Source organism: Engraulis encrasicolus, chromosome 19 (assembly GCF_034702125.1).
Source record: "Engraulis encrasicolus isolate BLACKSEA-1 chromosome 19, IST_EnEncr_1.0, whole genome shotgun sequence".
Lineage (NCBI taxonomy): Eukaryota > Metazoa > Chordata > Actinopteri > Clupeiformes > Engraulidae > Engraulis > Engraulis encrasicolus.
The window spans coordinates 48512717-48584534 of record NC_085875.1 but is presented as its reverse complement, the minus strand read 5'-3'; the positions used below and the strand labels follow the sequence as shown (position 1 = coordinate 48584534).

The window sequence follows — 71818 nt, the reverse complement described above, 5'->3', positions numbered from 1 at the left end:
GTTGAGGGTAAGCTAGTTGGAGATGCTCCAAGGCGTAGTTAAGCAATGTTGTTGAAAGTCTCATTAGGCCTATGTGTTGTTGCCACACAGAGCACACATTTTATGCACTTATTTATTTATTTACTTATTTTTTTAGCATTTATTTTTGGGCATTGTAGTAGGCCTATATTGAGACAAGACAGTTGAAGAGGGAGACAGGAAATGAGTGAGGGAGAAAGTTGCCAGGGAAAAGTTACAGATGACACGACAATGATGTTCAAATCAGCTGTTCATGTTCTGATATTATGCACATTTGGAATAGGTGTTCTTTACTTTACAGTCAGGGCCCTGAATTAACTTTTTTCATTACCGGCCAAAATGGCTAATAGATGTTCATCTCACTAGCCAAACATACACTAACCAATGGGTCAAATTGCCTAGTAAGTTGGTGTTTTCTACCAGCCTAACTGAAATTTCACCAGCATTTGGCCCGTTGGCTGGTGTTAATTTAGAGCCCTGCTTACAGTTATTCGTCACCCAGGGGGAAAAAAATAATGAAAAACGGATTCAGACATTACAGTAAAAAACACAGGTTTGAATAAGGTGTCGTGAGGCTGGATTATCTTCCTGTTATAACAATACCATTCTCCCATTACAGTATACGTATATTAGCACCCACCATTAGCAGCTATGCTGTCAGTTTATCTGAGATGCTATGAAGGCTACATTTCCCCTTGGCTTTGCCATGCAGTACGCAAGTTAGAGAAGCAAGTGAGGGGTGGTGCCATGCTGTGTCAGGGTCACACAGGGCATGGGGGAGATCGGAGGAGATTGGGGGGGGGGGGGGGGCTGGATTGTTGACACTGTTGAGGGAATTACATAAGGCGTGTAGTCATACCTCTGATGCCAAGGAGTTGGAGTTTGGAGGGTGAGTGGGAGGCATAGCCACGGGTAATAACAACATGAATTACAAAAACATGATGTTCTCCATTCTTGGAACTGGGCAGAGATACATCGCAGACTATGTCCAAGGCTGTAGAATTACATCTGACAAACAAGGATAAGGAATTTGGATGCACCCTCAGTTTGGGATAGTTTTTTACCTGGTACGAAAACACAAAAACACATAGTAATACTTGTGGAAACCCACTGGTGCAAAAGCTGACAAATGAGTAACAAGTTTGCCTTCAGTTTGCCTGCCTTGCTTTCGTAGACTTACTGTTTTTGTCAGCTCTGAATACAAACCTCTGACACATTTGTCAGCTTTGATTATTATAAAGTCCTTACATAGTTGTTAGCCTTGAATAAAAACTTGTCTTGAAGGCATCCACTTATGGCTATCCCTCTGTTTTTACATAACAGGAACCAAAACTGACTTGGCCTTAAAATGGTGGTGCTTTGTAGGGTCCATTATTTCGGGCACTGCCTATGGCCCTGCTTCTTATTCTGATGCACTGACACTTACTGTATAACGTTGATGTGTTGTGGTGGAAAGCAAGCAGCAGCGTGAGGCCTCTGGGGATGTTGACCAAACATACTACTGGGCCACAGCATGTGTGTGTGTGTAGTGGTGGTGGTGGTGGTGGTGGTGGTAGGGGGGGGGGGTGTTGGACGGGACAGTGATGCCTCTGGTCACAACTACATGAACTGTGCCTGATGGCTGTGTGGTTGTAGCCAGGCCGTGCCCTCCTAGTGACGCAACACCTTCGGCGTTGCAACTAGTCAGGTCAAGAGCAATGCAAGTACTTTCTGAGTTCCCGAAAATATGGGAACTCCTTTCACTTGCTTGTCGGGAAGCAAACAACCATAAGCAAACCAAGGGAGGCAGGTCAACCATGCTATTTGAGAAATGTTTATTGTTATGCTCTTGGTCAGAAAAAGTGTCGAAGAGATTTGAACGTCGATGACAATCAGGCTAGAGTGGTTGTATCTTCAGAAGAACCTGTACAAATCCTGCACACTGACCATTTCATTTTAAGTCAAGTTAAGACTGAGACGTCATGAATAAATTAAATGAAGCGAAATGGTAAGTGTGTGGGAATTTTAGACTTTTTTCTGATTCGCGACCAATGGGTCATCTCACGTACCTGCCAGCTAAGGTGTGTGAAAAATCACAAATTATTCGTACCGCACCAGTAGAACTGATAGTCATATCAGATGTTCCTCCTCCCACATTTCAGGCTAATTAACTTGCTACTGCATAATGAAGTTGATACTGCATAAAACCATGCTAGGCTGATTAGGTTTCATTGTTTTCCTTCATCTTCACACATAAGTGTGTGTGTGTGTGCGTGTGCGTGCGTGCATGCGTGCGTGCGTGCGTGCGTGTCTGTGTGTGTGTGTGTGTGTGAGTGTGTGTGTCAAAATGTGTGTCTATAAAGAAAACAAAAGGAGTGTGTGTGTGTGAGAGAGAGAGAGAGAGAGAGAGAGAGAGAGAGAGAGAGAGAGAGAGAGAGAGAGAGAGAGAGAGAGAGAGAGAGAGAGAGAGAGAGAGAGAGAGAGAGAGAGAGAGAGAGAGAGCAGTTCTTCAGAGGGGGATGAATGGCAGGGCCACTGTGATCCTGGGACATTTCCGGCTATTGAAATTGGGTCCCCACCTTTTTAAACAAACACAGGATGCGCAGCCTGATTTATCTACACTTCGCAGGCTCTTTGGCGCCACTGCAGATGGCAGCCTACATGGGCCAATTTCTTTCAGGGGACGAATAAAAGGTGGTGGAGAGATAGTGATTAAGATATAGTAATTTCCAGAATTGTTGATTTGTGTTTTAAGGAAATTGTTTCTTGATCTTTTTCTTTTGTGTCTTAAACATATGAAAGAAATGTGACTGTATGAGACGCTACAGTCATGGCTTCAAAAGACAGTGAGCATTTTAATGAATTGTATATCTGATGAAGGCCTGAAATGTCAATTAAAAAATGTGTGCCATGGTATTGTGAATTTTAATTCTTGCTTTATTTGAGTTAGTTTATGCCCATTCTGGGCCCCCCTATGCCTGGGCCCGGGAAATGTGACCTCTTTGTCCCCCCTTTTTGACACCCCGTTGCATGAGGGTGAATTGGAAATCATAACCATGCATCCAGGATTTGTAAGCAGACTGTGTAGCCCTACAGATATTGGCCTAGAGATCTTTTTTTTACTTTCTAAAGGTGGAACTGACACCTCTGAGGAAATGGCATGTGTTGCATGCAAGGTTACGGTGGACGTGGACTAGACCACCACCCATCCGTTATTAATTTCCTCCCTTGACTGAGGTCGATGGTCAAGGCTGACTTAGCTACCTGTATTTCCTGTCTTTGAAGATGTCTGTTATCTTAGGGAATAACGCCCATTTTCTCTGGATTTTATGAGAGAAACGCTTTACCTCACCTTTCCCCCACAAATGACAATTTTGGCTTACAGTAGGCTACTGAACATGGTATTATTGAACAAATGTATTAATTAATAGTCAGCACTACGGCTTATTTCCATTGTGGCCCCTATAGATAGTAGGGGCATAGCAGGGGCATATCAGGGCAGCATTCTTACATACCACATACATACATACAGCACATACATATTCATACCAACTTTCATTCAAGGTATGGGTTTATGTTATAGTTAACATGGTGTCTTTCCCTTTGCTGTTAGGGATTAATTTATGCTAGGTGAAAATATCTCACCCATGGGATATTTAGAGGTGAAAGAGACAAATGCTGAAAAAACTTCATCTGAAGGACTAGTGCAATAAAATGAAAATTGTTAAAATAATCACCACACATGTAACTAGATTTTGCTCATGTTGAACATACATCTTGCTCCATAGTGGCTAGTTTCAGAATAGTGTGCTGTCAGCTACACACATCTGGGAAAGACCTCAGAAGGACTAGCCAGCCTTATTGTTTCAAAGAGGAACTCGCGCTGAGGAGACAATAGAAACCTGCTGCTAGATATTATTTCCGTTTTAGGTAATCCACCAAACAGGATGTTGCCCTTAGAATAAACGATTCATTCACTGGGTCTTAGGATGTGTAAACTCCGTGCTCCCAGCAGTGGACTATAATGCGCCACAAAAATAACTCCATTTCAGCCTACATGAATATCAAGCTGCCAATTTAGACGGAGTAAAATGTTCTCCTTGTTTTTACTCTGCTATGCGTTTCTTGCGGGTGAAGTAGCCTCTTCGCAATCAGCAACGCTGTGTCTCCCGAAAGCTTGCTTCACTTTGTATCGTGAAGCGCTGCCGTTTCAGGAGGCCGCGAAGAAGTGCGAGGATCACGGGGGTCATGTAATGACGACTCGGGATAAAACTGAATCGGACTACATGGAATATGTGCTTTCACAGTTCGGTGAAAGTACCAGCCAGCTTTGGATCGGACTCATGCTACCAAAGGGCCACTGCACGTCACCTAATTTAAACTTAAAAGGTTTTAAATGGATTCATGGGGAGGAGGACACCCAGTATTCGAACTGGAGAAAAGAACCAGAGACTACTTGTACAGAAGAGCGTTGCGTGGTGGCTCAGGCATCGTCTAGCGTTGGACTTAAATGGATGGACATATCTTGCAAAGGACAACACATTTACCTGTGTCGTAATCACTTCAAGGGAATGTGCCCGAGCCTGCCGGTGCTGGGCTCCTGGCATGTCGAGTATAATGTCCCAATGTCAGATTCCCCTTTTAATCACAACGCGTTCTCTGTTTGGCCACATGGGACTTTTGCTACAATTGTGTGTGGCTCTACTTTTCTTTACACACTGTGTAATGACATAAACGGTGTGTATACATGGTCAAACCCAGGCCCGTTTTGCAATGAGCAGAAACCAAGATGCGACCATTTGAATGGAGGGTGCACTCAGCTGTGCGTCGCGGATGAATCTGGAGCTCGTTGCGCGTGCCGAGAAGGGTATCAACTCGGTGACGACGGAATCTCGTGTGTCCTTAAAAATAACTGTGACAATGCACCTTGCGCCTACAAGTGCCTGTCCAAAACCTCTGGATTCTTATGTACGTGCCCAGATGGATTCCAATTGGCAGCGGACCAGATAAACTGCGAGGATCTTGATGAATGTTCCTTGACTCATTCATGCGGTGACGACGTGTGCATCAACACCAATGGTAGTTACACCTGTCAGTGTAAAGAGGGGTTCAGCTTATTGGACGGAAAGTGTCATGATATTGACGAATGCGTTCAGTCTAGATGCCCACAGGGCTGCCTTAACTCGTTAGGGTCTTTCTCGTGTTACTGCTATAAAGGGTACAGGTCCTCGGATAGAGGCTTGTCATGTGTTGACATTGACGAGTGCCTCACTAACCGCTGTGAGGACGAGTGTACCAACACATTAGGAAGTTTTGTGTGCTCTTGTAGACCAAATATGAAACTAGCAAGCAATGGGATATCTTGCTTACCGGACAAATCTGAGGGCTCGCATTCATCTCACGGCATTGACGTAACCCTGATTCCATCTCAAATTCCACAGCGTTCCACTAGTCCTGTGGTGAATCACTCGCCTACCTCGTCTTTGGATAGCGCACTTATCCATCCGATTACGCACGCACCGTTTGGCGGCACCGGGGAGCCTGTGTCTGACGCACAGCTTGGCAATTCCTTTGTGCTTTACTGTATTTTAGCATCTGTGATACCGCTTATCATTTTGATTTTCCTAACTGCTGCTATTGTCATTTACCGCTGCAACCGGTCAAGGAGCCACAAGAAGAAGCAAAGTCCAACCGCTGACAGTTACTGCTGGGTTTCATCCGAGCCGTGTCAGATAAAATACTTTAGTACTTTAAACGATTAAACTAAGCCTTAGAAGTAGGCTACAGACCATCTTATATTCTGTGACAGTGGTGCACATAGGATTTGTCTGTGTGTGTGCGCGAGTGTGTGTGTGTGTGTGTGTGTGTGTGTGTGTGTGTGTGTGTGTGTGTGTGTGTGTGCGCGCGAGTGTGTGTGTGTGTGTGTGTGTGTGTGTGTGTGTGTGTGTATGTGTGTGTGTGTGTGTGTGTGTGTGTGTGTGTGTGTGTGTGTGTGTGTGTGTTTCTCTTTAGTTTTGGCTGTAAAAGCGATGCCCCTGTGTGTCCACTAGAAACAAAATTATGGTGTTTTTTAGTTTGTTTGTTGTGTGTGCTGTTGTTTTATCCTTGATTTTTTTGTTAGTGTTGTTTTTCACACCAGTGTAAATACATTAAAGTATTTTTCATATTTTGCAAAAAAAAAAGCACTGACTGAAGTTTTTCTTCTATGTTTACACATTTCGAAACGTCTGCAATATCTACATTTCTGACTGTCTATAACTTGGGCCACAGTGGGCCTTGGAATTTTCGATAAATCTAAAAAAAATATATATATATGTATGTTGCTGTTGACTGGGTTTGTTGTTGTTGTTTTGACTGTATAATACTATGTATTTATTGTTTCTTGGGTCAGAGGTGGACCGCAAACATCTGTGAGAATTTCAAGTGGGCCCCAAGTTGGAAACGGTTGGGAGCAGCTGCTATAGGTGATTGGTGATTAGGGCACTGTTTTTTGGTAGGGAAGTATAGCAAAACAAAATGAATAATTTAACAAATGTATAACTGAGGTAAACCTAAATAAACCAAACATACGCTAAATAGCTGTGGGCCACACACACTACTGTAGGCCTATGGGAGCTCTGGTATGTCCATGTGCTGCTGTTTGCACATGATATGGAAAGGGTATACTAATGGAGAATATGACTACGACTTCTTTAAAATGTTTTGTGTTTTCTGTAGTAGGCTACTTGAATCGGTTTGGGAATGCACCAACTCCATCCAGTTTTGAAAGTGTATGTAGCCAGGCTACAGAAAAATATCGTGGCACGGCCCATGTCAGAGGGGCCTTGACTGGAATCTACCACTATATTTGCCTTGTCATGGTAAAGTTTGGAAACCTGAATCAGTGAACCTTTAGGTTCCTAAAAAAACCCTGAAGAAATACTAAAAGTAAATTGGGAAACTGACAATAATTTTCCCTAGGGAACTGGTTCCAGTGACAACTTGGGTTCTTAGGAATCTTAAATCTTTGAAGACGTGTTTTTCTCCTCACCTCCCCCAATGATAGGCTACTGTAGCATACTGTGTTTACTTTCTAGATGCGCCGCCCTGAGCGGCAGCATACCATAATTTCCCTTTTGGGATTAATAAAGTTACTCTACTCCACTTTTCTGTTTATAGGCCTAAAATAGATTTATAACACGGATAGCCGGACACTCTGAACATAATTACACTGAATTATACCCTGAACAGTTGTGATCAAGACATTTTTTCCAAGGGTTAATCTACACATTCTCCGGCTCAGTTCTGACGTCTGCCTATTTCCTTCCTCAGAGAGGCTTGGGATATGCCAGCGGAGAAGTCAAACAGGCACATCACTTGAGTTCAGACTGTGAGGCAGATTAGTAGGCTAAAACAAAATGCTCTGATAACTTAATCCAGCGTGTTTGCGAGGTGAAGAGTGCATTCTTATCAACTATGGCATTCACTCTGTCTCTGTCTGCCAGAGTGAGTATTTTTCTGGCTTTGTTTTCTTGCGGAAATACCGTTACGCGTAACTGCGTATGCAAAAACGACGTCTGCAAAGCAGCTTTTACGCTTTCTTCTAATTTCCACACTGCCAAAGAACTTTGCGAAGACATGGGGGGTCAACTAATGGCAGTTCCATCGCAACTCACCAATGACGAGCTAAAAGACTTACTTAGCAAAACCAACGGGGAGTTTTGGATTGGTCTGCGTCTACCCCATGGCCAGTGTACAGATGTGACGTTGCCATTGAAAGGTTACAGGTGGACATCTGATCCCTCAGTTACACAGTACGCAAAGTGGAGAGGCCATGAGAAAGTTTGCTCATCGCACTGTGTATCGGTGTCTGTCGACCTGAAATGGACTGAGCAACTATGTAAACTCAAACGCGCCGGATTTTTGTGTGAAAAGATTCGAATAGATGTATGCTCCAGCTTCGTATTAGAAAAGAAGGAAAGCATCGTCTTCAACGACCTCCATCCACGGTATTCAACAGCCCCGTGCGCAGCTGGCATGTGTGAGCATCGTTGCCAAGCGAAAGGTGCTGGTTCGTATACCTGTTCTTGTTATGATGGCTTCGCTGTAAGTAAGAAAGAGCAACACCACTGCGTCCCCAACAACTGTTTAGACGATCGCTGCGAACCCTCTTGTGTGGGCGACGCCGAGTCCTCCAGCTGCACGTGCCAGGGTGGCTATTTACTTCATGAGGAACATGCCGCCAAGATTTGTGAGGATATTAACGAATGTGAACAGAACAGCTGTGACGATTTTTGTTACAACTCACTGGGAAGTTATGAGTGCTCGTGCCAAAACGGTTATAGACTTGAGGCCAATGGTAAATGTGTGAAGATGAAAATTGAAAGTAATGAAATCGATGGTATTGGCTGGGCAACTCGCAGGCCTGACCTCCAATTAACACCTTCCTTGAATTACACACGCCATGCATCTGTTGGCAGCCCTGGCAAGTCCATTGGTATAATAGTGGTGGTCGCCGTTGGAATTATTGGAGTTATATTTTTTGTACGTTACTGGAAACAAAAAATCGACGAACCTAGCACCAGTTTAACATCTAATGCAGATGATGTGCAAGTTCATGTGTAAAAATATGGGTCCATTGTATCCAATTCAGTGGATATCTGACTAGTAAACCTATTTACATTAGTCTGTCTCTCTTTCATTTTTTAAAGGTGTGTCTGCAAAGGAGGAGTGCTTTCACCAAAAACAGGGAAAATGTCAGTGTCATTGACTGTCACTGTCAATAGCTTATTGATTGCATGGACCATGGAATGTTTCATTTAAATGGGGGAAAATGACTTGTTCTTAGTTGTTCCCTCTGCGTTATGCTTGGGCAAAACCTCAAATCGCCACTGTAATATCCTCACCAATATATTGCTGTCAAAAGAGTTGATCTGGGCTTCTCTTTGAAAAATGACACACACACACACACACACACACACACACACACACACACACACACACACACACACACACACACACACACACACACACACACACACACACACACACACACACACACACACACACACAGTTTAACTAGTCATTTAGGTGTGCCCCTCTGAGTACGTTATGAGTGGGAGATTTGGTGGGGTGGCTACTGTGCAAATTGTGATTAATCAGAGACGATGATTGATATCCAGAGGCGTAATAACAGTTTAGCCAAATATGTGTTCCAGCCCATTTATGCCTATCTTAACATCGCTTTGGATGATAGTGTCAACTAGGTGTAACATAATGTCAGTTAATCCTGATGGGGTAGTGTCAGTGAAATGGGCTGTATTGACAGAAAACAGACATTTTTCAAAGTATAATTTTAATTATGCACTACAAAACAAAACTGCACTAAAAATACCCTTGCTGGTTCAGTTCAGCTAAGTTTTATTTCTTTGTCATAATGTGGGAAATTTGATTGCAGACAGGGTCACACATGCTGTATATCACTCAACACTAGCAATAGATCAGTATAAATATTCATTAAGTGAGGTAAATATAAACGTATACCGGTGGTGGAAAAGCTGAAGGCTTACTGGGCAATGACTCTCTTTTCCTGGACACCACAAACATATCGCAGCTCCAGTTACGCATGGGAGGTACAGTAAAGGTCTGGGCTGATAGCTCAGCTGTACCACATCTGTGTTAGGCTTCAGGATTTTTACTAACTTTCTACCACCAATCTCTACTAGTTGGCATCTGTTACAACCAGGGGTACGCTTAAGGGGTACCTTTGTACACTTCAGGGGTACCTTTGTACACTTCAGGGGTTATGTGGAAAAATGTACAAATGTATGATGCCGTCCCATGGGGACAGACAAAGAGATGTAGGGTGTGAATCAGGAGGTACTCATGGAAAATGTTGGGAAACACTGCATTAACCAGAGATTCTTTAAGTATAGAGACATAATAGGTTGCTATGGGCACCTAACATGACCAGGTTCCGGTCTGCCTAAAGGGGTGTGTCATAATGCTCCTAGCATTGAATAGAACAGTCCTTAGGTCTGCCTAGGTCTGCCTAAAGGGGGATCCCCCCCAGGGATGGGCAGTATTGCTATTACATCTATTTGAAATACATTTTGAAATACAAAATACTATTTTGTATTTTTATTTAATATAAGTGAATTACATGTATTTGTATTTTGTATCAAAATACTTTCCTCCAGTATTTTGTGTATTTCACAAAACTACAAATACAAATACTTAGTTCTAAAGAATGTTATTACACAATATGAACACAAGATGGTGCTGTAGGTTAAAAAGTATATGAATGCCCCTAGCTGAATTGGAGGCACATGCTTGGATTTCTTAAGCCTTGACTGCACAGGAAGTTCAATTTGGTTCAAGGTGATTGGCTAATCATTTAATTCATTCCTCAATGAGGTGTTAATGTTTTCCTCATGTCATTCAAACTTGCTTTCAGTTTGCCATTGAGGGCCTTTTGTGTAGAATTGAGATATTACCCGTGCATACTGTTTTAAAGGGACACTGTGCAGGAAATGGTCAAAAAAGGTACTGCAACTATGCTGCTTATTGAAATTGGGCTGCCTATTGCCAAATTTGATCTTTACATGAAAGTTTACAGAGTATTAAACACATATTTTCTAGTATGGTCCAAGTACAGTCATTTTTGCAGCTAAAAATGGCTATTTTTGGAAATTCAAAATGGCGGACCATGGAGAAGATCCCCCTTTTCATGTATGAAAAGTGCAATTTTTCCAGTCGTAATGAGTTCTTAGAATTTGATGCTGGTGGTAAGTATTCATGAAAAAGGTAACATTAGTGAATGGGCAGCATGAATTCTGGAAATAAACAACTAAAAATCTCACACAGTGTCCCTTTAAATCTAGCTGTATAAAGTCCGTTCCAATATGCAACCTTGCTTCCTCCACTTCTGCTTGTGGCCTCGTACCAAGAAGTAATATGTCGGGATGACATCACTGACAACAGCATTACATTTAAATATCTCATAAAAGCTCAATTGTAAAGTCTTTGTCTCCTTTGCAATTGGGATGGTAAATGAAAAACAGTCCCCTAAAAGTTGTTGTGGCTAGGCTGACAGCTGGGAAACCTAATTGTTTTCTCCACGGAGGATGGGCCAGGAGGCGGGGCGAGGCCACAAGCACAAGTGGAGGAAGCAAGGTCGCATATTGGAATGCACCCATAGAGCCAACAGTTGCAATACCCACTCTGGCCACCATCCTATAGTGCACTTTTTTTTTTAAAAAGCACTTGTATCTCTACTTTGTCACAGAAATGATTGCTATTCTTATGGCACTGACATGTTAATTCAGACAAATTAAGTCAAGAGTGAAGGGTGAGCAGTTGAGAGATGTTCTCATTTGCAGGCCTCATAAACCGGCCTCATCGCCAACGTTGGAATGCGAAGCTGTTTGAAAAATTAGTTATGATGGCAGCCTACAGTATATCTCCCTTATATAGTATTATTCAACTTTTTGGTCTTGTGTTTTCCCCACTGGGATGATTAACGCCATGCATACTTACTTGGCCTACAGCAGGGCCTCTTTCTTTCTCGTTTGAGCTTTTGTTTGTTTTCTAATCATCATTTCATTTCTCAGAATTCAATTCAATTGATTTCATTATGTAAGTCAAATTGGTAGTTTTTGTACACAATGGTTTTTGTTGTATTTGTTGTGTATTTTGTGTTGTTGAAAATACAAATATTGTATTTCAATATTAGATACTGTTACAGTTATGTATTTTGTATCTTATTTGTAACATTTTTTGCTGAGTATTTTGTATTTGTATTGAAAATACATGTAACTGTATCTTTGCCCATCCCTGATCCCCCCACTCCCCCTTGCAATAACAGAACCCGGAAACAATGGGCCAATGGAACCTCTCTCTCTCTACTCTCTCTGATTATACTGTGCACAACAATAGCAATTAGTGATTATGGGAAGTAGGCTTGGGTGTGACCCATTTTTCACATCCTGTGTTTTCTTAGCAATACTCCATTTTGACAGTTTACCTGGTTCAAACGCAGGCCTTCTGCCTTCATTGATGTCAGTCCACTAGACAGGAGGCGGCCAAATTGAATTGACGGAAGTCAACACAAGTAGGATCTACTGTACATACTGTACTGTATTAAAGCTCTGAATGGTACTATTTTGGAATTGGTTTGTTTATGTTATTTGGGCTGCCCCCCACCCCCCCCTCCTGACACACACACACACACACACACACACACACACACACACACACACACACACACACACACACACACACACACACACACACACACACACCTTCCAAACACAGTCTTTTCAGAGCTGCGCTGTAGCGTCCTCTGTCACAATATTTATATTAAATGCAACAGGGTAACATTGTGAGCAAAATAAGTTGTTCCACCCCTTTCACAACAAGAACAATTGGGTAGAATTGGGTTGTCATTATATTGTACTGGGAGGGGCCTTTGGTCCGTGGCTCTGACTGTCACACCAATGTGCTTGGCACTTTGGTGTAGAGGTCCGAACACACGTTTGTCCTGGTTCGAAGCCAGGCAGGACCCCCATTTCTCCAAAGCGTCATTGCTAACCAGCTCACAACTTAGTAGACTACCTATGGGAAATTGCATTGCAACCAAGTAAGTTGCTAACTTTGCTGCAATTACGTATGCTGTTGAGAAACGCTTGGGTTGTTCTGTTTTCTGCAGCAGATCCAGACTGAAGGGTTAATTATATCACTCAATAACATTTTGATGATGCATAATAGAACATAAATAAAATAAAACATACTGTAGCTGTAATAATTGCATTTCGGTAATAATTTCACTTGTATTCATTTCATGACAAAAAAAAGAAGCAGTCTGAGAGACACTCCTTCACAGTAATACTGTACACGTAATATACTGCCTCCTGGTGTTGGAATGTCAATCTTGTATGGCTGTGTTTCACACTTTCTGCCAATCATGAGCAATGGGTACAAGGTGTGCTTGAATCAATCTTCAGTAGCCTTATGGTCACTTATCCTGGTTCTTAAATATGCCCCTCTCGTGTCTCAGGTTACAGAACAACAGACAAGGAGACACAAAAGGAGTGAGTGTAGCCTAGGCTCTGTGTCTTCACCACCCACCCACCTGCGAACAGAGAGGATGAGACACAAATGGTCTCTCTCTCTCTCTCTCTCTCTCTCTCTCTCTCTCTCTCTCTCTCTCTCTCTCTCTCTCTCTCTCTCTCTCTCTCTCTCTCTGTGTACACACGTACACACACACACACACACACACACACACACACACACACACACACACACACACCACTGCAGGAAAATTGCACACCTCTTACATTAGACTACATGCACATGCACATCTGGGAGAACAAAATAATGTACAAGGCTTTGTCAATGCTGTCTGATACAGTGAAACCCAGGAGTGAGGTTTTTTTTCCCCTTTAAACAAAATCACAAGTGTGTGTGTGTGTGTGGGTGGGGGGGGGGGGGGTAGTTGAACACGCACAGGACACCTTTTTCAGGCAGCATGTCATTTCAGCCGATTTTGACATTTGAAACAAAATTGTATAAATAATATAATGCTGGAAACCAACATTCAATATGAAATGTTCATGTAGATGCGTAAAATAGGAGACAATTACGGAGATGCCACATGAGATGCAATGCAAACCCCGGGTTTTTCAAGGGAAATGGTCTGGATCACAAACTGCTCGATAGCAGGTGGAAGAGGGTTGTAAGTGAGATGAAGTGGGTAGTTAGGTCCCGCTCGGTGTGCCTCATGGTCCTTTGTTTCGCGCTCATGATTGTACTGTAGCCTGTAGTCATGGGGCGCGCCTCTGTGCGTCTGCGCTCATCTGTGCTGTGCATGTGCGTGTCAAAGCAATGCAATGCAATATGCAATGGGTGAGGAGGACGCCTGTTAACCAACGGCTCCAGCCCAGTTAGAGCTGAGCAGCGGAGCTCGACAAAGATAGGCTACGCAAGGTGCGATGAGTACCCATCTGCAGCCAACCAGTCGTTCATTTCAATGTGTCGACCTTGCGTTGGTGAGGAGGGGTGGAGCACGGATGCAGTATTATGGAGATGACGCATTTTCCTTTGGACGATAGGGTATGAAATTATAGGCTATTGCTTCTCCCCGTATCGCGGTTCCAAAGGTCCTACAGATGTTTCCGCATTCGACCCTGATTTACCGTTAAAGCTCAACTGTAAATATGGTGAGGACCACTCCGTCGCTTTTATGGGAGCCGCAAGCTTACGGGATTCCGAGCTCCGCCGCCTCAAATCACCGCCTTAGTTATGTTTTGACTTGAATGTAAATACGATTTCTGCACATGGTGAGCCATGTACCATCATGACATCATGTTAAAAGAGCCATTTCTGCTTCGATGCAACCTCCTCCGAGTACAGTTCTGTTTTGCCGCCGCCGTTCTTCTGCAAGAAGTGTTGGCCGCTTCAGACGTTACCATAGGTAAGCCCCCCCGGTTGCAATATTGCCCAGAGTAGGCTACAGGCAGGGTAGAATACGCGGACCTGTCGACAAACGTATTCCTTCTCAGCTGTAGCCTACTGAAACATGCATGCTGCTATTGCATAAGCCAAGCCTGCACTCACTACGTTTGGTGAATGGGGTGCATGGCGTCTGGTAATGATTCGAATGGTCTTACTGAGGTTCTGTATTGTCCTGTAAGTCAGCAATCAAAACAGTGTTGCAAAGTGCCAGGTATGGCAGGCATGGCACTTTCAGTGTTATGAGAATAATAAGAGAGAGAACCAATATAGGGTGTTCATATCAAACAAGAAATACCTACATTCATGAAGATGTTGCAATAACCATTGTTTTAGTCAAGCAGGGAGATCATATTGTGTTTTTCTCTTACCTAGACATAAATAGGTCATCATAATGCAAGGTGGTGAAATCCTGAGACTGCCATTCAGTGACAACCCAGATAAAACAAAGAAAATAGCATAGAAATGAAAATTCAGATGAACAAAAAGAAAACCTATCCGATCTGAACTGCCTCTTGTACGTTGTGCCACTCAAACTATTAATTAACACTGATTGTTCATGTGAAGAATATATTATGATAGCTGTGTTAAACAGGTCTTTGTGTTTTGAAATCATGCCTCTTGTTATAAAGCCCTCCCTTAGGGCTATAAAGTAAGCAGTGGGAATATAAAACTGCAAATCATATGACAAGCATCCGACAGTGGTCTGTTAGTCTGACCTTTGGACTGTCTCTTGTTGTGGAACTCCTCCGGGAAAAGAGTGTCAGAAAATGAATGTTTTCATGACTCCAGGCAAATATAAAAGACAGTTTGTAACTGACACATTCTTTATTTCTTTATCATGGGGATAAAGAAGATTCAAAACAAGTATATAGAAAACACAATACACTAGCACACATTTGATGCAGCCAGTTCACTTAACCAACTCATCCTAATGTCTCATGTATACTTGAATCTCATGAAGTCCGTAGGTAAGGTAGGTGCCAAGCTATTTGAATTGCGAGGAACTGAATTGTATGCCATCTTGTTATAGTTTGTGTAAGTTGGGTGGAGAAACTATTGAATTGCTTAAGTGTCAACCCACCCCGGTTACCAAAAGTGACAAGCCTTGTATTGTGCACTTCATAACAAAGGTGAATACAACAATTTATTGATCTGCTTGACTGTCCATCAAATACAGCCAGCTGTGCAAGAGGGCTCTGAACATTTTTAGTTGATCCACCTACTGTGTGCCCATTGGGAATTTCTGTTGAAATGGGGGCCTTAAATATGTGGAAGGGATCACTATGGCATTTACTTCCTCAAGCAGGGTTTGACACGACACCTCTGCACACCCACCATGCACAGGCTAGATATGGCTGCAGCCTAGGGGCCCCCACCCCAATTATGACGCTGTCTACTGTATGTAACTGTTGCAAAATTCAACCTGTATCCATAGGGTCCCCAGCCCCTCTTAATCCGGTCCTGGTCACCAAATCCGTAAGATAACTGGCTTCAAAGAGTCAACATCCGTGGAGGTACCATATCTGAGCAACCCACCCATGGTCCCCACACACACACACCGCTCCCTGGGGCGTTCCTCCCTCCTGAACTGCCGCCTTGCTCATACATCTGAGGGCTTAAATGCACAGACTGAATTTCATTGTGTGAACTGTGAGCTGTGGTGTGATCGCAATGACAAATGGGAATCGCTTTTAAGAAGAGAGGTGGCACGAGCTGCTCACATCATGCTGCTGGGAAGGATAAAGAATACACCGTGAAAAACACAGTGTTAATTCAACACATAGATAGTACTCTGGGACCAAATACACTCTTGGAGATCCTAAATCAACTCTCCAGGTGTTGGATTTTAACACTGCATGGTTTTCACTGTGCACTGATACCCGTGCCTGCTGCCATAACACTGAGATTCAGACATCAGGGAATGAGGTGCCGCCACTACCCTGCCTCACCTGCTGGCTGGCTACACCGTACAGTGCCAGTGCCAGGAAAATAAAATATAATAAATTGTCCTCGTCCTCCTCTAAAGCCTCTATAAAAAATACAGGGACAAAAGGGCTGTCTGTGGTTTAGTGGCTGACGGTTGTCTGGCGGACTCATTCAGCTCAAGGTTAATATAAACAGACTCTCTTTCTTCTTCTGAAGGATTCAAAGCACACCTACCAGGTCTGTGTCTATTTCGAGTATATCCAGAGGTGTTTAAAGTGGAAGTAGAAGCACATGTTGTTACTGATGTAATTCCAACACTAGCAGATGATGAAGTACATGAAAGTCCTTGTGCCTTCAGTAACACAGGTGCAGGTGTGAGGCAGGGAAACTTGATCAATGCTGGAGGTGCAGAAAACATATTGCACTAAATTGCCAACTGTTCTTTTTTTCTCATTTTATTTCTTGGAGAAATAAGAATGGTGCCTTGTACATCCTCAGCTTCGCTCTTTTGCACCAGCACATGATCTCATTATATATATAGTTTATTGGTATTTCACTGTACCTACTGAAGTAGATACCCTGAGAGTACAGTGTGCCTTACACTGCTGAGAATATCCTAGGTTGATAAGTATGTAACCAAACGGTCACCAATTGAACTAATGGATTATAGATCTCCAGCTTACAGTAGTAATCATTGACAACACAGTTTTACACAAAGTGCTTTATGCTCTGTGTCTTTTTTCTGTTTTAGGTCAGCAGTTCTGCGTGGACCCTGGCTTCATCGAGCACGGGAGCCGGACCCCGAGCTCTGGCGTGTTCTTTGTCAATGCGGTGGCCCGGTTCCGCTGTATCCAGGGGTACCGGCTGAAGGGGCCGTCCAAGGTTGTCTGTACCCGCTTCCATAATGGCTCCGCTGGCTGGAGACCCAACCACAGACCGGTGTGCCTACTTGAAGGTCAGCAATATTTGATCTTCTTTTTCTCACTTCTCTCTCTCTCTCGCTCTCTCTCTCTCTCTCCCTCCCTCTCTCTCTCTCTCTCTCTCTCTCTCTCTCTCTCTCTCTCTCTCTCTCTCTCTCTCTCTCCTCCTTTGGCAATTTAAGAATTTGAAATTTAAAATATGCAGTCACATCATTCTGCATGAAGTGTGGAACAACTGCAACTGCAACGATTGTCAATTATTTACTAAGTCTTTATAATGCTTTTTATGCACCCATAAAATGCATTTTATCCACCCATAGCACAAGAGCAAAACAGACCAAGCTTTAAAAAAGAAAGGATAAATGCAGCACACGTTTTTTTCAATCATTTTTTTCTCCTATGGTTTTACACAGCACATTTTTAGAGTGCATGTCCTCAGGCTGTACAGAGATTTAGATAAAATTCAGCTCTTTTCCTGTCTTGGTTGGTTTCGTGATTGCAACAACAACATTTTTGCACCTATCTGTCTGTCTGTAGACTGTCTTCCTCCTTACATCGAAGATGCAGACGTGTCCAACCACACGTACAGACCAGGTGATTTCCTGAGTGTCAGCTGTCATGAGGGCTTCCAGATCCGCTACCCTGACATGGACAACATGGTGTCCGTTTGTCAAGACGACGGGGCCTGGGACAACCAACCCACCTGCCAAGGTAGAGTATGCTACGCTAGCTGTCTATCTCCTTTAGGAGTGTGCAAAGAAATTCATCATGACAGTGCATCGCCATACTTATTTTCCTGATATACTACATCAATTCATGACAATGTATCGGAATACTTATTTTTACAATATAGTCTAGTGCATCGATTCATGACACCAAATATTGATTATTTGAATAAATAATAATAAAAAATTAAAAAACGATCCACTTGCCAAGGTACAGTATGCAGAGCTGGATTAACCCATGGTGCATTGACCTATAGGCGCCTGGAGCGACATAAAAGCTGCATTTAGTTTTTTGAGATTTTAGCTTTTTATTACAAATGTGGGTAGGTTAGAGCTGAATGGACACATTCTATTTGACTGGCGGACAGAATGACTGTGCTGATAGTTGTATAGGTGTACTGGTACTGATGTAACTGAGGTGTTTCTAGCTAAATTGTGCCTAAGCCAAAACCATTCCTAAACCTAACCTCTCACAGAGCGTTGTGGAGCACGCCTTAACTTGCAAAGGCGTATTGGACACATGCAATAGTCAGTTTAAATCAGTGTGTCATCTACACGCAATGCATGATATTGTTGCTGTTACACTGGTGACTGGTGTACACTTGCATCACTGTGTAAAGAGAGACAGGTGTTGCGGTATTGGTCACTTGTTCATGAACTGAAGCCAAATAAAACTAGAAGCTGAAAAGGAAGCTCCTAACTGTGACTGTGTTCGTACACTTTTGAAGACATTTTATTGTATAAAGAGGCCTTAATAGTAGTCTTCTGGAAGCACTTTGAGTTTGATATTGTGTTGCATTAGAAGTACTGTGTTGCAAAGTTCTGTTGTGTAAGAAGATGTATTGGCGAGAACACTAATTTTGACATGCTTATTATTCACAATTTGCATTTATTGTGATAAATATGGTAGTTATGGAACACAAATTGTTGTGTAGCCTATTAATACGGGTGCAGAAAAGTCTTTCCCAGAAAATGCCCGGCTTAAATCCCCAACAGATGACATGTTAATATTTTTTATCCCCGTAGAGAGAGGAGCACAGCATATTTTTTATGGTTTCTCCCCATATTGATTTCCAACCAGAGCGTTGCGTAGTGGCCTGATCCATCTGTCTGACTTGCCCGTGCAGTCTCATACCCCTGGTGTGATTTTTCGACGCCATTTGACCAGGCAGCATCACAACACATGCCACATGTTGACGTGGTCGCGTAGACCTAGACCCAGACCCTTCCCTAAACCTGACCGTCAGTCAAGTGGTGTTGCTGCAAGGGTGTGGCTTTTAGTAGAGTGTTTTAGGCTCCAAATGCATAGTCAAATATTGTTGCTTGGTCAATGAGATGAAAACTGAGGTGTTGGAATGGTACTATGTTTGACTTGACTTGGCAGACTGCTTACAAGACCATTTATCAACTCCCATACCACTATGTTTGACTACTTGCGAGCTAAAACATTGTTTTCCCTCAGACAGTAGGCCTACTTCAGAGGGTCACATGGATGTTGATGCGTGACGTGGTTTCCGTAATATGACAATATCAGCTGATTTTACTGTAAAGCACATCACGCATCAACATCCAAGAGGCCCTCTTATGAAGACGGAAGCTAAGCTATACCATCGAAACATGTCAGGCAAAAGAGGAAACTTACATGTCTGAAGTATAAGAAACACCTTTCATTATTTTACTAAAGGTTTTACTATAACAGTTAGACACAGGGCTCTAATAAATTAACCTTTCTCATCACCAGCCAACATGGCTAATAGATGTGAATATTACTAGCCAAACAATCATTTGAATGGTTGGCTGGTGTTAATTTAGAGCCCTGGACATAATGAACGTCATACGTCTACTTGCAGGCTGCTTGCGACCACTGATCAACCCCCATAGCTACATGAACCTGTCAGAGACCCAGTTCTCGGTGCCGGTGGGGACGGTGGTCCAGTACCACTGCTTTCCCGGCTACAAGCTGGAAGGAGCGGAGACCATGGAGTGCATGTACAACCTCATCTGGTCCAGCATGCCACCCAGGTGCCTTGATGTGGAGGGTAAGTAAGTGGAAAGGTGTGTGTGTGTGTGTGTGTGTGTGTGTGTGTGTGTGTGTGTGTGTGTGTGTGTGTGTGTGTGTGTGTGTGTGTGTGTGTGTGTGTGTGTGTGTGTGTGTGTGTGTGAATGAAAAAGCAGGAATGGTGATGTCAGATGAAGACAGGGATCAGATTGATATCCATGTAATTGGATATGTCAAGAGTAGCCCACCTGTTATTATCAACCCCTTATTTAAAATGTAATTTGCCTCATTCTGACGAGATATGCTATCTGAAAAATGTCACAGAGATATCAAGTTATCTGGAACCATTAAGTATAGCTTATTACATGTCATATTACTGCTGATGTGTGGTCAAAATGTAAAAGGTCACATTAGACCAAAAAAAAAAACAATCTGTGAAGGATGAAAGAAACCACACACTCTGATGCCTGTTTTTTTTTTACCAACAATGTTTCAGCCTGTGCAGAATTTATCAAGTAATAACCCTGCCATCTGAAAAGAGTGTGCGGTTTCTTTCTTTCTTAAGAATCTGTCCTGTGACCTAAAAAGAAGCCATGGTGTCCGTTGCTTTTCATCTTTCAAAATAGACACACACAAAAAAAACTGTTGTCAGAAAATATGAACAGTTATTATGATATTTACCCCTTTGAATAGAACTTAAAAAAAAAAACGGTTTGGGGGCATTTTAAGCTTTATGTGGACAGGAAACTGGTGGGGGAGATATATGAGGCAGGGTTGGGACATGGCTCTAAATTAACACCAGCCAACCGGCCAAATGCTGGTGAAAATTCAATTTGGCTGTTAGAAAAGAACACTTGCCAGCCACTTTGACCCATTAGCAAGTGTGTGTTTGTCTGACTAAGATTATCATCTACTAGCCATTTTGGCTGGTGGTGAAAAAAGTGAATTTAGAGCCCGGAGTCAGGTCGGACTCGAACTTGGGTCCCCATGGAAATAAAAGCCCAATGTGTGGGGGGCTTAGCATGATGTGCCATACCCCCCCATGAATAAAACGTTGAATCCTTTTCTCAAGTCCAGTATGTCCCTTGTCCCCAATAGAGCATGGGGATTTAATGTGACATTACTGTTGATGTGCAGTCAGAATTTGGAAGGTTACATTGACAAAAAAAAGAACAGCTGACAGAAAACATGAATGGATATCAACAACAACAATTGACATAACCACTCCCATGTCGTGAATAAAAGTTTGACTATGTTGCGTCCTTTTTTCGTCTTGCAGTGTGTCCCTTGCCACCGATGTTGGAGCATGGCGATTACATGTGCCATCCCCAACCTTGCGACCGCTACATCCACGGGACGGTGGTGGAGTTTTACTGTGATCCCGGCTACTCTCTGGCTAACGATTACAAATACATCACCTGCCAGTACGGAGAGTGGTTCCCCCATCTGCAAATCTACTGTATTAAAACCGGTAGGCTACTATTGTACTGCACTTACTCTTGCCACTTATCCCCGTTTTACCTGATTGTCCCAGTTTTTAATGGTAAATATATATATTTGGGTAAAAATATATGTGTTTATAATGGGAAAATACTATATATATTTACCCTGGATAATGAATAGTGACATTGCTTAGAAGAAAAGGGGTTGATTGGGTGGCTCGAAATGTCCTGTTTTTTATAATTATTATTTTTTTTATGTCAGACTGAGGTGGCAACCCTAACTGCACACCAACCACATTTAATCGCTATAGATTTGCTGATAAGATTCTTTATTTCTTTATCATCATGTAATTTTGATCAAGAAAGCATTCACAAGGTGCTTAGTTTAAATGTGGTAACAGGAAAAAAAGTGCATCATCTTATTTATGGTAGTCAAATTGCGGTTACAAAGACTAATAGAAATATACTGTATTTGCACCCACTTTGTACGTGCCTAACACACACTCACATCTCAATTTAGCCACAGTAAACCACACATGTAAAAAATGTGAAAAAAAAAGAAAAAAAAACATTTTGCATGCACTTAGACTCTATGTAGCCTACATCCTGCTATTGCATGCAGGGATGATACATTAACCTAACACATAATGTAGTGCATGAGATGTGCATGAACCATTTTAACCTCCATCTCTAAACTCTCAAGCACTGTAAATGACATTCTGCTGCTCTGTCTGCATACACGTAGCTGTTCTTCAATTCTCTTTGGTGCTACTCTCATCTCAAATTATTCACTGTGAACCACACTTCATTACTATAACCCGGCTTTCACACCTTTTGCCACGGTGCAACGATCTAACAGTCTACTCTGGTGCAGAGATGGCACACTTGTGCAGCGCTAGTGTAACACATACACACATATATTAACATGTATTCACATCTCACTTTAACACAGTAAACAGTATCTGTCCATCACTACAACAGTTTTTCCACGAATGTCAAGGTACAGATTAAGATTTTACATTCTAATGCTCTTGTCTACTTTCTCCTCTTTCATTTTGTCTGGTACAGAATAGGCTAACGTTTACATTTACTCACATCTCAGTTTAGCCATCGTAAACCATAAACTCTTCATCTCCGCCACTGTATCATTGAGTTATTTTCCAACATTTTTGTGCAAGGTGCAGACAGAGATTTCACATTCTACAGCTGTTAACATAGCTGCTCCATCTCTTAACTCTCTATCACTGAAACAGGAATTCTACATTCTGCTGCTCTGCCTGCATAGGTGCTCTCTTCAATTCTCTTTGGTGCTACTCACATCTCAATTTAGTCACTGTGAACCACACTTCATCACTTTAACTCAGCTTTCTCACCTTTTGCCATGGTGCAAAGATCTTGTGTCTACCTTCTTCTCTTTAATTCTCCTCATATAATTACGTCTGGTTCAGAATAGGCTAACGTTTACATATTTGCTCAATATTTTTCCAACATTTTTGTGCTAGGTGCAGATAGAGATTTTACATTCTACAGCTGTTAAAATAGCTGCTTCATCTCATACTCTCAATTAACTGATATTCTACATTCTACTGCTCTGTCTGCATGGGTGCTCTCTTCAATTCTCTTTAGTGCTATTCACATCTCAATTTAGTCACTGTCATCCACACGTCATCACTCAGGTCATCTACCACACTTCACCTCATACCTCACTTTAGACACAGTAAACCATATTCTCTCCATCTCCATCACTGTATAACAGATTTGTTATCCATGGTTCGAGTGCTTGGTGCAGAGACAACATGGCCATTTACATAGCCTACTGTATTGCCTCACATGTCAGTTTAATCACAGTAAACTGAATACTCCATCTCTATCCCTATATTACTGAGGGTTTTTTTCCATGTTGTTGTGTGCTCGGTGAAGAGACAACTTACATTACATAGCCACAGTAAACCATAAGCTCCCCATCTCCATCACTGTAACAGATTTTCCCCATTGTTTTTGGGCATGGCGCAGGCAAAGATGTTACATAATGCACACCATTCCACTACTGGAACACTGTAATATTCACTGTAAAGTTAACTACCATAGGACTACATAACCTTTTGTAATGCACTACGACTGGGTCATTGACATTATGGTTACAGCAAATGTATAACACTGTTTCTTAACGAGTTACATAGCAGTTTCTTTTTCCACTCTTTTTGTGTGCGTGATTTTTTTCTCCCCCATGATTTTTATGCATGATGCAGACAAATATTTTACATCATACTGCTCTCAGTTTAGTCACAGTGAACCACACTTAATCACTATAGTCTGGGCAGCTGACAGCTTTGGCTGGGCCCAGGACAAAGTCATCCAAACCAAAAGGGCCCCCCAGCCCAATAGATACAATGCAATTTTGGGTCCCCTCATTCCCTGGTCCCGGGACAACTGTCCCCTTTGTCCCCCCTGTCAGCACCCCTGACTATTTACGTTTACGACTAGTTACGTTTCCAACAAGCAGTACAGTACGGTTTAGCATCTGACTTATAACTCTTATTTTCTCCACTTTCTGTGTGCGTGGTGTAGAGACAACGTGGCCGGGCTTCCAGGACACGCTGCTGACCAAATGGAGAGTGGGGGCGTTCACAGCCTCCGGCGTGCTGCTGGCACTGCTGCTGGTCATGATCCTCAAAGTGCTGCAGTTCCAGTGCAAGCCTCAGTGGACAATACGGTAAGACTTCGACTTCTTTATATTGTCCACTTAACTTAAATGAAATGGACATTTCTCTTTGGTACATGATTCACTTCCTGTATTTTTGGTTGCATGTAGTGCTTTAGTGATTAAGCCCTGGTCATGATAGGTGTCTGCAGTTCCAGTGCAAGTGTCTCAGTGGACAATATGGTAAGGCAGGCTCGGCACTGTTTTGTGTACATATCAAAGATAACACATTATCAACTTCCTGTACTCTCTCTGGTAAGTAGATTTTCCCTTCAGGGGGTAGTGCATGTAGGTGTTTAAGTGAGTAGGCCCTGCGGGCAGAGGTGTCTAAAAGTAAAAGTAAATCTGTGGTGAAAGTACTAACACATATCACATAGCTGTTACACCATTTACTCCATTGTACCTAATGAGGTGGATAGAATGTGTTGTTACTGAAAAACACTAAAGACCTACAGTAGCAAGATCCCACCACAACCTTGATCCAACCAGCACAGAGTCAGTGGATCAGATGCATCAGGAAGGCAAAAAAAATCTTGAATAATCCTAGTCATCTCAACCATGAACTGTTTGAGATATTAACATCTGGAAAACGGTATAGAAGCTTGAAAGCTCACACTACCCGACTCCGAAATAGTTTCTTTCACCAAGCAATTAGTTTGCTGAACTCATGCTGAAGACAACAAGGCACTTTCTTTTGCACTTTTTCCAAACTCCCCCCCTTTTTTTCTTGTTGAGGTGACAAAAACACAATCATTTTTACCCTTTTGTAGGCTTCAAAGCTATAATGAGATAATAAAACAAATCTTGAATCTTGAATCCTAAGACAAGTACACAGGTCTAATGGTTACTCAGATAAGTTACCTGTATTGGAAAAAACAGTATTTGTTTTTTTTTCCTTATTTGCTTGTGGGTCATGGTAGGTTCTGCAGTTCCAGATCAGTGCACACTACGGTAAGATTTAGGCTTAGACTACTCTACTGTCTATCAAACTCACATGAAATGGACATTTCTCTTTGGTAGTGGCACAAAGACACACAAAGACAAACACGCATCACATAAACATAATAATAAATCAATAAATATGGGCAAAAATCAGATTAAAACTATAGGATAAAATCACATTACTCTGTTCATTTCACTCAAAAATGGGATGCTTAGCATAGCACTACTATCCCTTTGTTGGTGCATCAGATAGTGGTGCACCTGTGTTGTGAGTAAGACTGCTGCGGGTCATAATACATAATACTCAAGGTGCTGCAGTTGCAGTTCAAGCCTCAGTGGACATACTATACGGTAAGAGACATTTGGCACTGCACTACTATACGTCCATTGGCACATCGGGGGAGAGTGTGTGTAGGCGTTTTAGTGACTAAGCTTTGCTCTGGGTCGACCTCAGTGGACAATACGTGCGGTAGGAGATATTTGGCATTGCCTTGGATACGTATGCAGATTGTCACTATAGGGGGGAGTGCGTGTAGGTGTTTTTAGTGAGTAAGCCCTGCTCCGGATCGTGATACCCAAGGTGTTGCGAATCCAATGCTACCCTACCAGGACCTTACCTTGTGTGTGTGTGTGTGTGTGTGTGTGTGTGTGTGTGTGTGTGTGTGGGTGTGGGTGTGTCTGTGTGTGTGTGTGTGTGTGTGTGTGTGTGTGTGTGTGTGTGTGTGTGTGTGTGTGTGTGTGTTAACTGATGTAAGGCTGATTGCTGTACTCAAGTGGGTGTTATATTACTGCAATGTGCAATAATGTGTATTAAGGCAGTGGTTCTTAACCTGGGGTGCGGGCACCCCCTGGGGGTGCGCCAGAGATTTCAGGGGGTGCGCGGAATTTTGTTTGTGTTGAGGCTGTGACCAAAATTCTGCAAGCGAACATTATAATTGGGCTAAATCAAAACCAAATTAAAACATGTTTTGGTCCCCATGTAAAGGCATAAGGGATTGATTAATGTCTCAAGCAAGAATCGCTGTAATTAATCACTAAAATATTTTTTTAGTGTGTATATACGTGTAGACGCTCGAGTTGGGGGTGCGCGACTTGTCTTGGGCACAGGTAAGGGGGTGCGTTAAGAAAAAAAGGTTAAGAACCACTGTATTAAGGGACTGTTCGTTATTTATTTTCGGGGTCACCGGAAGAAAATAGGGGAGGGTCACGGCATTTTTTTCATTGCTGAGGGGAGGGTCATCAATTTCTTTTAAGCTGGCTAGGGGAGGGTCATCCAAAAATGTTTGGCACATTTATTAGAAAAAAGCATTCCTACCTTGTTTGTATGCTTTGATGTAACATAGCCTCAGAAACGCTTCTCCATTTAGCTAAAATTGATCACAGATTCATACCCCGTTGTGTTCTGTTGTGTCGAAGAGCCATCATAAGTTATCAGAAGCTAAATCAAATTATAAATGTATGAAATGCCCCCGCGTTCGTGAAGTAGACTACTCAAGAGGGCGCCTACAATAACATCCAGTAAGCTAGCAGCAGCGTTGGTCAATCAACGTTTGTCAAAAAAATAAAAAATAAGGTAGAATAGGGCTATTTACTACTTCTCCATAGGGGAGGGTCATGCATTTTTTTGACGGCGTCGCGGGGAGGGTCATCAAAGTTTTGAAGCTCGTTAGGGGAGGGTCATGCAAAATTTGACGATCAAAGGTGGACATCTTCCGGCGACCCCAAAAATAAATAACGAACAGTCCCTAAGTCTTTGTGTATGTTTTGTATTTGTGTATTTATGTAAGCTGTGAGACACCCTAATATCCCTTGGGATTACAGGTAATAAAAGTACTCTACAGAGGACAATATAATAAGAGAGGGTTGGTATTGTAGTCTAAGGCCTATTGTGGTGTAGTAGTCTAGGGCAGTGATTCCCAAACTGGGGGTCAGGACCCCTAGGGGGTCACAGAGGTACTGAAGGGGTGTTTAGAAATACAAATTGAGTTATTTTTCAGGGGACCTAGTGAAGGTGGGGTCTGTTGTAAGGGTGGCCCCCTTCAATAACGGCCTCAAGTGCAGGGGGGAAATCCTGGTTTGTGTTCATAGTACGGTGCCTGGAGGACTTTATCAAATTTAAAGTGGCCCCTAGAATGAAAAAGGTTCCCCACCCCTGCCTTATAGCCTTCAGGGACACTGTAACAAGTAATGTAGTAGGTGTTTTGGAGTCTAGGTTTAGCCTCATACCCCTGTTGTGTTTTTCAATGCCATTTGACTAGGTGGCAATGTTGCACACCGACGGCATGCACATCATGTGTTGTGTTGACAATAGGCTCGTTTGTGACGACGCAGTAAGATTTTTGCTAGGCAGTGGGCATGCGCACTTTGCCAGTTTGATGCATTGTTCTAACCAGAATGCATCAAAGCGTGCATGCCCACTGCTTAGCAAAAATCTTACTGCGTCGTCACGAACAAGCCTATTGTCACCTAGCCCTAGACAAGTGTTTCTCAACGGGGGCGCTACAGCCCCCCAGGGGGGGCGTTGGGGAGCCACAGGGAGGCGTTGAGAAGGATACAGCTTAGTGGGGGCAGGGCTTAGGTGCCTATTGGGGACATTAGTCTATTTATTTTTCAATACTAAGGGGGGCATTGGCAGGCTTATGATGAGGCAAAGGTAGCCTGATAAACCAGACTAAATGTGGATGTCTAATTTAGTCTGGCCTTGATGCATAATACATCCGAAGATTGTTGATGAGAACAACCTTCCCTCAAAACCCTGCCCGCTTTGATTCAAAACACATATTTGCGTTGTAATTGGTTTGCCAGATTCATGGCATTCTGGCTTCATTGAATCATTATGCGAGGCCAGACCCACCCGTAGACAATTTTTTTTTGCCGTCCAGCGGGTGGCGCTGGTTCACCAGGCTAAGGCAAAGGGGGCTTTTGTTTAAAAAAAGGTTGAGAACCACTGCCCTAGACCCTCCTGCCCTAAACGTAACCGTCAGTGAAGACATGTTCTAACGAGCGTGTGGTTTTCAATGCAGGACGCTCTATGTGGCGTCCCCATTTCACGTACCTGATGTCTTACATGTAGAAATTAATTTTATTATACGTTATGGTCTATTCTGTTGGGCAAAATGAATTCATTCGTTTATAATCCAGTGCCACATATTCCAAATGACCTTGTTTTACCTGTCCAATTCAACCAGGTGATCATTCAACCAGCCAATCACCTGGCTGAATTGGACAGGTACAACAAAATCATTTGGAATATGTGGAACTAGATGGTAACTAATGAGTCTATGTTGTGTTGTGTGTGTGTGTGTGTGTGTGTGTGTGTGTGTGTGTGTGTGTGTGTGTGTGTGTGTGTGTGTGTGTGTGTGTGTGTGTGTGTTAACTGATGTAAGGCTGATTGCTGTACTCAAGTGGGTGTTATATTACTGCAATATGCAATAATGTGTATTAAGTCTTTGTGTATGTTTTGTATTGGTGTATTTATGTAAGCTGTCAGACACCCTAATATCCCTTGGGATTACAGGTAGTAAACGTACTCTACTCTACAGTGGACAATACAATAAGAGAGGGTTGGTATTGTAGTCTAAGGCCTTTTGTGGTGTAGTAGTCTAGGGCAGTGATTCCCAAACTGGGGGTCAGGACCCCTAGGGGGTCACAGAGGTACTGAAGGGGGGTTTAGAAATACAAATAAGTTATTTTTCAGGGGACCTAGTGAAGGTGGGGTCTGTTGTAAGGGTGGCCCCCTTCAATAACGGCCTCCCCTGGCTGAATTGGACAGGTACAACAAAATCATTTGGAGTATGTGGAACTAGATGGTAACTAATGAGTCCATTTCTCCCATCACTGTCTATTCTATTGTGTTGTCAGAGTCACCAAAGAGATCTGATTTTGTTTCAACAGGGATCCAGACGAGGACCTCCGAGACCAGAGTATCGTGGTGGTGGACGGCGTCCCTGTTCTACTCCCTACCTATGAGGAAGCGGTGAGCAGCGCAGCCTTCCCGCCTCCGAGAATAGTGCCCCCTGTCCGCCTGGGGGACATATTGCCGGCCGGGAGGGAAGAGGGCGATGATGAGGACGAGGAGGACGACGATGAAGAGACACAGCCCCCAGAGTATCCGGGACACAGCGAGGCCCCCAGCAGGGCTCCCATAGACACCAGCGAGTGCGAGACCTACGAGAGTATGTCTGACAACTCGGAGTGCGGAGTCCATAGCACCCGGGCCTCGTCGCCAAACACAGCGGCAGGCGGGGGAGGGGGAAATAATAACCCCTCAGAGACCGAGAGGACCAATGCCGTGTCTTCTATAGAGGGCACTGCCTCCACCAGCCCGAGCGTCGACATTGCTGATGGTAAGCGCACCGCCTTCCGTCTATCCCTCAGCATGTCCACAGGGTCACTGCCACTGCACATGTGCAGGTCATGCGTGGCGGAAGGTGTCAGTGAGGTTAAGACGTTGCCATGACTACTAACAGACTAATGCAGAGCAAAGAAATGCATTTCTGGGTGTTTTTTTGGAGGGGAGAGTTACGAGCGGAATGAGTGGGTTTTCAAATTTAGGAGTATTCTGGAGAGATAATGACTCTCTGGAATAAAAGTAGCTTATTTTTTCACTTTTTTTCATGAAATCTCACACTTGTAGTTTCTTTCAAATATGCCAAATTTATATACAATTCCATCCACTAAAGTAAAATGCCGATATAGGCCTACAGTATGTAATAATTTTTCTAAGCAATAATTTTTTTTTACAAGATTTACAGAATGACTACCCAGAATTTAGAGCAAATCTAAGCCGCTGTTTGCTCTTACCAGTTTTCCTTTTTCCAGAAATCCCACTGGTGGAAGACGAAACCGACGAAAGCTGATATTGCGATGACTCTTTACAGACTTTTCTGACACTTGCAATGCAGTAACTAATAAAAAAAAATCTCATGGCATATGTTTTGGTTGAACACCCCCACACACACACACACAAGACTGTTCCCCTCCCCCTTATCTTGCAATACGTTTTGTGGTCTATCACCATGGTGCACAATGGAGGAGAACGTAGAACGGTGTATATCAAAGACTAATTAGCAATAAAACCTCAACTTCAAACCCTGACTTGTGATCCATTTTGTGCGTTTTTCATTGTCCTCAACCCAGAGGGCATTAAGTTGTTAAGTTGCATGTAAATGATTAACTCTTCAATTTTCATTTTCAAGCACGAGTCACTGACACTGACACTGACTGCCTTTTTACATGAATATATAACTTTATTACGATTAGACTCAGCGTTGCAAACTACAGCCTGCTTCCAAATGGTCCTGGACTTAATCAGAAAACATAAATCAACAAATACAATATTCGTGACTTTCAGGAAAAGAAACTGAAAATGTGAGAGGATATAAGCCCAAAAAGGTGACAGGTAATTATAGTAGAGTAACATACAGTATAATGCCTTGGGAACATCAGAAATAAAAACCAGTTTGGAAGGAGTCGGAATAGACAATGGTATGAGTTCAAAGTTCTGCAAGATTTCTCTGTATTAAACAAGATGCCAGTTTGAATATTTCACTAGCTGTTTACCATGATAAGATACCAGACGAAGGTCTGCAAAGACGGTCAGAGGTAATGGGAGAATCTCAAAGGTTATTGAAAACAAAATAAAGTAATTGCATACACGCTTGTTTAAGTATATGCTAGTGGTCACATGGTCACCAAATGCAATTGGATGATTCTGATTCAATTGCTTGTAGATAGAGGGCTCGCAGGTACCCATTATGCGACCAGGGTTGTGTTTTTTGAAAGCGTAGTTGTTAGCCAGTTAAAAACTTGGGTTGTTGCAACCAACACAGTAGCAAATGTAGTTAGGAACTATAGTTTCAGGAGATTTTGTATTATACAACCATTGGCACAGATTTCCTACCAACTGGTCACTTGTCATGGACTTCAACTTCAAAGTTTGAGTCCACCTTGTTTCTTTCACCTTATTTCTCACACTTGCATTAACCCAGACTAAACAACCATTATTTGTTATCAAGGACAATTTACAGTGATTAGGTAATACTGTTAATTTGCAGCTAATATTATTCTACTGTTGACAAAGCGCCCAAATCTACTGCAGAGCGCACCTTCCAAGTTAAGGATAATCTGTGTATATTTTTTAAACCCATATTTCTCCAAATTACATTGTCCAAAATTCTACTAGTGTTTGATTGAAAAGACATGTGCTATAACCATTTCACAATGTTATTTGTAATATTAAAAGCATTTAAGACATACCCCTATTTACCCCATTTTCTAGCTAATTTCACCACACTGAATAATACAAGAATGCATATAAAAAGACAACAAAGCATAGTGGTGGACAGGCTCATCCACCATGGCACACACTGGTCAACTACACAGATACCCGCCCAAAAATGTCGGACAAACAGGCTTGCTAAACAGACTCAAACAGGGTTTAATTCATGTGGATTGGCAAGGAAAATAAGTTGCAGCAGTTTTTTTTTCTTTTCTTTTTTAAACCCTACTTAAACAGGTGTAAAAGGGGAAAATATAGCATGATTTGTGCACCATTTGAAAGATTAATATTATCCAGAGGGGAAAAAAATTCTTAATATCAGAAATAGTTTCAGATAGCAAATTGTAAATGCTGACAGAACTACTAGTGGGTACAGCGCCATTAAAAGGGGGGAAAATCTGTACAACCTCAGTACATAGGTTTGCGCTACAAAATAAAGGAAGGAAAACATGCTTTTTATCATATGGGTTTCAAACACAGTAACAGCTGGGAGTAACACTTTTTTATATAACATAAAGAAAGAAATATAATGGGTCACCACCAACTGAAGACGTAGACGCTAAGACTAGGGCACAGCATTTTCATGATGGGTGTGGGACGCTGCCATATCCTTTCCATTCTTTGAAATGTCCCAAGCATTTTCATTCACCATATATTGGAACAGATAGCCCAGCAGTCTTTTACAAGTATATTAAAAAAAGAAAGAAATAGAGAAAAGAAAAACCTTTTAAAACTTCTGATACAAAAGATACCGCTGGATTCTCTTGCTACTGGAACTCTGCTTCATAGAGAAGCTGGTGGAACTTCAATTTGACGGCGCATTTTTTCTCATAGGACAGCTTCTTCAGGTGAGGAAGAAGGCTCAGGAGAAACATCTCATCTTCGTTGCCTTCTCCGTTGAGTTCCCATCTCTTGTGGCCGGGCCAGACGGGGAAATGTGGGGGCGTTGCTCCATCGCGCATCTTGCGGCTCCCATGCCCGGAGTTGTTGTTCATCTCTTTGTCTGTATCGTCTTCGCCCTCCACGACGTAGTTACCCATGGACGTACGGCACTGTATGAATGGGGTGAGGAAAGCCATCTGCTCGGTGAACTTCCATTTTCGACCGTTGCCCATAGCAGTGCGTCTTTGCTCTTTAATAAACTGATCCCTGAGGCTTTTCCATTTCCTCCGGCAGTCTTCCTCTGTAATGCATAGGAACAGAGGGGGTGAGTTGAAGGGCTAATTACCAAGTGATCCAACAACGCTTTACCCATGTACTCTGGTGCATTAAATTAAATGACACACAATGGAGTTGACAAAACGAGAGAAAGTTGTTTTGATCGGAGATGCATTTATATAGCGGCTATCGCATTCCTCAGTCTACGACAAAAACAAGTAGGCTACGCTACACTGCACACGTAGGGGCCTAGCATTTAACACGACAACATCAGGGTTTCAAACAAAAGATATGGAGCAATAAAGTAAGCATTGGAAATGAATTGTGTTTTCCACTTTCTTAAGGCACCCAAGAAACGTAGTATATTTGTGGTGGAGCTTATGCAAAGATAAAACAATTATAAACGCTAATGTTGTCTTACCTGGAGCCTCCGATTGTAGACTTACAGACCTCCAAGCGTCAGCTTTCTTACTATAATCTTTGTAAGAACTTAGCGATGAATTGTACAGCTCTGGATACAGAGACACCGCGTAAATTAGTCTTTCTTCCATATTCATGGCGAAAGCTTTAGCATTTAATTTGGGTTGTCAAGTGAGAAAAAAACAAACAGCGCTAGCTAGTTTGCGCACTCGGATGCTAACGGAAGCTACTTTTCTTCTGTTCGTAGCGCATGTCAAGGTTAGTGCTCTGTGACTCCAGCCCTCTTTCGACCCCTAGTGGACTGGAGATTACTGCAACTGTAAAAAAAATGTTTTAGGCCTATCACAAGCCAGGCTGGGCAGTTCACTCATGAAATGCATGTGCCTTCACAGCTGATGTCCAGTGAAGTCTAGGTTGTAGGCCTACTAGTACAGTAGACTTAAAGATTGCTGTTGTAGTGCGGTGGGCATAGTCATTTGTTGCAAAACTTGTTTCTATCCACAATCTTGCCCCTCCTTATCTGTCTAATCTTATTCAACTTTCTATTCCCTCTCAGTCCCTCCATTCCTCTTCCTCCATTCTCATCTATGTCCCCTCAGTACCATGGGGAATAGAGCTTTCCTTTGCTCTGCTCCTCAGCTTTGGCATGCACTTCCCCCTGATGTGTACATATGCAGTGAGGCTGCAGTACTGTTTCACATCAGTGGGGAGCAGTGAGGATCCAAACATGTCATTATGTTGAGTACAGAAGAGTCTACTGCCCTCCTGTGGCATATGCATGCCGGCTAATTGCCAGGGGAAGAGGGATGTAGACCAGGGGTGGGGAACCTTTTTCATTCGAGGGGCCACTTCAAATTCCTCCCAGGGTCGTAAAAGTCCTCCAAGAGCCGTATGAACACAAACCGGATTTCCCCCTGCAATTTAGGCCTATATTGATGGCAACCACCTTTACAACATACCCCCTTCACTAGGTCCCCTGAAAATAGTGTTTCTCATATTACAAAATATGTCATACTGTATTTCATGAGAAGCTGCATACAAGCCTATATTATATGGTTGTGACGTCATCGGTCGAATGCTCCATTCATTTCAACGGGGCTCCCCAACGTTCGCACGTCTGTTATTTTTCGATAACGGACGGGTTGGTCTATAACAGACCGCTGTCAATGGCAACAAGACTTTTCACTGCTAAAGCGACTTTTCAACAAGACTCTAATCAGCTGCTGTGACAACACCTGTTGTCCTGGCTACCTAGCTGTTAGCGGTGTTCCACAACGGCACTGTTTTTGCGCAGCGACAATCCTTTGACATTAAAAACTAGAATAGCCCAGACTTCACATTAAATAGGCCTAAAGAAATGTCCCTGCCATGTGTGAATCATTTAAGTATATCCATATAATAAGCGGGTTAACTTTCGGCGAGTCGGTCGCTTTGTGGAATAGCAGCACTTCAGAGAGAACAAGACCCCTCCGCTCCGCGTCGGGGTCTAAAGATTCTCTCTGTCGTGCTGCTATTCCACGGTAGCGACCTTCTTGCCGAACGTTAACCCTTACATATTGTGGGCCGGATGAAAGAGCCTCAAGGGCTGTTTATGGCCCTTTAGACATGAAGTAGCTTCCCCACCCCTGCACTAGATAGAGCTGGTCATGAAATTTCCTAGGGCCCCACCAAATGTGCCCTCTTTAGGGGCCCTAAGTTGTGAGACCGATCATAGTGAATACCACAAAAAATAATACAAGAAGATGATTAATTTGTGGCCTTTTGAATGTGTTCACTTCTTAAAGTAAAAAACTGAAAAATTAGCTCTGAAAGTTTCTCTTACCCATAGAAAAGGCATGAAGTTAGCCTTTTAAATAAATGTTAGATTTTAGATAGACCAGAAATTCCAGTCTTTTCAAATAGACTTATGAAGGCACGATAGGCCTATAAAGGCACTGCTTATCATCTTTTCAAGGCCATTAAATTAAGTTCAATTAATTATCTTTTTTCCATTATGAAGACTATAAAGTAAACGTAGAAGTAGGCTACTCTTACAGTGTATGCCCATTAGTAATAACTGGTGTAACTAATGTTCAGACCTCCAAATTAAATAGGCTACCTGTTCTTCAAACATTCAGACGGAAACATTGTCTTCAAGTGTACTATAACAAAAGAGTTGACATGGGATGAAAAAACAGCGTTGTGTTTTTTTTCTTAGTATGCTTCATGTCTCCCTTGCTTCCTTGGAGTTTTTTTGCAATAGCCTTTACTCATTGTCATTCCTTGTATTCACTCAACAAATCATTAAATATGTTTTATGGTGACATTTCTCTGAAATGGTTGTCAGTGCTTTAAAGTGCTGCCAGGATACTCGGCTCTTCCATGGTCATGGTGATGTCATATCTGAAGGAACCAGACAAATTGATGCCACACTGCAAAAATGACAATGCTGTTTGAGATGCAAAACATTTATCTTTACTAAAAAGGTTTTATAGTTTGTTATAAATGTTAATACCAGACAGTCCTAAAAGAATATTACTTCAGACTTTGACATCAGATATACGTAAGAAAATATCTTAGGCTAGTTGTTTCCAAAATGTTCCCAATGGAAGGCCTTTGTTTGCTTGAATGCAGAGTTGTCAACCATAAGCTTCTCAATTGAAACGGATCAGGAAAGTGTCACTTTTCTCAGTGTGTTTTGATAAAGGCTTTATATCCATAGCCCCGAGGACGAGGACCCTGCAACTTACAGTATTACAGAACCTCTTTTGTTGGAGATCAAAGGACAGCATTTGACAGTGTTGGCTGCCTCTGAATACCACAGGAAAATCCCTCCTCAATCAACCAACAATTCTGTTGTCAGTTTGGGATTAAGCAATCTTGTGGTGGGCTTGATGTTTACAGTATTGAGCCATCTTGTTTGGGGTCGCAGTAGCTTCAGGTTAATGTCATATCGGATCGTAGCACTGCTTTAACTGTGTGATTCACTCACAAAGGGTGAACAGGATTTCAAACAGTTTTGATTTTCTTGCGACGATTGCAGTCTGGTCGTAAGGTAAAATCACTTGTCATTGCCCCATATACACTACACATTTCATTTCAGAGTTGTCATTCAGTTTATTAAATTGCCTTAAAACAGGGGTAGGGAACCTATGTCTCGAGGGCCGTTTGCGGCCCTTTAAGCCATTTTGTCTGCCCCATAATGTACTTTCAATGTTATGCAGCTTCACATGAAATATTACATATTTCTGTAATGGAATCTTAGAAAATACATTTATATTCCTTGGCTGGGACGAGGGGCTTTTTAAATGTGGCTCACTGCCTTCAATATAGGCCTAAAGTGCAGGGGGAAATCCTGGTTTGTGTTCAAAGTACGGCCCTTGGAGGACTTTTACGGCCCCGGATGAATTTGAAGTGGTCCCTCGAATAAAAAGGTTCCCCGCCAGTGCCTTAACAGAACCATTTGGTTTGTCTACGATAATACAAAAGCCACCAAAAACAATACTTTTGAGGTTTTGGGTACAGTCTCCATCTGGCAACACTGGTAGGGATCCAGAACTACTGTATAATAAAATACAGGCCCAGCATCAAGCTTTAAGACTGTACTTCAGCCTGTTAAGACACAGTGTTATGAATCTGTTGTTGCCAGAATGGCAATGACCAAGTCATGGTGCATTAATAAAGGCCCTATTTTATGTCATAGCAGTGTAGTACTATGGTAGTTAAATTTTCAATGACAATTACAGCGTTTCACTGGTGCATTATGGGGCTACGATCACAAGAGACCTTCCTCTGACTGCCTTATTGCTGATTACCATTATCAAGGTAACCCCATAATGCACACGGTTCTGTCAAGTCAAGTGGAATTCTGCTAGTGCAGACGTGGGCAAACTCAGGCCCGGGGGTCACATGCCGCCCGCTGAGCCATTTCATGTGGCCCGCAGAGCCTTCACAAGAAAGACAACTTTTAAATCCAAATTTCATATGGTCCCTCAATATTCTTAAAATGGCTACCTAAACAGGGGTCTTGCCACCGTAATATTAACATAGTACAGTAAATAGACTACGTCTAAATACATTTAGTTATAATGTGCAGGAATGGCAAAGCTGACAAGTTATGTCAGCGTACGTACACTATTTCTTATTATGGGCACAGGTCATTCGCCTGCGACCCATTGGTTACTATTCTATACCCAATGTGGCTCTTGGGCCAAAATAATTGTCCACCCCTGTGCTTGTGGAATGCTGTGATAGTCATTGAAAAGGTAACTATCACAGTACTACTCTACAATGACATAACACAGGGCCTTAAGTAATGCACTATGACTTGGTCATTGCCATTCTGGTATCAACACATTTACAACACTGTGCCTGAAAGGGTTAACAGACATTCATTCATTGTGCTTGTACAGGGCAATATGTCTGCTCGCATGTGAGTAAGACATTAGGATTTCGAAGTGAAAAGTTTGAAATGTCTGGCTTATATGTAAAGCGCACTAGTAGTGCTCTGTCATTATAAGCTAAAATGCAAATGGCATGTTTTTGGTTTTGACACACGTCCTCTTTTTTTCGTTTCCCTATTAAATTACAGAATGGTAACATTCCATAATTCTGACATCTCAGGTTTTGCCTAAGGCACAGCAGACACAGTGAGTGTGTCATATACAACCACAACTTTAATACCCTCTATGCTAGTGTTTCTAAACGGGGGCGGCACTGCCCGCCAGGGGGCGTTGGGGAGCCCTATGGGGCGTTGAAGAGGATACCGTTGAGAGGTGGACAGTGTTCAGTTGTCATTGGGGGCATTCGTCCATTGAAATGTTTTAATACTAAGGAGGGTGTTGACAGACTTGTGATGAGGTCGAGGGGGCGTTTGTTCAAAAAAGGTTGAGAACTGCTCTATGCCAACATACCAGTCAAATGTCATCACCTTTTACAAGGATATAATATATTGGCCATTTATGCATGACATTTGCAATTGTTTGTGTAAAATACAATCTACATAATCTGGATCTCTGAATGGGTGTTAAGTGGAAGTCATTGCCAAGTTTCCTTAACTGCACCCAAATGGAAACTGTAAAACTCCACACACATGTACAGTCTCGTTGCTGTTGCCATGTTGATAGAGACCCCTTTTGAAAATGTGAATTAAAAAAATAACAAGCTGAATAAGTGCCTACTTTCTTTGCATTCACTTGAATAAAGTGCATTGACTTTCCTCCATATTCTTCACTGTCTGGACAGAAATGCTCATGCTGCATGTTGACATTATTCATAACACAGGTAATTACGCAGAATCACGTATAAAGTTGTTGAAAGCGTTGACAAAGAAACCAGCTTGTTGATTCAGAACACGGACACAGTCTGAAGACATGAGTGCACCGAAAGGCAAACCAACCTGACAAGGCTGCTCCACAGGGTCAATCAAATACGATACATTATGGCAGGCATGCCAAACTCAAGCCCGGAGGCCAAATTCGCACCACAGAGCCATTTTATTTGGCCTACAAGATCATTTCAAATGAGTATTACAGTTGGCCTACATTCACCATAAATGTATTAATGCATTAAGACAGATTTAGATTTTGGCCCTCGGTCAATTTGAGTTTGACACCCTGACCTGCATTATAGCTTTAGATTGGGAACAAATATATGCAGGGCTCTAAATTAAGACCAGCCAACTGGCCTAATGCTGGTGAAATTTCAGTTTAGCTGGTAGAAAAGACTAAAAAGACTAAACTTACCAGACACTTTGGCCCATTATTGAGTGTGTGCATATACTAGCCATTAGCTGGTGTTGAAAAAGTATGTAGGGTCCGGAATATATGTATATAAATATACAATGTGTATAAATAAATGGTTACATTCTAAGCAGATTAGCATATAAGTCTTTGAAAATCATCAATTGGAAAACACACGTCTTCACAGTATCTGCAAGCCGTTGATCACAAAACACACAACGCTTCTGTTTTGACAGAAGAAGCTGCTTTGCCAGAGGAATAAAGAGTGAAGGGGTAGGATTCATCCTGACTTCAGGGAAGAGAAAGAGGCCAGTGGGTGTTGAGTCTATCATCTGACAGACAGGGCGGATGTGTCGAACATTCTGGCAGGTGAGGTGTGTGTGTGTGCGTGTGCGTGCGTGCGTGCGTGTGTGCGTGCGTGCGTGCGTGCGTGCGTGCGTGCGTGTGTGTGTGTGTGTCTGTGTGTGTGTCTGTGTGTGTGTGTGCACGTGAGGCACATTGTGGAAGATGTTCATTCCTTTGGGATGAAGTGTGTGTGTGTGTGTGTGTGTGTGTGTGTGTGTGTGTGTGTGTGTGTGTGTGTGTGTGTGTGTGTGTGTGTGTGTGTGTGAGGGGGGGTGTCATTATTTTGACAGTGTGAGAAATATTGCTCTGCATGAGTATGCAAAACTAACCTTTGTCAACTAACCTCTTCAACTCACTACATGACAGTTGGCAGACCTGCAAAACCCCATAGCTTTCTTCATTGACAGAATGATTCCAAACACTGCCAAAAACGCCTGAATTAAAATTTAGAAAACTTTCATACTTAAAAAAATGGGGAAATGCATATGGATAGATATCTATTATAACAACTGACAGCTAACATAATTGCAACACAATTCTCCAAGTCTCCAAACACCTCAACCAGATCCCCCTTTAAAGTAATTGACTAAAAACTAAAAACTACACATTCAGGGCTCGACTGGGTGAGAAAAAAAAAATCATGCCGGGCATTTGCAGCCAAGAATTGTCCCCCAGCCATTGTCAGAGACAATGAACCCTGTGACACCTTTGTTTTGTTATCTATTATGACCACAACAGCCATAATGAATGCTTCAATCTGACTCGGAGAGGTTTGCTGTGGCAGCATGAGGACGGATGACATTGCATTAAGAGGAGGACCAGGCCAAAATCATCAGCAGTCCACCAGGCAAATCCTTATGGTATGTCCTATGGCCAGGGCCAGATTAAGATGGTCTGGGGCCCCTAGGCTACAGGTTGCTGTGCCCCCCCCTGGAAGGCAAATTGACATAGACAGTGTCATAATTATGAGCTAGGAATGAAGGATAACATATTTACCAACTGTAATCAACATGACAGATGCCTTTTTCAATTTTGCAGCTTATCAGAATTCTGCAATTTGTCAGTTTTGGGGGTGGGGGGCCCTGGCAGGTGGGGGCCCCTAGGCTGCAGCCATATCTAGCCTGTGCATTAATCCGGCCCTGCTTACGGCCAGTCCAGCCCTGTATCCAGGTAGAGGTCAGTGGTTATTATTTACTCCAGCCAAACCTGTCAATGAGGGGTATTGAACCCTTGACACCCCCCCCGCCCCCCTCAACCCCACACTGCAGCTGCAGATCCAGCTTTGTAACCTGCAGTCCTACAACAGTCTCTGAAAAAAATATATTGGGATGGTGCACTGAAACAGTTATGCAAAGTTTCAGAACCAAGAAGTAGGCTACTGTTTGACCAAGTTTGTCCATGTTGCCCAGCTGATTCTAATAAACATAATATAATGCAACGATACCTATAAAACTAAAGTAAGTACGTTTTCTTTTCTACCAATCAGCCTGAATTTCCCCCAGCATTTGGCCGGCTTGACTGGTGTTCATTTAGAGCCCTGAATGTAGAGCCCTATACCATAATAATCCTCAGCCAGATGAGGTGAGGTGCTGTAGATGCACGTCATACCTCCACAGTGTATGCTGTAATAGTCATTACTATGTCACTAGTTACTAGTCATTACTACAATTTAACTAACATAGTACAATACTATGACATAACACAGGGCCTTTTATCAATGCACTATGACTTTGTCATTGCCATTCTGGTGAGAGCAAATTTATAACACTGTGTCTTAACAAACTGACCTGTGTTAAGAGAGCAGCCGGAAGGCAAAGGGAGAGGATTCTCTCTACCCTTCTCTGGAGCTTGTCTGTCCAGTTCGCCTCTCTCACCTGCAAGGTCAGGTGGAGGTCGCTGAGCTGAGGCATGACTGAGGTCTTCTTCTTCTCAGCACTGGAATGTGTCTGTCACTGTCAGGAACTGTGTTGCCCACGCAATCCATTCTGTCTGCTCTGTCTTGGTCATGACCCCAGGAAATATGCCAGAAAAGGAGATGGTAAAATGTACTGGTACTATTCCTAATTCCACAAAGCAAAGAGCAGAAGTTCTTGTTCTCGGCACTGGAATGTGTCTGTCAGGATTAACGCAGAGGGGTCCCCGGATTGGCTGTAAATGAAAAATGGCAGAATTGTGAAGCGATATGATTCTGGAAAATGAATATGTCGCGTTGAGTACAGTTGATAGACATGATATTCTCAATAAAATGTGTGTGTGTGTGTGTGTGTGTGTGTGTGTGGGGGGGGGGGTGATCCAGTCCTGCCTGTCAGGAGCTGTGTTGCCCACTCAGTTCATTCTGTCTTCTATGGTCAGGCTGTCCTGGTCATGGCCCCAAGAATATATGGGAAAAGAAGATGGTACATTTACCCAACAACTGTCCTGAGGGGGATTCATAGTGGATGGCTTTCTGGATAACGTAGAGTAGAGTAGTAGAGTTAGTATAGTACTTGCATTAATCCCGAAGGAAATTAAGGTGTCTATCATCTTACTTACAGCACAAATACAAAACATACACAAAGACCTTATACACATTATAGCACTACAGTTAACATATAGCACCCACTTGAGTACAGCAATCCCCCCCCCAAAAAAAATAATAAAATAAAAATAAATCCTGGGTCTTCGTCCTGTGTTAAGAGTCTCTCAGTGCAGTAAAAAATGTCCAAGGTCCTAGGTAATACAAGGCAGCTATCCTAGGATGCGAAAGGTGTTGCTATGTCAAGTTGTTCTTCTGTGCCTTACTGAGTCTGTCTGAAATGGTAGTATTTATGAACATAGACTCCATTCTCTTTGTTTTTATTTTATTTTGAAAGGGTCATAAATCATGTCGTGTTTTATGGTCTATAGTGGCACAAAAATGTTTCCGTGAAAACACAGTCCGTGTTCTTGCTTTTCTTGCTTTTTGGCTCTTTTATAAATGTGAGAATAATGTTTATTGCCAACTGCTCTCAAAGTGCTTATTAAACTGTCAACATTGTTTTCTTGACTTCCCCAAGTCAAAAACAGCATCTCCTGTGAAATATGCAAATGTTCATCATGAATGTTTAACACACCTCTTACACACACACACACACACACACACACACACACACACACACACACACACACACACACACACACACACACATGCACGCACGCACGCACGCACGCACGCACGCACACACACACACACACACACACACACACACACACAGAGCGTTAAATGTATCCTGTCATGGATTCTTACACACACACACACACACACACACACACACACACACACAGCGTTGAGCATATCCTGTCATGGATAGGATTCACTCCTCACAGTTTGGTTGGCAATGTGCCCCAGATAAAGTTTCATTACCACATCTGTTGGCTGTGTGCTAACAAACAAACAAACAAACAAACACACACACACACACACACACACACACACACACACACACACACAATATGAGATTTTAGTATGTGATTTTGACGAAAACCCACTGCATCAAAAACGGCCATTTTCATTGCACCAAAATGAAAAGTGGATGAAATGAAGAACTGTGTTTAAATATGATGTTATAACTTGACCCGTGTGGACTTGGTGCGATTGGCTTGATAACCAAAGCTGTGGCCCTGTTCATATGTCATGCCTCTGGCTCAGGGTGGCATTTTCAGCGGAGACTAGTTCACAGGCATCCAGAGAGACAATGAAGCATATGATAACATTAAGGTAATGTAATATGAGCCATATTGACTGCAACAGCCAAAACACTTATGACATCTCACTGTTTTGGACTGGCCTCTGAAGCGGCATGTGGACTGATACCATTGAGGGTCAGGCCAGTCCAAAAATCATGAACAGTCCTGTGGAGAGAGTAAGTCCGCTTCAAAGGTCTGCTTCAAAACTCATTTTTTATTTTTCCGTGACGTTTCGGGTGAACGAAAAATAAGTGGGAACTTTTTCTCTTTTTAACTGCCATAGACATGGGCATGACCCACCACGCAGCACCGTGGCACTGTGCCAGACATGGGCATGTTTGGCACCGCTGCCATCTTTGACAGGCAGATTGGATTTGATCTGTCTGTCGTCAGTGCGTATGCTTTGTCTTCATCTTCACAATGGGTTAGCGTGGTTTGTCAATGAATTGAATGCTTTTCACTGCGGCATGAATGTCTGGAGGGCAGTTGTTCTTGCGGATCTTTTCTGTTTACTTGTTTTTTACGTAGCCCCAAAATGTACGGCGCTCTGCCAGTGGAAAACTGTAATAGTTGTTGAAAAGACTCAATTACCATAGTACTACACTTCTATGCACAGGGCCTTTTGTAACACACCAAGACTTGGTTATTGCTATTTTTGTGACAGAAAATTTATAACAGGGGGGGCGTGTCTTAACAGATTAAATTGCAATGAGAGGTGAAAGAGGACAGGGGCGTAGTAGCAAATTGTGCTACTATTGCACAATCAGTTCCAATGGACCCCCTCCCAGCCATATATCTACATAAATCAGAGACTGTGTGGACCCTCTATATACATGGGGACCTGGTGACTGTCACCCTTTACCCCCCTGTTTGACCCCCTTGTACCCCCTGTTTTTTTGTCATGCGCACATGGAGTGAGCATGGTGTGCAGCAACACACGTGCACCTGCAGAGAATTCTCATTGTGGGGGCTCAAGAAGACCAGCAGAGGAAGAGAAGTGTGTCCAGCGGTAGCTGCGGAAGTCTTTACTTTTTGTTTTACCTATTGTTATTGTTATTTCATTTTGCATCAAATGTTCTTATCCCTTATTTATTTTAATGTGGTATGTCCAGAGTCTACTGTCTATGTCTTGTAGTATGTCCTGAGGAGATGTGAAATGTTGACCACTTGAGTTTCCCCCTGAGGGATAATAAAGTTTACCTTGACCTTGACCTTGACGCTTCTCTGGGGAGGATTTTCAGTCGTTTTTCAGATGGCCTGTGTTACTGGCCAATAAGCTCATTTCAAACCAGAGCTGAGCTCAGTCTTCCTTCATACGTTCTCCAGGGCACCAAGGAGCCAGACCTAAAATGAATTACGAAGTAATTAATGCGGTGTGGTAAAAACCAGGCTAATTGCCCAGGGTCTCCAACTGAAAGGGGGCCTCCAGGTGAAGACCAGTTAGGTATAACGCCTCCCTATATTCAATGACCGAAACGTGCAATGATACAGATACCCAGTGCTTGAAGTGGAAAAAAGTGCAGGAACCCCAATCGTCCGCATATACCATCCAAAAAGAAATTCAGGAACCCTGATTTTCCGACAGTCTCACCACTTGTAAAATGCGGCGCACGAGATAAGTTCTGCCGGAACGCTGATGATCAAAATTATGAGGTATGGGGAGCTGGGTTCCACTGAGTTCCCCCCACTTCAAGCACTGCAGATACCCCTCCCCAATAGTCTGAAGAGAAGAACAGGGGCCCCAAGTCCCTCTTTGCCAAGAACCCCCAAATACCTTGCAACATCCCTGGCAGCAAAGGAAACGCTAGCGCCATCAGGTGGCTTATCACTCATCAGTCAGACCTGACCTTTGGGGCGCTCAGCCTGAATCACACAGGCCCAGTGCCAGTCATCAATGCAGGTGTGGGTCCAGCAGGTGAATACAGTCTTTCTGTGTACTTTGAAGTGCAGAAAAGGGCCCCTGTATCTCTGGACAGATGTGTTCCTGGAATTGGACTTGGTGTAAGCCAGTGGTTCCCAATCTGTTTTGACCCGGGACCCCAGACCCTATACACGTGACTTTTAAAAAAGAGACTTAGCTAAAAGCTAACTTGTAGGCTGTTAAACATGTAGACATTTCTGAAAAGATACAAGATTGTATGTGGAATTTCAACCAGAATATAAATGAATTAATGTTATTAGACATTTCAGGCGACCCCATATGGGGTCCTGACCCCAAGGTTGAAAACCGCTGGTGTAAGTGGTTTCCCTCTTCCGTTGCCAAAGATGTTGGAAGTGTAATTATCCAAACTGCTGAGTGTGAAGTGCTGAGTGAGATGGAATTCAATACACGTGTACGCTGAAATAAATTGTGAAGCACAGCCAGGTCGTCTGAGAGCCCAAGACACAGTCATGGGTAAGCGGTTAGTGCATCAGACTTGTAGGCCAAAGGTTGCCGGTTTGTCTCCCGACACGCCAGGTTGGTGGGGGGAGTAATTAACCAGTGCTCTCTCCAATGCTCCTCCATGACTGAGGTACCCTGAGCATGGTACTGTCCTGCCGCACTGCTCCCCTCGGGTGTCATTGGGGGCTGCCCCCTTGCACGGGTGAGGCATAAATGCAATTGAATTGTGTGCACTTGTGTGCTGTGGCGTGCTGTGTCACAATAACAATGGGATTTGGAGTTTCCCAGGTGGGCTTTCACTTTTGCTTTCCTGATAGATTGTCTTGATAACACCAGAGATACCCGTGATAGTAAAGGGACATTGAATCAACGGTGTTGTTTTGTGATAATTAACGCAAGTTCAACGTCCCTTTGGTATCGGGAACCCTTAGGCAGCCTAAGTCCGTGCTAGCGTTTCTCAATGGTGGCTCTCCAGGGCTCGGTTGCCATTGGGGGGCAATAGGCTTTTTTTTTTAAATGCCAAGGGAGGCGTTGGTAGGCTTATGATTAGATCAAGGGGGCGTTGGAAGGTTTATGATGAGGTCAAGGGGGTGTTTGTTCAAAAAAGGTTGTCAGCCATTTTCCTATGCCATGGAGACTGTCACTGATCACTGTCACTGCTCTCACTGATCAGTTGCTGTTACACAATACGTGTGAAACCCAAATAATGTAATAATTAAAAATGACGTGAGCATGAAATCTGTTTTGCATTTATGACAGTTCATCATATGAGCGTTAAACCCCTGGTGGTAATTCTGCTGAGCAGACTGCATCGCCACAATGAGCTGGATGTGCGGAGACAAACAACTGCGTATAGACGTCATCACAAATACTGACTGAGCCAGACTGAATTTTTCAAAAGTCATTTCTGGCATTACTCATGAGAATGCGCTGACTCTAGAGTCATGACTAGCCCAATTGGACATGATCCATACACGCCATCTGGTCAAATGCCACTTAACATCTGAAAGTGCTGCTTTCATCTGTTAACAATATAGGATCATGTTAGATTTATAGTCTTGTCTTCTTAGGTCTTACTCTCACTATTTAAGACACACTGGGCACGTTTTAAAGTCACACATATTTAAGTTTCTTAAAATCTCACCATACATATACTGTATACATATAATCTATGTATACATATACATATATACATATACTGTACATATACATATACATATACATATACATATACATATACATATACATATACATATACATATACGGCCTATACATATACATGTATATAGTACATGGTATATATACACAAGCTTTGCCATGGCCTTGCCATGCCATGATTGCAATTGCAACAATGTTAAGTTAATTGTGCCTGACAAATAAACTTAATAAATTAATAAAATAAAATACTGAATAAAATAAACTCTAATACTGTAGCACTTATTTTGTTGACTGTTTCAGCTTTACTTCTGGGTTTTGTAAGTACTACTGAAAGTACAAAAAATACCACGGTGCAATAGCTTTGGGTTATCGTTATCCCCTTTTTATCCTAGTCTCCGAAGTTAACAGGTCACGCTACGCACGCACGCACGCACGCACACTTCAGGCTTCATACGCGCTCGTGCGCACCACATAGGCACAGAGAGACAAGCGCGCGCACTCACATGCAAACACACATGTCTGGGGTTTGTATATCTTACCCGGTGTGTGTCTATGCAGACAGCAAAATGACTAAGGAGGAATCTCATGGGATCCAAGGTGCGGGTTTACGCAGGTCTCGCAGTGACCAGAAGATCCACGCCACGACCGCAACTCTAGCCACACTCACTGTTTTCACCTTGGTGTTACAGACGTCTTGCCATCCACAGTGCTTAGACTTTCAGCCACCGTTCAAGCCTACCACTCACTTGGAATTTTGCAATCACTACGATGCATTCGGATGTTGTGATCAAGATACGGACAGCATCATTGCGGAAAGGTACTGGGACCTGATGGATTTAGTTACCGATGAAGAGTATGAGCGCTGTGGTGATTTACTGAAAGACGTTATGTGCCAGGTAACTAATTATTTGCTATTTGTTGTGTGCAGCAAATGTACAATTTCGTTTGTTTTTTTGTCGGTGCTTTGTTGTTATACTAGCAGCCCCCTTTCTCCCCTGCATGTCTGTACACGTGTGCGTAATTACGCACGCGTGTGAGGGAAAAACCTGTTATATGATTTTGCCAGTATTGTTAATTAATGAGAAATAATTGAATGGGATAAAAAAATATTCATCATTTCAAAGTACAGTAAATTATCGGTGATATTTACCTGTATGTTGGGTACCCTACCTGCTATGTGTTCAATCGTTTATGCTATTCAAAAGGCTATTTTTTATTTTTTTAGACGGCTGTGAGCTTATCATATGTTGTAGTCTATAACTGGAACAGTTGACAATTTCCTGGAAATAATCAGATTCCTCTCTTGATCTGCACACAAGACAGGCTCATTTTCACCTTCGTTAAAGGTGCGCTGTGTAGGATGGTGGCCAGAGAAGGTATTGCAACTATACTGCTCATTGAAATTGTGCTGCCTCTAAGACCCCCACATTTGGGCTTGCATGCCCACCCACAGGGACCCCGGTTCGAGTCCGGCCGGGGTCATTTCCTGATCCTCCCCTGTCTCTCTGTCCCATTCGCTTCCTGTCACCATCTTCGACTGTCCTGTCAATGAAAGGCATAAAGGCTCCCCCAAAAAAATATATATTTTTAAAAAGACACTGTGCTGCCTATTGCCAAATTGTCATGAATATTTACTAAATAGTAGCCTAATATTTACTAGTATGACCATAAGGAAAGTACGTTTTGCCATTAATATCTATTTATCTCCTGGAAATTCAAAATGGTGGAGGAGATCCACCTTTTTATGTATGAAAAGTGGAATTTTCCCAGTCAAAAATAATACTTAGAATTTGGTGGTGGTGCAAGTATTTGTGAAAATTTTAACATTTCACAATTCTTAAAAAAAAAAAAACTGCTAACAACATTACACGGTGCACCTTTGAACTAAAGTCAGCACAAGTTTCCTGAAAACATCTTGCATACATTTCCAAGTGGTACATTTTCAAGTGGTACATTTTTAAAGTTCATTTTACTCAATATTTTTATCAACACTGGAATGTGAACAACTATTGAACACTGCTTGCACCTGGAGCCCTGGAGCAGAAAGTGTGAGTAATCGACTTGCTGTTGTTGAGCTGAAATTATGCTGGCCATCTGAAAATGTTACTCTTACGTTTGACTCCACTGTTAGACTCTCATATACAAGTCTTTTATAAACGATTTAACTCATATGTCATATCGTGAATATAGGCCTATAATTAATTCAATTATTATTTCTGATGCACAGACACTTTAGGGGGCAGGTGCTTGAGGGCGAGAGAGGGGCATGTGGAACTTCCAGCTGTCTCACTAGGCCATATAGGCCATGTATTATATCAGAGCATTATTGTCACATGCTTTTCATTATCAAGCATGATGATCATTTCAACATGGACCAGTACATTGAGACAAAAAAGGACATTTTTTTTGTACAGCAGGGCAAAGGGGCAGGTGCTTTAGCACCACCTCTTCTCTATCTGTGCACGCCTATGCTGATCTTGATTGTTTCTGTGGCAGTGTAGTGCAGTGCATCTAGGCTGAGAAGAGGACCCAAGGTGTCACTTACACCATCTGTTGGATAAAGGTCATTTAAATAGGCATAGGAGAGGGATGTCAAACTCCAATTCACAGTGGTACAAAATGAAAGTCTCGGCCGAACTCTTATATCATATGTATTTTTTTTAAAGATGGATAGAGTGTGCATGCACGTACAAATAGTCTCAGTAGGAGATATCACCATTGATGTACTTTTTTGTGCCATTGTACTGGATTTTACTTGGCCTAAACTCAATGGTGTATGTGGGCCAACTCTTGCACACATTTGAAATGATCTTGAGGGCCAAATAAGGTGACCCCTGATTTGACATTGCATCTCCAACAGTGACACAAAATTTGGCATAACAAGTTATCGTCATTATTGTTTTTGGTGTAGCCTACATTGGTGTAGAAATGAGGTAAGTTTCACTTTAGTAAAGCCCATCCCACTAGATCCTTACTTGTCTGCTCCAGACAGGCTCTTAGAAAAGAGAGGTGTATTCAGGGTCGCCGTAAGGTGAGGTAAAGTGGTTCTCAAACTGAGGGTCATGGGTGGGGGACTGGGGGTACTAAAGGGGGATCCCGGACAAAAGGGGCATTGCCTTAAAACAGGAAACCCCCAGTTTAACAGCTAACACGTAACATCACACGCAACAGTATTCACTTGTATGGTTAATAGATGGATTTGTTGTCCTGTAGATTTCTAGCAATATTAGCGGACTGGGGGTACTAAAGGGGGATCTCGGACAAAAGGGGCATTGCCTTAGAACAGGAAACCCCCAGTTTAATAGCTAACAAGTAACGTAACTCTGTAATTTGGTTAGCAACAGTATTCACTTGTATGGTTAATAGATGGATTTGTTGTCCTGTGGATTTCTAGCAATATTAGCGGACAGACAATTGAAGGAAAATCTAGCATTATTAATGGACAAAAACAATTTGTCCATATGGTTAGATTTTCCCGCTAATATTACTAGAAATTCATTGCCAAGACTATGGTGGGTGGGGAGTTGCAAACATATTCTTAAGCCCAAAAGGGGGTCCCCGCTGAAAAAGTTTGGGAACTACTGAGATAAAGAAAGTTGGTAATAGGCCCAACAGTGTAGTGGGTTATAATTATATAGTCTGTGTTGGGGGGCCTCAGAGATATAATGACCGACATTATTATTATGAGGATGGAGGCCATACGGATATCATGTTCTTTTACAAGGCACAAAATGGTTAGTCTGACTTTTGCCTCCTGGCTATAGAGTTCAGTCAATAGCAACTTCCTGCCGCTGACTACAGAGCCTCTTAACAGGCATGACACTTGTTTGATTTTATTCTCTTTTCCAGACTATTTTCAAAGGTGGTAAAATGAGAATAGCCAGAACCTCACTCCAAACGTATAAGGTTAAATTTAAGTTTGTATTGTGTTTGTTTGTTGTCTTCATTCAGTAGTTGTGTTTTTTGGGCGTTGTAGCCTTTATTGAGATAGACAGTAGAAGATGGTGACAGGAAATGAGTGCGAGAGAAAGATGGAGAAGGGAAAGGATATGGTCTTGGCGGAATCGAACCCAGGTCCCCAGTGTAATGGTACAGCGCATTAGCCCCGAGCTCCCCCCCACTCATTTTGTAAATGAGTGGGAAATGTTATGCTAATATTTTATAGGTAAGATTTTTTTTGTCAAACATTCAATTTTTAATAAATAAAAAATACTCTTTTGAAAGGTTTGTATGTCATATGTATATATGTATTATTTGTATATATTCCATAAAGCATTAATAAAACTTAGTAAATAAAAAAATAAAAAAATATTTGTTAATGTTTTGTTCATCATTGCTTATCTATTAACCATTCAAGTCTTTATAATGCTTTTCATGCATCCCTTATTATAACGTGTTAACAATCATTTTTGTCTTGACAGGAGTGCTCCCCGTACGCAGCCCACCTGTTTGATGCTGAGAATCCCTATACACCTGTACGGGAGATCCCCGGCCTGTGCTTTCCCTATTGCCAGCAGCTCCACGCCAAATGTGGCTCCCTGATCAGGCACCTGACGGACAGGTCACTTCTGCAATTTAAGCACTCAACAGCACATCCATCTAATTATTGATTTATTTATTTCTCTAAATCCTTGCCTGGAGCACTTGTCTGCTCGTTATTTTCTGTTTTTGTTGTCCTTGTTTGGATTTGTCACTGTCTTATGTTAGTGTCATTAGTATTGCGTTGTTTGTGCAAGTGTTTACTTTATTGGCGTGGGTATTGTACTGTTTTGTGTACGATTTTACCACTTTTACCTGCAACCAAATCTACCTTGGGGTATAAATAGTCACCTTACCTCACCTCACCTCACCTTACCTTACCTTACCTTACCTTACCTTACCTTACCTTACCTTACCTTACCTTACCTTACCTTACCTTACAGCAAGGCCCTGCAGGAGGCTTCGGCCAAGGGCAGCATCACCTTCTGTAGCCTGGTTGACCTGCCCGACAAGGACTACTGCTACCCCAATGTGCTGCAGAACAACTACCTCTCCACCAACCTAGGCAAGGTCACCCAGGACCCCACAGGGTGTCTTCAGCTCTGCCTGACGGAAGTTGCCAACGGACTGAGAAACCCAGTATGTGAGCATTGCATAGCATTACCACCAGACATAGTCACATGTGAGATAAGGAGGAGACCTGCTTTAAATCCCGTAGGCCGGGGGGTGTGGTTTACGACGACGGCTGTTTATTGGGCGTTACGAATGTGTATCATTTGGCATACATAGTCATAACTAATCCTGTCAGTTGTATCTATTCAAACTAACTGTAGTCATCGCCTTTCCACACTTCCCCGCTCTCTGATTGGAGCCCAAGATCTGGTCCCCTTGCTGAGGGGTAGATTCTATGCTGTCTTTCAGATCGGAACAATTGTGCAAAGCAGCATGGGATTTCCCAGGCTATAGCATTGGTGTTATTTGGTTGGGGATTAGATTTGAACCAGGAGATTGTGTCTGTTTATGTTTTGTTTTTTTACAGTAAATATGTGTTGTAATTAGGACCAGCTGCTGCCTGTGTTTGTTGTGACTTCCTGGAACTATTTTGGAACTAGCCTACACTATTAGCTCCATGAGTGCCCATCTTTGTGTAAAAATGGACAACAGAGATCAGTGGGATTGGTCTTACTTCCATGGCTCTGGTTAGTATAGGATCAGAGGGTTGCAGGTTCGAGTCCCAGCCATGTTAGTAGGTACAATGTGTGTGGCCTCCCTACACATACACATACAGTAAATCCATGGCTGAAGTTGAGCAAGGCACCTAATCCCCCACTGCTCCAGGGGCTGTAAACAAAACACTGCATTTACCTTGCAATCAGGAGATGTTTATGCCACATGATCTGGGTTGAAAAGAAACATCTATGTGGAAACTTCTTGAAGAATGTTCCCAGGAATCAATACAGTATGACTGCCTCAAAATGTTCTGCCGAAAGGATGGCAAAAATGTATCTGTGCTGATCCAAGTTATTCTGATAGCAAACTGTATAGCCTATTATTGGTGGGAAGTTGCCTCGCCAACATCTGTAACATTGCATCATTGAGCAGTAACAATGCTGCTGTAAGAGTTGCTTACAGTACTGTGGGCAGCTGTGGTGTAATGGATAGGGAGTTAGAGTGTAGATCAGAGGGTTGCAGGTTCAATCCCCACCCTTACCAACCCCTTCAAAGGTGCCCTTGAGCAAGGCACCTAACCCCACATTGCTCCAGGTACGGTAACCAATATCCTGTAAATAACTGTAAGTCGCTTTGGATAAAAGTGTCTGCTAAGTGTAATTTAAAGCCATGTCATCATTTTGAAAGCAACAGTGATGGACTCACAAACAGTCAGATAACCAGACGTAACAGTTGGAAATCAGGGATCTCTACGGACAAGGGATATTCTTGATTTCACAGCCAATTTGTCATTAAAATAATGACATGTTTGGCCTGAGCAAAGTGGGGGTTCTTTTATTGTTACCAGGTGGAAGACATGGGTCCTGTGCCATAGAAATCTCATAGAATCCCATAGAAGTCATCCTAAAATTGCACCATTTCATTACATTATGATACTTAGAGGCAAAGCAAATTGCAGTAGCAAAGGTACAGAGTACAGACCAGGGTTACAGTCCCTGGAGCAATGTGGGGTCAGGTGGCTTGCTCAAGGGGTCCCTCAGCAGAGTGTGAATACTTCTTACTGGTGCAGGACTTGAATGTGCAACCTTCCACTCATTATCTTTTGAGGAGACAAAAACGAAGAATTTTACTCTCCTACACACCTATAATGAGATGTAATAAAATAAATCTTGAATCTTGAAGGATCTTGCAGGTGCTCATAAATATTTTATGACTTTGTCATTAAGTGACAGTTGGTATTGGTACAGACACAGCCCTAATAATTTCAACTTTTCATTACCATAAGACGTTTATGACATTGACATCATGTGTGTGATTCGGCCATCACTGTGTCATGACACTGTTGTGACACTATTATGACCCTGTTGCGTCATACGTATGACGCCAGTGTCAAGTAAAGTGGCCGTTTTTCAATGTCTAGTGTGCACCCTTCGAAGTGTTTCAGCCTTCGTAATCACAGCCAGTAATTGGATACTCTTTGGTGAACTCTACGGAGTGTCCAATCACTGGCCGTGACTAATTAGGCTGACACACTACCAAGGCTCATACACTTGACATTGGGAAATGGTGACTGTTACCACATTTTTCACCATTTTGCAGGTTCTGATGCGGAGGATTTTACTCTCTTATACACCTATAATGAGATGTAATCAAATAAATATTGGATCTTGAATAATTTCCCTCATTGCAGGTGCTGATGCTCCACAGCGGCGACGAGACGCACCGCATGTTTGTGGCGGAGCAGGTGGGCTTCGTGTGGGTGTACCTGCGGGACGGCAGCCGCGTCGAGCAGCCTTTTCTGGACCTGAGCGGGGAGGTGTTCACCACGCCCTGGCTTGGGGACGAGAGGGGGTTCCTAGGCCTGGCCTTCCATCCCCGTTACCGCAGCAACGGGCTGTTCTACATATACTATTCCATCATCGTCCACGGCAGCCTGGAGAGGATCCGCATTAGTGAGATGAGGGTGTCTGCACAAGATATGAACAGAGCCGACCACAACTCAGAGAGGTTAGTTATTATAGACACACCAACACACGCACGCACGCACACACACACACGCGCACACACACACACACACACACACACACACACACACACACACACACACACACACACACACACACACACACACACACACACACACACACACACACACACACACACACACTGTTCAATAGTAGAATTTTATTACAACAGGACTATAAACCAACAATTGATATTGGAAACTATACGACTATAATGTATGCAGTTTGAGGCTTTAGGTCGTCAGATTTCACAAAATAAAAGTAAATGAATCCTGTTGTCAATCTGTTTTTCTTATCAAATGAATTCAGTACTGTAGCCATGCAGTAGGCTTACATGGCCAGGTCTAATGTTGCCTTGAAGATCTAAGTCGGGATTCTTGGCCCTCCTCTGCTTGCCGGATTGGGCATGGCTTCACGCTTTTATGGTTGCGCATAAAATATAGAAGAAAACTGGTATAATGTTGCTTGATCTAAGGGCATGTACGCCTTTATGTCTGTGTATAATATTCATGAGACCTGGTGTAATGTTGCCAGGATGTGATGAAGATCTATTGTAAGTGGGGAGTCTTGGCATCTCCTCCTTACTTGATCGGAGGGCATGGCTTTAGGCTTTTATGGATCCATACTGTATATTATATTTAAAAAAATATGGTGTAATGTTGCTTGATTGGAGGGCATGGCTTTATGCCTTTATGTCCATGTATATAATATTCAAGAGACTTGGTGTACTGTTGCTTGAATGTGATGAAGATCTACTGTAAGTCTTGGCATCTCCTTCCTTGTGTGATCCAAGGGCATGGGTTTATGCTTTTATGACTGTGTATACACTATTCTATGATCTCTTTTCCAGAGTTATCCTGGAGATCGATGAACCAGCTGCGAACCACAATGGTGGACAGCTGCTCTTCGGATTTGATGGATACCTGTATATATTTACAGGCGATGGCGGGAAGGCCGGAGACCCCTTCGGAAAGTTTGGAAATGCTCAAAATAAGTAAGGATATTGCACCATCAGGCCCGCCGACAGGGGAGACAAAGGGGTATGTAGTCTCGGGCTCAGGGAAATAGGGGGCCCGGAATTGGGTCTCCATTGCATTGTATGTATTGGGAAGGGCCCTTTCAGATGTCTTTTTCCTGGGCTCAGCAAAAGCTGCCAGCGGCCCTGTGCAACATATACCGTAGAGAGTAAACTTTGTATTAAGCGCTCAATTCTCTAAAAGTAAACGTAACTGGGTGTTCATTCTAAAAATCAATTTATGAATTCAAAAAAGAAAGGGCAGCACTCCTGTCGTGCCTTATTTTTGAAGTCATACATTCAGTGAAATTATTCAGATTGACAATTGGCATTCTGAAATACTGTAGCTTTTTTGTTCATTCAAGGGTTCAGGTCATTCAAGCGTTGACCTGATCTGTTAACCCTTTAGCACAGAGCCCCTGTCAAAGCGTTATTGTCATCAAAAATGGTAATGACCAAGTCTAAATCAGTTACCGTACTTAAAGTGGTACTGTCCAATTTTTGGAAATAAGCATATTTTACACCTCTCCTTGAGCAAAATGATTGAGTTGTAGGCTGCTTTTCTCCTGTACTTCCTGCCGTTCTCTGAGTATGGCAGTGCAAATTTTAACTCCAAGCTAGCAATTAACATTGAGTCCTATGAGACCAGCTGGCGGCTAACTGGTCTCATAAGACTCAATGTTAACTGGTAGCTTAGAGGTAAAATGTTCACTGCCATATTCAGAAAACGGTTGAAAGTACAGGTGAAAGGTATAACTCAATCATTTAACTCAAGGAGAGGTGTAAAATAAGCGTATTTCCAAAAACGGGACAGTATCACTTTAAGACTCTGCATTGTCATTGCAATGTTGTTATGATGAAATGGTTGAGTGTTTTCAGCAAAGAATGAATAGGCCCGTCGATGGGCCCATTTGCAGTAAGAGGCTCCACCGTTCTGTTCAGAGCAGCTTCTTCTGCTTGTCTTGATTTAAAATATAGCACCAATACTGTAGAAAAAAAACTCAATGCCTTTCTTTTGCATGTATTGCTGTACAGTAAAATTCTCATGATACACAGTGTTCCACCAAAGGAATGCTGCAATTGTCATTCAGAATACTTTTAGTACCATTCTATTACACTGCAACGGCATTACAAAGAGCATTTAGTAATACATTATGGTCACTACTTGGTCACTACCATTCTGGTAGCAGGGCCAGTTTATAACAGGGGCTGTGTTTTAACAGTTTAAAGTGCATCATGCACAATTTAAGTAAAATCATCATTTTAATGACAAAATAAAGAAATGCAATCCAGAATATAACAACAATCCTATCTAGAGTAAGTAGAATATTACTGCTAAAACACCAATTTTCTCTCTTTCTCTTGCAAGGAGTGCTCTTCTGGGTAAAGTGTTGCGCATTGACGTTGACGTAGACAGCAGCAGCAGCGACACTAACAATCACAGGGCACCGTACAAGATCCCACCCGACAACCCGTTCATCGGGCAGCGTGACGCGCGGCCGGAGGTGTACGCGTACGGCGTGAGGAACATGTGGCGCTGTTCCGTGGATCGGGGAGACCCCGTCAGCGGCCACGGCAGGTGTGGGATATCAATAATTCAGGCAGGCAAACATCATTCGGTGAGGTCTGCAGAATTGAAAGCCCTTTAGATATGCTAATTCCCCCATCCCAGGCCTAGAGAGAGAGTTTTTGGCATCTCAGTGTGATGTTTCTTGTTACTTGAAATCTCACCCTCATATAAAAATCCCAAAAATACAAATGATATGTAATCTGAAAAACATGAACCACACAGGGGCAGGATCATCTGCGGAGACGTGGGCCAGAACCGATATGAGGAGGTGGACATCATCGTGAAGGGGGGCAACTACGGCTGGAGGGCCAAGGAGGGCTTCGAGTGCTTTGACATCAAACTGTGCCACAACTCCTCCTTGAGTGAGTGTCCCCTACCAGTGCATATAGCAACAACCACTTTGCCCCCAAAATTGGGGTCTCTTAAACTGAGATTGACTGAAAAACGTCATAAAAAATAATGAGTTACATTACAAAACATATATTAGTTAGTAGATTGTTATCATTATTATTATTTATTTAGAGCCTCCAAACCCTTAGCAGCGCCTTTGTCAACCGGCAGGGAAGTGGGGCTTAGAGATGGGATCTCTGGCTCTTTGATTTGATCCGGATCACAGTGGCTCATTTCATTCAAAGAGCCATTCAAAAAAAACTAGTCCTTTTAGTGAAACACAACAAATTTGCATTTATGCCTCACTCATGCAAGGGGGCAGGCCCCAATGGCGCCTGAAAGGGATCTAAAAGATTTTTTAATATTTATTCGGTATTAATAAGCTGGCATTTTGACTATACTGTATATTCTGGCTATAACTGACCTTTAATGTTGAAGTGGTTGGATCAAAATATATGTCAGAATTTGAAAAAAAATATTTTAGATTAATACAAACCACTTTCCTCTTCAATCTCCAGAGGACATCCTTCCCATATTTGCTTATGGACACCACATTGGAAAATCAGTAACGGGCGGTTATGTATACAGAGGGTGTGAATCCCCAAACCTGAATGGACTGTACATCTTTGGAGACTTCATGAGTGGGTATGTTAACCTTAACGATCTGCCAAAACACTTTGTGTTTATGATACTGTTTTATGACTGTTACTGTAGCACAGCCCATTTGCATAGATCAATAAAGTTTAACAATGCTTGATCCTGTTTCACAGACTCAGTATTGGAAAGCCTAGAGCCTTTTTTAAAAAGTGCAAGACACACCAGAAGCAAGGCAACGCTATTGCTATTGCATGCAAAATTGCACGTCACAGACAAGTACAGTCACACATGAGCCTAGCGTGTTTGCCAGCTACTACTGTGCAAGAATGCAGTGGAGCTTCCATCCAGACACAGTAAATCAGCTGCGCCGGGAAGAGCGATAGGTCTCGACTTGACACTGATTGGCTCTTGCCCCTCATAGCCGATTGATGGACCTTCAAGAAGACAGGGGAACCGGGACACTTGACACGGGGACGAATTATGATTCTATGGGCCCCTGGGTCAGACAACAACCCCCCCCCCCCCTAATGTTGGTTTAGTGTAGAATTTTGGGACGCATAATATTTTTAAAACTTATATTGATCTTGTAGTGGCTTGGGCTTCAGGGCCCCCTTGGGTCCGCTTGGCCTGGGCCTGGGCCTGGGCACAGTAGGCCCGGTAGGCCCGTGCACTAACCTGTCCTTGCTGCCTCTTGTCCCTCGTAGTCGATTGATGGCCCTTCAAGAAGACAGGGGAACCGGGACCTGGAAGGAGAAGAGCATATGCATGGGAGACACGACGACCTGCTCATTCCCTGGCCTCATCAACCACCATCACAAGTTCATCATCTCATTCGCAGAAGATGAAGCAGGTCAGGTCAATAGTAGTTGCTTTTTTATTATCAACAGTCATGGGTGACCTGGATTCAGAAGCTATAATGCAGTGCCAGATATTCCTGATGTCATGGTGTTGCTTGTCCAAATGGGGCATTTGAGAATGAAACCAGGTCATTTAGAATATGTGGCACTGGATTTTAGCTTCTGAATCCAGGTTGCTAATCAATCACTGATTCATTATCATCAAGTAGTACTGCAGTTGTGGGTGTGAATAGTTTATTTGTTTTACATTGCTCAAATAGTCTCTCCTCTCCTGTTTTCAGGTGAACTGTATTTCATGGCTACCTCATATCCAAGTGCCATGTCTCCTTTTGGAACAATATACAAATTTATGGACCCCTCCAGGTATGTTTGTAAAATCTATTTTGTCTATAAAGGTGACTATAAATCATGTTTTAGCACAACACATTTCATAAAACAACATTGCAGATTATGGAATAGGCTTTTAAAGCATATGTGACAGAGACATTATCCAGTCGCAGCATGAGGTGGGCATAGTTATAAAGTATTGTATATGACAACGGTTAATTAAAAAAAAAACATACCTTGGCATTGTAATGCGGTTCAAAGTCTCGTAGGTGATTTTTTTGTTGTGTAAATCTCTATTATGAAATAGGCCTATATGAAATGGAAAAAGTGATAAAATAGACCTTCCCATTGCCATGCAATTCAAAGTCTGTTGGCTTTGAGTTGTTCTGTGGCGTTTATATAAATCATAAATCTGGTGCAACCCAAAAAGTCACAAATACACAAAAGAGACACAGTGAGCTCAATAATGCTGTCACATGAGGCACCACACACACACACACACACACACACACACACACACACACACACACACACACACACACACACACACACACACACACACACACACTACTGCTGCTGCTGGCCTGCTCTAGTAGGTGAGTAGCTCATCATTCCAGGGGGCTCAGGTTAACACATGTCTTTTATTAAAGATCCTGGCTCAGTGCTCAGCGCTCAGCATAAAGCGCTTGTTAAAAAGCACAGATGGATAGTTACTCACACAGCTCAACCAGTGTAAGGTCCTGCGCTCCCATCATCCCTATTTATTGTAACTCAGCTTCCTTTAATACGTCTTAATTTGAGTCGTATCATAACATTATTGTGTTGTAACAAGGTTGGCTGTCACGTAAAAAAAAGAAGTCCTCTTAGACTATATGTCATCTTACCTGCAAGACAATATGCTTCTCTTCTTCTGTTGCTGCTGCCTCTCATTGGAGTAATTTGAGCACATGGTTTACATTCCTTTCCCTCAATATCTTGGAATGTCAGCTTCTAAAGTCCTCTGTCAGGCCGTCTTTTTGTCCTTGGCTTGAAAGCTATACGTGCCCTCTCTCAGGGTGTCATTAATCTGACGTGAATCTGAGCAATGTGTTTATCATTTAGTGGTTTACTACTAAGGCTACCATTGGCTACTAAGTTAACTTTGGAGGAGACCTCATTGCTAATTAGAGGAGAATTCCTGCCAATTTCAATATGCAGCTGTATTGATCACACATGTCGGTAGAACCCAACACCACCATTTGTTCAGCCCATTGATTGTATATTTACCTCCGCCAAGGAGGTTATGTGATCGCCTGGGTTTGTGTGTTGCCTGTGTTTGTCCTGCACATTGTTTGTTGTTTGCACGTTGTTGTGCCTCGTAGGCAAAAAAATATGCTTATTCCCTTCTGTGGCTGTTTGAGCCTAGGCCTATACACGTTGGTCAGAATCATTATGCTATCCCGTTCACTAACAGGCAACAGCTCTATTCGAGTGTGATTACAAATCTTTCTCAAAGCGGGCTGAGGTTTAGTTTACCTGTTGCGCACACCGCATATCAAGGCTACACGGGACTGTTAAAATTGCACACTAAACAACCATTTTGAGAGGGATGTCACACTTAATGCTGACAATATGCTGTAGGCCTAATTGCACTTAACTGATCTTTGAAATGTGAGATGAGATAGCCTAGCTGTGACATTTTAAATGGTAATAAAGGCATGCTGCCAATCATCAAAAATGCGTATAACAATGTGACCAATAGCCTATGTAGCAACTTCTGACCTTCAATAAGTGTATTGCGCAGTGCACAATATAGCAAAAGTTCACAATTCTTGGGTTGCAGTTACGTCAGAATCCCCATCACGGGAGCGCGCGAATTTGAAATGGTGGACTACCTGGGCTTGTGTTGGCAAAGTGCTTGGTCATGCTATAGGTAGTCCACCATCAATACCACAATCACAGGTGAACTAAACAGACCACAGTTAATTAACACATTGAGTACCGACGACGTAATAATGCGTCTTTCACGCCCATGCGTTGTATACCAAAACGCAAAAATACGTTTTTGCATTTAAATATCATATTTTGAATCTACACCCTTCAATGGACAATATATGTGATTTTGGTAGCTCTGTGATGGACATAAATGACAACATTTGCAGTCCAAAGTTGTTTGATTGTTATGATGTTTGAGTGTTATGATTTGGATATTTTAATTTAACTTACCAAGATGTCTGGATGCCAACCCATGTCGCCTATCGCGCTGCCTGCATTGATTTCCCTAGTACGGTCACTGTAGCATGTGTTGTCTCTGACTTCACGCAATAGGTAAACACCATTGTATAGTGCCTGGAGTATCTTGAACTTTCTGGACTTGCTAGACCTTTACCAGATCCTTGGATCCAAATGGCACCCGATATGTGATTGCAGTAATGCGCTCCGATTTGGACGTTTGATCGCCAAAAAGATAAGTTTCTGTGTCTTCCTGTATGTGAGAAGCCAGAAGCTAGCATGGCTACATATCATGATTCCCTGATTGTCGCTCCCAACGCAGGACGCTCCCCTGTCGGCTCGCTCCCACTAGCCAGACTATCGATCCGGGTGGGACTACACGTCCGTGAGTGATAGAAACACCTGGGACTACACGTCCGGGAGCGATCTCAGTTGGGAGTGTCCATCTGCCACCGCATATGATTCGGATCGGATGGGCTAGGCTACATCTAAGCATCATATCATTTGGATTTGTTGTCAATGTTGGGCTATTATTTCGGGAGTCATCGTGAGCTATTTTAGCAAATGTCTCGCCCTCTGCTTGTGTGCAAAGAGTTTGTGTTCAGTCCACGTGAAAAACGGGGATTTCAAAGGGCATCGATTGCTGGTGTCGTAGTGTGACAGAGCAGGAGGTGTGCTGCCGTATTCGTGAATCGTGCTATGTTGTTGTTTCCCTAGTAGCCCACGATCGGTAGCGTGTATTGTGTCTGACTTCACGCAATAGGTAAACACAGAGACCATTGTATATCGTGCCAGGAGTATCTTGAACTTTCTGGGCTTGCTACCTAGACCTTTACCAGCTCCTTGGATCAAAATGGCACCCGAATTGTAATTGGAGTAATGCGCTCCGATTTAGAAGTTTGATCGCCAACCAGATAAGTTTATTTGATTATTCACCCCTATGTTGAACTGTCTTCCTGTATGTGAAAAGCCAGAAGCTAGCATAGATGGCTACATATGGATCGGATGGGCTACATCTAAGCATCATATCATTGGGATTTGTTGTCAATGTTGGGCTATTATTTCGGGAGTTATCGGGAACTATTTTAGCAAATGTCCGACCTTCTGCATGTGTGCAAAGAGCTTGTGTTCAGTCTGTGTGAAAAACGTGGATTTCGAAGGGCATTGATTGCCGGTGTCGTAGTGGTTTAGAGCAGGAGGCGTGTCTTGACGTGCAGGAAGATGTGTGTCAGAGCTAACCTTGCACCAAATTGTGATTAAAACCAACTCATCCCCCTTCAAACTCGTCACATTCTGAAGAAGCGCACCCTTCACAAAAACCTCAATATCTCCGATTGTAGCTGAATTCCATGGATACCCACTTCGGTTTAGCGTGGGTTTACTCGGCAATAAAAGCTCGTAGAGACACACAGTTTTCACCTACTAAGAGGGCAGCGTCTCCACTTTCAAACGAGTCATAACATATTTCAGTGGCCCTATCACATAATAAGCTGTGAGTCTACAAAAAAACGTAAAAAAGGGCTTAGAACGCTGGTATTCTACGACATAATTCCGTGAGCACCGCCGGTATTCAATGTGTTAAGGACATGGTAGGCCTAATTATAAAAAGGATAGAATTTGGTTACAACTTCACTGTCGAATTCTCTGAATACACTAATGGTGTGTATAAACCTGCATAAATGACACCAAATCATTGCACAAATGTTGTATGTGTCTAAAAACAAACTGAATGTCCTTGGTGGAGGTCTGCACACTCTGGGTGCATTTCTAGTCTATATATTTGTTCTAATGCAGAATCAATGGATAAGCCCTTTCTGAGATCCTGGCTTCTCTAATGGGGGCATGGGGCTTTCAAAGTCTTCACATACAGCACTCCAAAAGACAGTATAATTGCAAAAGTTATGACAGATTCAGGGCTCTAAATTAACTTTTTTTCATCACCAGGTTAAATGTTAATGCCACTAGGCGTAGGTGTTAATCTTACTAGCCAAACACACACTCACTAATGGGTGGCTAGTAAACTGGTCTTTTCTACCAGCCAAACTGACATTTCACCAGCATTTGGTGTTAATTTAGAGCCCTGGCTAGGTTAGCAGACACTTCACCACACAGCGGTACGTAAACAAACCATGCCCCCATGACAATAGCCAGGATCTCGGAAAGGGCTGAACCGATAGGCCTAGAGCTATGGCTCTGTGCTGAACAAAACAAAAAAGATCTATATTTTCAGGTACTGACAAGTCAAGGATACAGTAGACTGAACAATACATCTACATATTGAAAATGGACAGGATATTCCTTTAAGCCTCAAGTGCATCAATGAATAGTTGACATAATTATAATGTCCTGCAAAATTGTGGCATGTTGTAAACTAACGTCTTTGATGTTTGATGATTTGATGATATCCAATGGCCTTGACTCCTTGACCTCTATGACCTTCTGGTCATTTATAGTCAAGTCACAAGTACCAAGATGTCAGTGGTCAACATATCATGCAAAATTGCTTGTACCTTTGCAAAACTACTTGAAGTTTGTATGACGATTTTCATTATTTAAATGTCCAGTTGTCAGGACTTGAATGAATTGTCAACAAATTGCCCATAATCCTGCAAACGTGTCAACTAATGCATTTCATCATTCATGTCCACCGGCCAATGACTTTGACTTCTCATGATCCCAATGACCTCATAATTAGGTCTAGTAGTTTAATATCCAGCTATCATGGCGTCAATGAACAGTCAGCAAATTGCATAATCCTGCAAAAGCTGTCATCTTGCCCGTGCAAGATATTTCCCTGCATGCTTCACCCCCATCAACAAAGCCTTTTACTCCACTTATCATGTGCACTGATCTGCTGAGCAGATGCTCCATCTCACTCCATAATTATCAAACCATCCTCCCAGCTGCAAGCCATTCCCACATGATACACAAGCAGGCAGGCACGCAATATGATTCCATGGGACCCTGGGTCAGACAACAAGAAAGGGCCCCCTCCATGGGTGTTGCTAATCTGTACAATATTTAGTGTTTCTGGCCAGATGTTAGAGACCCTATTGTTATTGGGGATTCAGGAGCTTGTCCCCTTTCAGTACCTCCCTTTACTCTTTCTTGGGCCCCTGGGTTTGGGCCCGGTAGGCCTGTGCTATAATTTATCCTTGCATGCAGGCATGGGTTTAATAGACAAGTGGAAAGAAGAATCAGCCAAAGTTTTGGGGTCAGTCATTGGATTTCGAGCAGCTTTTGCTATAATCTTTGATTTACAGTCAGGTGACATGATCAGACTACGTGCTACGTGCTCCGCAACGCGTGTGTGGACGTGGCATGGGTGACTGTCCTTTCACAGACAAACACTTTTCCCATTGTTATTAAGTAATGAATCTTCCTGTGTATTTTGTCCTTCTGTGTTCTTTTTCTTTTCTTGTTCTTCTTCTTCCTCTTCCTCCTCTCCTTCTTGTACTTGTTCTTCTTCTATGCAGGAGAGCACCTCCAGGAAAATGCAAATATAAGCCACTTCCAGTCAAAGTCAGAGGCAAAAAAGTGCCCTTCAATCCAAGAGAACGTAAGTCTCCATGGCTGTTTTTATTGCTTGGCGAGTTGGACCTATAGAACTTATTTTATACTCTAAATAGTGAAAGATAAATAGCCTATCATTGACTAATTCAGCCGTATGCACATGGGAGCATTTAATGATTTTCACAAATGTGCACACTCCCTATGAAATAACCCCTAACGATACATGAATAAATAAATAAACACAATAAATCCACCTTAGAATATTTTAGGGAATCCAAATGGGCATAGAATCAGCATGGGGACAGATGCCGAGAGAGGATATCATTGGATGGTAGTAAAATACAAGTCCAGGGTTAAATGTGATATTGTTGAATCTATGTGGTGTTGTTGAACTACAGGCCTTTCTTATTATTAGTTGCCAAAGACTAGGACCATGGCCCAAGTTGACATTCGTAAGGAGTCTAGATCTTAAAGTCCTTACATAACCTTTAGTCTGACTGAAAATGCCATGAGAAGAATGAGTGACTAGAATAGCTCAGTTGGACTTACAATTCGACTGAGAATTTGAGTGTTCATGAGTGCATTATTATTATAGATACTGCCTGATAGAAGGCTGTCTGCTTACTACCACAAGATTGGCAATACATGGAGTTTACCCATATGGACAAAAATGGTTAAGAACTTTTAAGAAATATTTGTATAAGATATATATTCCATGTATGATTTACTCCTTTTGATGTTTTCTCATACAGAATTATTATATGAGCAATTATTATATGAAGCATACAAAGAAAGTAATTTTATCATACACATTATTTGTAAATTTGCCACAAAATGTCTGTTTTCACTGTCATATAAAAATCTTTTAGAATTTGTAAAACTTGTACAACATAAATTACTATTCTGCCACATCCCGTGTGTTAAAGTATTTCTTAAATAGCTCCTAAAGTCTTTAATGTGGCAGGACACAAAAGGTCAACTATTTCAGGTCAGATTTAGTTTACAGTACAAACGTAGGTCTATATCGAGTCAATTTATGTAGCCTTAGATTTCTGAAGAGAGCATTGTAAAGGAAGCACGTGCCCTATTCTGTGAAATCTAATTTTATCCCTCTGTTTCAGTAACTGTGCTGGACGTGAATGAAAAGCCTACAAGACCTCCACTTAAAAAGCCGAAAAAATTCACAACCAAAGCACCCAGAACAAGTCAACTTCAAACCACACCAGTCATTACAAGAAACCCAGCAACTAAGATCAAAACTACAGCACTCCCTAACAAAAACAGGACCAAACTAACTACCTCTTCAAATGCAATATCTATGGACCAAACTGTGATCAGGAAAAAGCTCCCAACAACACCACAGAAAAAGCAGAAGGCAGTCACAACCAAAGGACAAGTGGCAAGCTCGCGTGAAAGCAGTCAACATAGTTCAAGCAATAACATATCCGTAAATAAGAACAAAACAACATCACTTCTCATGGAGAGTAATACTTCACTATCTACCTCTTCAGATGCAAAATATATGAACCAAACCACCTCCAAGGAAAAGCTTACATTGTCACCACAAGAGACACTCACTATTACAGAACCCACAACAATAAGCCAACCTCAAACCTCTCCACGTATTACATATACCACCATCCCAGTATCTCAGACCAAAACGGCAATACTTCCAATGGACAACAACACTTCATCAACGCACTTGTCAAATGCAACATCTACTAACAAAACCCCCTCCAAGAGAAAGTTCCCAACACCACCACCACAGAAAAAGCAAATGACAGTCACACCCAAAGCACAAGGGACAAGTCCATATGAAACCACACCATTTATTACAAGTACTTCTTTCCCAATATCTAAGACCAAAACTACACCACTTCCTATGGGCAACAACACTTCATTGATGCCCTTCTCAAATGCAGCATCTATTAACAAAACCACCTCACAGAGAAAGGTCACACCACCACAGAAAAAACAGAAAGCAGTCACACCCAAAGCACAAGTGACAAGTCAACATGAAACCACACCATTTATCATGAGTTCTTCTGTCCCAATATCTAAAAGCAAATCTAAACCACTCCGTACAGATATCAACACTTTACTAACGACCTTCTCAAGTTCAACATTTTTAAACAAAACGGTCCCCAAGAAAAAGCTCACATCACCACCACAGAAAAAGACGAAGACAGTCACAACCAAAGCAGAAGTGACAAGTCAACATGAATCCACTGCCCTTCCTGAAGGCGACATTCGTTCAGCAACTTCGAAGAAGACAAGTGCTTCACCTCCGATGAAGAAGGACACTCTGCTCTCCACTTCAGCAAAAGCTGATGCAAACCAGACTCTTTTCAAACACAAGCCCCTACGGCAAGTGAAGAAGATCACCCTGATGAAGGCCAGCGCAAAGCTCAGAACTCCCAAGGCCAAAGTGCCCACACGCACCCAGAAACCTCCGGCAAAGAAAGGGACGGCACAGAGCAAGACAAAGACAAAGAAGATTCCAGCAAAGAGACTTAACAATGGACAACCTTCAAAGCAGAGGGTGGTAGCAGAAAAAAAGAAAAAAATGTTCAAAAAGGCTGAAAAGGGACCTCTTAGATCCGTGAATGTGAACACTAAAAAAATCACCAGTCAGAAGCAAAAAGGTGAAGAAGTGCTCCGGTGAAGGTGAAGGAAATGCAGGGAATATTTAAATTCTAAACGGAATACTGGCAGTGTTCGGTTGTGCACGAGTCATGTAAACCCTTTATTCATTCTGAAACGCTCCTCCACACATGTGGATGTAGTGTAATATTCCAGAGCTTCTTTTAAAACAAATACTGATATTAGTCTGATTGAAACCGGAATACTCCAGACATTTACAGTCACTCCACTCTTTGGGCGCGTTTACACAGACACCTTTCATTTAAACGGGTTTAAACAATACATGTTTACTATGCATATTTAATAAGTTTACACATTTAATCGGTTTTAAAGGGCCCGTGAAAGCGCAGGTATTGATTCTATTACCTGTCATAGTCTGCTTATGCCCAGTACTGTACTGTATCATGGTTCTCAGTTTGCCTGAAAGCAGAAGGTTCCTAATCTTCATTTTGGAGTCTCAGGCGGTGGTGAAGCAATAAAATGTGCTTGAAAAAATGTACTGTATGTGTCATGAAAGAAAATCCTAAAATTGGCAGCCCAACTGAAAGTAACAGGAATGCACAATATTGTTGTAAATATAACATCTTGAGAACAAATGTGTTGCACTGCAATTATGCCAAACCAATAAAAGCTAAAATATGTTTGAAAATGACTTAAATAAGACATTGATTTGATCATCTCCTGTGTCAAATGTCTCTGTCTCTGTCTGTCTGTCTCTCTCTCTCTCTCTCTCTCTCTCTCTCTCTCTCTCTCTCTCTCACACACGCACACACGCACACACACACCTAAAAAAAAACCTTCAAGTTTCAAATGTAAGCCATTTGCTGAGCACGAACGTAAATAATACACATTTTGTCTCCCAGGAAATGTCCAAACTACCTTCTGCATTGACCTCCAACCACTGCAGACAACCCCCCTAGATCAACATGTCAGTTTGAGATAATAGCCCCCTGTGACAACGCTCGCTCGCGTCTTGTGGTTGGGGGCATGAACAGGTAAGCATGAGGGGTAAAACCTTAGTCCCTTTGTGTTGGTGCTTTAAGAACACGTCTGATGCGGTGAGCATTCATGACGGCTTGCATCCTGTTATTATAACGCTAAAGACAGGCTGGGACGAGGAGTAGGATGAGGCTGGGACAACCCTGAGGGCGATGTTGAAATCCCTCCTGTAGCCTGCGTGCCATTGCCTGACGTGCTCGCGGTAATGTATACATGGACGGTAGCCATTATCCTGCTGTCATCAACTGCGGCATGTGATTTGCATATAACTTTCATGAGAATAATAATACTGTAGGGCTACCTCATGTTGTGTCATCATTGTGAACTGAGCCCTGCAAGCAAAATAAACACAGTGAAACTGTGGCATTTTTTTAATTACAAAAAAAGACCCGATGCTTTGTCTTTGACATCTCTATTTGGAGAGCAGCTGAAATCCCCCCCCAATAATCCTCTCATTTTAAGTCAGATAACCTTTCGCATGACAGCACACTGGTGAACTTGTCTCTCCTGGATTCATTTTCGAAATACTAAAGAGAAATTGGTTCAACTCTTCAGCATATCACTGTGTTTTCACAATACTCGTGTATGAGATTTCAGAGTAAAAAATAATATAGCCTAAATATGACATGCAGACCTAGCAGGTTGCTGATTGACCCGGGAGGTTGCTGATCAGGAAACACTGTGAAAACTCCAACACACTGGCCATAGAATAGAATATATATATAAAGTATAAAGTATAAATACATAAATAGGTTGCTGCAAAATGACCAATGTTCATAGTTTATCTGAATTAAGAAAAAGCAACCAGCGTTAGAGTTGGGTTATTAGGCATTGGATTATTAGGTATAAAAAGTAGCTTAAGTACCTAAAAGCAGTTTCCAGAGGCAGGGCTTGATTAACGCACAGGCTAGATATGACTCAAGCCTTGGGGACCCCACCTGCAAGGGGCCCCCCCGTTGGCCAAAGGGGGACAAATCAACATACTGTAAATGCAGAAATGTGATGAAATAAGGCTTTGATAACTCAGACTGCTGTGTCAGGTAGAGACTTAAATCTTATTAATACCCCTTTTAGTTTTAAATTATAATGCAGTCTATGTAGTTCTGTGAAGAAATGTTCCTTCCATGGGGGCCTACAGCAACCTGTAGCCTAGGGCCTCAGGCCTTCTCAATCCGGTGCTGTCCAGAGTTGTTTGACGTGTTTAAAAAAGACACACAGGTCAGAGTTAGAGGAACTCCACAGCTGTTCTCACACTAAGGTGTTACACCGGCCCACCTCTCCCCTGCTACGTCACCACGGCAACAGAGTGGCGAAATGAAGTGCGTTGAGGGGGAAAGGGAAAACGTTCCGTCATGAATCCCATGGCGGGGCAAAATATGATTGCCCTGACCCTTGACCCCAAGTCTGCTTGCTGCGGGCTCTGTGACAGCAGGGTGAGACATTTTACATGGTACCGCAAGCACTCGTCACTTGGTGTGACGAAGGAGCCAGACTCTGCTGAGAGGTCGCAAACCTGCCTGATAAGGAAGAAACACAAAGGGTGTGCTGATTTGAGGGGAGGGGAGTTAGGGTTTTTTTTAAAGGAAGAAACCACTAGGGAACTTTTTTTTATATATATATATATATTTTTAGGGCCTTTTATGCCTATTTGATAGGACAGTCTGAGATGGTGACAGGAAGCGAGTGGGACAGAGAGACGAGGTGGGATCGGGAAATGACCCTGGCCGGACTCGAACCGGGGTCCCCGTGGGCATGCAAGCCCAAATGTGGGGGGCTTAGAGAAACCCCTAGGGAACTCTGAATTTACCGTGCCAAAAGTAGTAGTAGTGGTAGTAGTAGTAGTGGTAGTAGTAGTAGGGGTAGTAGTAGTAGGAGGAGGGGAGGAGGAGTGAAAAGTTCACAATTACTACAGCCCTGGAATAGATATTGGAAACATAGTTTCTGTTATGTAAATATTAGGCCACACACAGAGTAAGCTCATTTCAGTAAGCCCAGTCCACAAGAAAGAGCAATAGGAGAGGGACTATATAACAGGGAGCAATAACAGCAATCAGTCAGAAGCTGCTCTCTTAAAGGCAGGTTCAAGCTGTGGTGCTAGCAGTTCACTCTCTATCAAATGGTCATGTGGCCTCTGAAGATCAGTGAAGTCCCCGTTTTTGCCAGAAACACAAGACAGATGGGTTGGCAAACTCTTACAGTAGATGAGAAATACAGTGGACAGATGGGTTTGCCAACTCCGACACTGTATGAGAAAAAAAGTGTCTGGGACTGCCCAAACGTTTCTCTGATGTACAGTACTTGTAGGTCAAACCCACGAGAACCAAACTCTACTTAATAACTATTGACAACTATGCTCTACTACACAACGAAACTAAATTAAGCAGCTGACCTCCTTTGGATAATAATAATAACTTGGTTTTATATAGTGCCTTTCAAAGAACCCAAGGTAGCTGTACAAAAGGGGGGGGGGGTGAAGGGTCAGGAGGAAATGGCCAGTGTGGTTAAAGTCCATATGCCTCTGTGAATAGATGGGATTTAAGGTGCTTCTTGAACGTAGCCAGTGTGGGGGCTTGGCGTATGTTGGGAGGTAGACTGCAGCAACACAGAAAGCTCAGTCACCACCAGTGTGAAGTCTGGCTCGGGGGATGGTAAGATGGTCCTTTCCAAAAGACCGCAGAGACAATATCGTATCAATACCGTATCTCACTCATTTCGTGAAGTTTTCACGAAAAAAATAGATGAATTTCCGTGGTGCATTCACGTTATTGCCCGCCTTTCGTAAAGTCTTCACGAAAATAATAGATTCATTTTCACGCTGCCTATTCACTTGAATTGCCCGACTGTTGCCTAGCGACCCACTAGGATGCCCTTTCGGTAGCCTACCGTCACATGGTAATCAAACATTTCAAACAAGCAATTTAGGGTTAGGTTTAGGGTCAAGGTTAGGGTTAAGGTTAGGTTTAGGGTTAAGTAGGGTTAAGGTTAGGGTTAGGTTTAGGTTTAGGTTTAGGGTATAAGGCGTAAGTACCGAAAGGGCGTCAAATTAGTGAGTCCCGAGTGTATCAGCAGTGTTCTGTCAGCACCCCCTCCCCGCCCCTGCAGACGTTTGGATAACCATAGCAGCAGTGGGGCAATTCAAGTGAATAGCCAGCGTGAAAATTAATCTATTATTTTCGTGAAGACTTTACGAAAGGCGGGCAATAACGTGAATGCAACGCGAAAATTAATCTATTTTTTTCGTGAATACTTAGCGAAAGGCGTGAGATAGGGCTCGCAGAGACCTGGACTGGGAGTGGGGTTGGAGGAGTTCAGAGAGGTACTGGGGAGCAAAAGAGTGAAGTGATTTATATGTCAATAGAAGAATTTTGTAATCAATACGGGACTTCACTGGGAGCCAGTGACGCTGTCTGAGTGTGGGAGTGATGTGCTGCCACCGCTTTGTGCGAGATATAATCCTGGCAACTGAATTCTGAATATACTGTTATTGGTCCAAGGCTTCGTTGGGTAGGCCATACAGCACCCCATTGCAGTAGTCCAGGCGGGAAGTGATGAATGCATGAATAAGTGTTTCGGTCACAGAGTCAGAGAGTATCCGGAGTCTGGATAAGTTCTTGAGATGGAAAAAAAGCAGATTTGGTGATGTTTTTGATGTGAGACTGGAATGAGATGGTAGGGTCAAGGATGACATCTAAGTTTCGCACCACTTAGG

The 71818-nt window shown here is 42.6% G+C and overlaps 5 protein-coding genes across 6 annotated transcripts; 4 read left to right on the top strand and 1 right to left on the bottom strand.

Annotated features, from left to right (window-relative positions):
* The first annotated feature begins 3641 nt into the window (after positions 1–3641).
* Positions 3642–5854, top strand: LOC134470248 (complement component C1q receptor). The gene has a single exon (XM_063224275.1). The coding sequence runs from the start codon at positions 4089–4091 to the stop codon at positions 5757–5759; it is 1671 nt and encodes a 556-aa protein (XP_063080345.1). The 5' UTR covers positions 3642–4088; the 3' UTR covers positions 5760–5854.
* A 1437-nt stretch (positions 5855–7291) lies between these two features.
* On the top strand, positions 7292–8661 carry LOC134435565 (thrombomodulin). Its single transcript, XM_063184624.1, has one exon. It carries the CDS (start codon positions 7453–7455, stop codon positions 8599–8601), a length of 1149 nt encoding a protein of 382 aa, XP_063040694.1. The 5' UTR covers positions 7292–7452; the 3' UTR covers positions 8602–8661.
* A 5327-nt stretch (positions 8662–13988) lies between these two features.
* Positions 13989–30774, top strand: susd4 (sushi domain containing 4). 2 transcript variants are annotated; one of them, XM_063184623.1, is made up of 8 exons: positions 13989–14449; positions 17168–17371; positions 17874–18047; positions 19912–20100; positions 21340–21531; positions 24071–24215; positions 29040–29491; positions 29967–30774. In XM_063184623.1, exons 1-8 carry the CDS (start codon positions 14323–14325, stop codon positions 30002–30004), a joined length of 1521 nt encoding a protein of 506 aa, XP_063040693.1. In that variant the 5' UTR covers positions 13989–14322; the 3' UTR covers positions 30005–30774. The 2 variants fall into 2 exon arrangements, with proteins under 2 accessions (XP_063040693.1, XP_063040692.1); XM_063184622.1 differs by having other exon boundaries at positions 29040–30774.
* A 790-nt stretch (positions 30775–31564) lies between these two features.
* On the bottom strand, positions 31565–33267 carry LOC134435566 (transcription factor Adf-1-like). Its single transcript, XM_063184625.1, has 2 exons — positions 33005–33267; positions 31565–32608 (listed from the first exon to the last, which is right to left on the bottom strand). Exons 1-2 carry the CDS (start codon positions 33138–33140, stop codon positions 32193–32195), a joined length of 552 nt encoding a protein of 183 aa, XP_063040695.1. The 5' UTR covers positions 33141–33267; the 3' UTR covers positions 31565–32192.
* A 13609-nt stretch (positions 33268–46876) lies between these two features.
* On the top strand, positions 46877–67727 carry hhipl2 (HHIP-like 2). Its single transcript, XM_063224274.1, has 12 exons — positions 46877–47210; positions 50736–50875; positions 51237–51432; positions 53654–53970; positions 54838–54981; positions 56372–56581; positions 56795–56934; positions 57481–57607; positions 58264–58409; positions 58698–58779; positions 64431–64513; positions 65589–67727. The coding sequence occupies exons 1-12, from the start codon at positions 46881–46883 to the stop codon at positions 67130–67132; spliced, it is 3459 nt and encodes a 1152-aa protein (XP_063080344.1). The 5' UTR covers positions 46877–46880; the 3' UTR covers positions 67133–67727.
* Positions 67728–71818: the final 4091 nt, after the last annotated feature.

What these genes read in the sequence shown, in the direction of transcription:
- LOC134470248 (XM_063224275.1), top strand. Translation starts at nt 4,089, where the DNA reads ATGTTCTCCTTGTTTTTACTCTGCTATGCGTTTCTTGCGGGTGAAGTA.
- LOC134435565 (XM_063184624.1), top strand. Translation starts at nt 7,453, where the DNA reads ATGGCATTCACTCTGTCTCTGTCTGCCAGAGTGAGTATTTTTCTGGCT.
- susd4 (XM_063184622.1), top strand. Translation starts at nt 14,323, where the DNA reads ATGTACCATCATGACATCATGTTAAAAGAGCCATTTCTGCTTCGATGC. An exon ending in CAGGTGCCTTGATGTGGAGG is followed by an intron (nt 20,101 to 21,339) that starts GTAAGTAAGTGG and finishes TTCGTCTTGCAG; the next exon opens with TGTGTCCCTTGCCACCGATG. An exon ending in AATCTACTGTATTAAAACCG is followed by an intron (nt 21,532 to 24,070) that starts GTAGGCTACTAT and finishes TGCGTGGTGTAG; the next exon opens with AGACAACGTGGCCGGGCTTC.
- LOC134435566 (XM_063184625.1), bottom strand. Translation starts at nt 33,140, where the DNA reads ATGAATATGGAAGAAAGACTAATTTACGCGGTGTCTCTGTATCCAGAG. An exon ending in TCTACAATCGGAGGCTCCAG is followed by an intron (nt 32,609 to 33,004) that starts GTAAGACAACAT and finishes TATGCATTACAG; the next exon opens with AGGAAGACTGCCGGAGGAAA.
- hhipl2 (XM_063224274.1), top strand. Translation starts at nt 46,881, where the DNA reads ATGACTAAGGAGGAATCTCATGGGATCCAAGGTGCGGGTTTACGCAGG. An exon ending in TTTGGAAATGCTCAAAATAA is followed by an intron (nt 54,982 to 56,371) that starts GTAAGGATATTG and finishes TTCTCTTGCAAG; the next exon opens with GAGTGCTCTTCTGGGTAAAG. An exon ending in TTTGGAGACTTCATGAGTGG is followed by an intron (nt 57,608 to 58,263) that starts GTATGTTAACCT and finishes TGTCCCTCGTAG; the next exon opens with TCGATTGATGGCCCTTCAAG.